This window comes from Temnothorax curvispinosus, unplaced genomic scaffold (genome assembly GCF_003070985.1).
Source record: "Temnothorax curvispinosus isolate PA1 unplaced genomic scaffold, ASM307098v1 QBEX01016545.1, whole genome shotgun sequence".
NCBI classification, from domain to species: domain Eukaryota; kingdom Metazoa; phylum Arthropoda; class Insecta; order Hymenoptera; family Formicidae; genus Temnothorax; species Temnothorax curvispinosus.
Window position 1 is genome coordinate 1 of NW_020226325.1, and position 65,575 is coordinate 65,575.

The 65,575-nt window shown below is 43.1% G+C and overlaps 4 protein-coding genes across 10 annotated transcripts in view; 1 reads left to right on the forward strand and 3 right to left on the reverse strand.

Moving 5' to 3' along the window:
* Positions 1–4,762: 4,762 nt before the first annotated feature.
* On the reverse strand, positions 4,763–26,405 carry LOC112466761 (protein draper-like). Of its 3 annotated transcripts, none has more exons than XM_025035030.1 (18): positions 26,219–26,405; positions 13,001–13,259; positions 12,774–12,900; positions 12,430–12,598; positions 11,729–11,975; positions 11,359–11,479; positions 11,130–11,267; positions 10,865–11,044; positions 10,452–10,779; positions 9,911–10,018; positions 9,570–9,734; positions 9,088–9,294; positions 8,172–8,327; positions 7,894–8,070; positions 7,675–7,785; positions 7,387–7,593; positions 7,103–7,279; positions 4,763–7,026 (listed from the first exon to the last, which is right to left on the reverse strand). In XM_025035030.1, exons 2-18 carry the CDS (start codon positions 13,096–13,098, stop codon positions 6,734–6,736), a joined length of 3,009 nt encoding a protein of 1,002 aa, XP_024890798.1. In that variant the 5' UTR covers positions 13,099–13,259; positions 26,219–26,405; the 3' UTR covers positions 4,763–6,733. The 3 variants fall into 3 exon arrangements, with proteins under 3 accessions (XP_024890798.1, XP_024890799.1, XP_024890801.1); XM_025035031.1 differs by lacking the exon at positions 26,219–26,405 and adding an exon at positions 25,923–26,163; XM_025035033.1 differs by lacking the exons at positions 9,088–9,294; positions 9,570–9,734; positions 9,911–10,018.
* Positions 26,406–28,824: 2,419 nt separating this feature from the next.
* On the reverse strand, positions 28,825–30,633 carry LOC112466781 (polycomb group RING finger protein 3). The gene is made up of 5 exons (XM_025035099.1): positions 30,423–30,633; positions 29,536–29,830; positions 29,303–29,448; positions 29,080–29,223; positions 28,825–29,006 (listed from the first exon to the last, which is right to left on the reverse strand). Exons 2-5 carry the CDS (start codon positions 29,810–29,812, stop codon positions 28,875–28,877), a joined length of 699 nt encoding a protein of 232 aa, XP_024890867.1. The 5' UTR covers positions 29,813–29,830; positions 30,423–30,633; the 3' UTR covers positions 28,825–28,874.
* A 327-nt stretch (positions 30,634–30,960) lies between these two features.
* LOC112466779 (inositol polyphosphate multikinase-like) lies at positions 30,961–36,484 on the forward strand. 5 transcript variants are annotated; one of them, XM_025035096.1, is made up of 6 exons: positions 30,961–31,317; positions 31,694–32,228; positions 32,576–32,771; positions 33,661–33,840; positions 34,146–34,406; positions 34,975–35,597. In XM_025035096.1, exons 3-6 carry the CDS (start codon positions 32,609–32,611, stop codon positions 35,595–35,597), a joined length of 1,227 nt encoding a protein of 408 aa, XP_024890864.1. In that variant the 5' UTR covers positions 30,961–31,317; positions 31,694–32,228; positions 32,576–32,608. The 5 variants fall into 5 exon arrangements, with proteins under 5 accessions (XP_024890864.1, XP_024890865.1, XP_024890862.1 ...); XM_025035097.1 differs by having other exon boundaries at positions 30,961–31,312; XM_025035094.1 differs by lacking the exon at positions 31,694–32,228.
* A 5,162-nt stretch (positions 36,485–41,646) lies between these two features.
* LOC112466782 (division abnormally delayed protein) overlaps positions 41,647–65,575 on the reverse strand; it is a 38,249-nt gene continuing 14,320 nt past the window's right edge. The window contains exons 5-8 of the mRNA XM_025035100.1: positions 56,162–56,442; positions 47,597–47,741; positions 44,704–44,896; positions 41,647–44,083 (exon numbers count right to left, since the gene is read on the reverse strand). Coding sequence (XP_024890868.1) covers positions 43,971–44,083; positions 44,704–44,896; positions 47,597–47,741; positions 56,162–56,442 — 732 coding nt within the window. The 3' untranslated portion in view covers positions 41,647–43,970. The remainder of the gene's footprint in view (positions 44,084–44,703; positions 44,897–47,596; positions 47,742–56,161; positions 56,443–65,575) is intronic.

Sequence of the window (65,575 nt, forward strand, 5' to 3'; positions counted from 1 at the left end):
ATAGGCATCTGTTAAGTTTTTATTATCGATACTTATTGTTAGTTGATAATAAATCTTATATCACGATTTAAATCGTTTTGGATTTAAATTCTCGTGATGGGTCAAGTTTATATAATAAAGCGCTGGCGCATGAAAGATTCATTGAATTAATAAATTCAGCCTTTTGATAAATTGTCCTCGTGAGAAGAAGCGTTTGCGTCTAATATGCCATGCAATGGAACATAGGGTACACGTATGTACATGAAATGCCATACAAAAAATGGTCATCGATATTCCCTCCACTTTGCCTCAATCCTGATTGGTTGAGTTAGCGATCCAGGGAATCGATCATGTATCTTTTTCCCTAGCGCGAAAACATGAAAAGTGAAAAGTTTCACACTATTGAACTTAATGGCGAAAATTTTCCCTTTTTACCTTTCCGCCTTAGGGATAAAGTTATTCTCAAAGAAACTCATACTGCTCGCAGTTTAGTATCTGTGGTGCTCACCGACTGCGTGTTCCCCAGTGTTTCCACATGTTCTCTCTTTCTTGATTTTTCATTTTATACGGATAAATTAAATCTACTTCGCATAAACAGTGAGTATAAAAATCTATTAGCTTTTCCGATTAATCTTTAATTTAGCTTTCGTCAAATTTCCGTTAATTTCCTTTATTCGCTGTATTCATATATGTTCGACTTAATCGCTATTATGCATATCGATATGTAAGATGGAAAATATATTATAAATAACATAAAAAATATACATTCTTGAAAATATTAATCACTTAGAAAACATAAGTGCAGCAAACGTGAGCAATTTTTGCAATTTTTATTGTTTACTAGCGGAGTGCAAAAACTTGAAACGTTTACATCTGGAAGACGTGGAATTTGTAACACCTGATAATGTTTCCATTATTCTCGAGCAATGTCCTAAATTGCAACTATGTGTCCTTTAATGTGAGGCATGCTCTCTCGAACAAGAATGAATGATAAAGGGTTATAAAATGCTTTTGCATATATAATGCTAGGCAACGAAAAAACGAAGCTACGAGTCTCGTCGCTCGTGCTCGGCAGAAAGACGGTCCGAAATGTGACAAACGATTAAACAAATCTCGATAAATACATTTATCTTATCATTGCTATGCGTCCTTTAATGTCAGGCATGCTCTCTCGAACAAGATTGAACGATAAAGGGTTATAAAATGTCTTTGCATAATGCTAGCCAACGAATAAAAGGGAAACTATACGAATGCCGTTAGTCGCGCTTGGCGGGAAGGTATAAGACGGTCCGAAAGTGACAAACAACATTAAACAAATCTCGAAAAATACATTCATCTTATCATTGTTATGTATCCTTTATGTTGTCTCGAACAACATTAAACGATAAAAAGTTTCAGAATATAGTTTTGCATAATGCTAGGTAACGAGTAGTGGCGAGTGCCGTCGCGTCGGCCGGCACTCGGGAATTTAAGATATAGAAGCTCCGAAATGTGACGAACAACACTGGACTAATGTCAAGAAATACGTTAATTTTATTATTATCTGTCCTTTAATGTGAGGTATGCTTTCTCGAACAAGATTAAATGATAAAAGATTTTAGAATTTTATTTTATAATGCTAGCCAACGAGAGAAAGGAGCTACGAATTCCGTTGCCCGATATATTAAACGAGTCTCATAAAATATACGTTGACACAACGCTATATTAGTTATTTGTGTAACAAGTGCTGTAAGATGGAAATTGGACGTGCGGAGTGGACGGACGAGCCGGAGGCGAGTGCGATCACCCGCACGTCCAACTTTCAACTTAACACACGTGTTACACACCCTATTTTATGTTGCAAGTGCGTGGAAAGTGGTCTATCACGCACGCGTCGCGTGCGTAATGGGCCACTTTCCATGCACGTGTGACATAAAATTGTTTATGCAACAAGTTTCCAGGCACTTGCAACATAAAATAAGGAGTGTAAGTCGTGTGTAAAGATGAAAATTCCCGGGTGCGGTAACCGGGAATTTTCATCTTACGACACTTGTTACACAAATAACTATTATGCAACACGTGCATGGAAAGTGTCCCATTGCGCACGCTACGCGTGCGTGATAGACCACTTTCCAGGCACTTGCAACATAAAATAGGGAGTGTAAGTCGTGTGTAAAGATGAAAATTCCCGGGTGCGGAGTTTACGCACGAGCCGAAGGCGAGTGCGGTAACCGCACCCGGGAATTTTCATCCTACGACACTTGTTACACAAATAACTATTATATCACACGTGCGTGAAAAGTGGCCAATGACGCGCGCGCAATAATGGGTCACTTTCCACGCACTTTGTAATATAAAATAGGGTGTGTAACACGTGCGGGATAAGAATTGGGCACTCGTGCGGGTGATCGCACTCGCCTTCGGCTCGTGCGTCCACTCCGCACTCGTGTCCAATTCTCAACTTCCCGCACTTGTTACACAAATAACTATTCACGAACTTGTTAAGCGTCGTCTACAATACACGGAGTAAACGTGGAGTAAGGAATAAGAATAGGGGTAAGAGTAAAGGAGTTAGCATTATAGCCTGCTTAAATAATTAGAGATTTTTTTAACAAAGTAATGTAAGTTATATCTGGCTGTTTCGCAAAAAACACATATTACGGGTCCTTTCAATTCGCTATGATGTCACGTTTTGCGTGAGAAATGAGTTGATTAGAAAGTTTATAATTGCCGCATACGCGTCAATTATATTATTTGTAATTTAATTGAATTATTTAAATAATATAATAATAATAAAAGAAATTTTATATTTTAATGTTAGTAGTTAAAATTAAACAATAAAAGAATTTGATCGTATTGTAGACATGCACAAAAGATCATAAAAATGGTTGAAAATGCACATTCTATTAAAATATTAGGCGAAAATGGCGATTCTCGGTGTCGAAAACTCCGTTTAAATCAGTAAAAGTATCAGCATAGCATGTTAGGCAAGGAAGTTGACGGAGGTATTCCGCTCAGTCACGCTGCTATTGGTCAGAGCGCGGGAGCCTCAGACCCCTCTAAGCATACCCGCCAGCGCTACGCTCTGATTGGCCGTGGGAGGGGCATCTGCGCACCGAGCCGTTCCAATGGCGACGGGTAATAAGTGGGGGTAGGCGTGTCGCTGTTCGAATACCTACTGCAACCTGCAACCTCCTTGCTCATCATGCTTCCCGCGTAACAGGAGCGATTTCTGAGGAATTACAGACGACTCCAAACTCGCTCTTCTCATAAACTAAAACTATTTTTCTCATATTTTTTTATGATCTTTCAAGCGTCTCAACAAATGCATAATATATTTCTCAGTAATACTTAATAATAATTTAATGTTAGTATTGCGTTATTTATTAAATTATTAATGTATTTAATAATTAGTAATAATTACATTTGCTTATCAAGAGATACGTTAGGATCTCATGCTAACAAGTGCATAGCGATATGTATGATAAGAATGCACGCCCACGCAAAATGTAGCAACATATATTTTGCAAGATTAGCAATATAACAAACTGTAATACTTATATGAACATGTTTTCTTCAAACAACGAAGTGTTCTTTAAATATTAGTATACAACCTGTTATATTAATTAACACAAATTAAATATTGCAAGTACTACAATATTTTTTATACGCAAGACAACTTTCGTCCAATTAATCAGTTTCGTTGGTATACGAACAATTTGCATTTTAATTTATTTGAAATATATATATACATATAATATCTTAGTGATTATCGGATTTATGTTAGTCAAAATACAAAGAAAATGTTAACATTACAATGTTAGTGCTAATAAATGGCACGCTTATCAAAAATTTAAAAATAAAAAGTTTTGAAACGTTACTGAATAAATGTAATTGGTGAGAAGAACGGAGTTTTCTAAATCAGAGTATGAAATTAAACAATTGTTAAAAAATGTGCCATAATGTTTACATTGATAAATGCTTTTTTAAGTCAAAGCATGCTTTTTCAAATAAAATTAGACGAAAAAAAATTTTAAAATGCTGTTGCATATAATACTAGCGAACGAGAAAGAGATTCGACGCCGAATGTCGTTAGACGCCGCTCGTAAAGGTAGAAGCTCCGAAATGCGATGAACGATGGATGAATATCGACAAATATATTTATTTTAACATTGTTGTGTGTCCTTTAATGTGAAGCATGCTCTTTCGGTTCAAATGAGACGATAAAGAGCTTTAGAATGCTTTTGCATAATGCCATGCTAGCCAACGAGAAAGAGGTAGCGTCGAATGCCGTTGCTCGGCGTTCGGTGAACCAGTCGAAGACTTCAGGATGAGACTGTCGTCGGCATCCTGATTCAGGATCTCTGACCTTGCGCTTTCCAGCTCCGCAGCGAGCGTCTTTTTACAGGTAACGACGGGCAGGTGACATTCTCGCCCCATTTCTAAAACTTTCGCGTCGACCTCTAATTAAAGCAGAATTGTCATTCTGAAATTTAGCTTAAAGAATCTATTCTAACGCTGCGTAATCTTGCGTCAACTGATGGTTGCTTTTGATAACGAATTGGACATCCGAACATAGAGAGTCGGAGTCGGATCGGCGCGGCGGGATAACGGCGACAAACGGGACAGAAATGTCGTGCAGCCTTTGTTTAGCGAGGTGAACTGAACAGCATCTATACGCGTATCAGGAACCGGACGAGGACGTCGCGACGTACTGGAGAATCAAATCGCACATCGTTCGCACAGATTGTTCTCCATTATCGTCGAACTGGACGTGCTGGTCTTCTGCTTCGTGCACAGTATGTATTTTTGTAACATCGATTTTTTATTTATTTATTCTTTCCTCTTACAATTTTACAGAGATTTATAAATTTCGCTTCTTCGGTACGCGTGATGCGCCGCGGGTACGACAGTAACAAAGATAAACTCATAATCTAAAGATTTGTTTTCAAATTTACAACCGCAGAGGAGAACGCGTGTCTTCGTGCGGTCGCGTTGCTGCAGTTTCTCGGCGGATGCTACTGGATCGTGCCGCCCATTTGGGAAATCATACGAGCACGGAGGCTGAGAGAGGACTAACAAAAATCATTACAAAAACAATGCGCCGCGATCCGTCGCAGAAATATATTTACAAGGCGTTAATATCGATGATGAAAACTGGCGATGATTGATTCCAAATGATAAGAAAGGTTCCTACGAAGTAATCTTAAGAATAGGTACGTGTGCTCCGTGTAATGCGAACTGTATAACCAGAATACGTGATTTTTGAATCCTTCACGCCATACGTCGATTCGTGAATTACATGACAGACCTTAGATGGTCGAGAATGTAAGGCAATATCGCACGCAACAAAAAAAGTACCGGACTTTACTTTCCTTAAATTATAACTTGATGGAGGAGCAGTAGAACAAGTGTTTTTACATTATACGATTGTCTACGTATGACCACAATAAAATGTCTCGTGAACCTTTATTAAAATATCTTTCTTAATCGTTGACATGTAAACAATGCACATCACGGTATTATCACACTGATCACTATCTTACTTTACAGACAAATTTGTTCTATTACTTGTATTTATCCTGCAAATGTTTTTATCTGCTTAGAATACACACGATCGTATTTCTCAATCTAAATATCAATTATACGTTACCGGTATAGACTAATATGCTTTTCATTTAGATTTATCAAAATAGATAGAATTATATCACAAGATGATTGCAAGATAAACGGAATGAACGACATACCCCATGACACCTTGCACACTATTTTTCCTTGAAAAAGGAAACGTAAAAAAATGGGCATTTAAAATTTACATGCACGTCTTCTGAATATATCTAACTGATAATCAATTATTGTGTTACAACTAAGTAGAGTATAAATGGTGAAAATTAAGCCTGCCTACTTTTCTCTTGCATACGTAAGAATACGCCACGTTCATAGTAATCGTCTAATTTTTACATAATATTTTAATGCAATATGTTACCTAATTTATTGCATTTATTGCATTCGTTCACTGTAAATAAGATCGCATCATTTATTTAATGTACTAAATTATAAATTGATCAACAATTAGTAGAATTCTTTTAAATGTCTTTATAACCACTGCAATATTGATATAACCGTTCGACGAATAAAAAAATGTAGATATATAAACGATCTTCCACAATATTAATCTTTGTGTATTGACAAACTCTATTCACATGATTTGATTTATCACATGTTTATCATTGCCAGCTTCTTAAACTACTTATGCCCGTTTTGGCAACATATGCACGTATATATCAAATAGATATTTAATAATTTAATTAAAATTATACTTAAAAAGAATATGTTTATATATACAGAAACGTTCATTTTCTCATTGCAATGATCCGTGGCGAATGAGAAAATGAGAGAGATCGATAATATCTCAAGTAAAATCTAAATATTAAAGAAGAGCATGCCAGAAAATATTTTTTGTTTTACATTTTTCTTGTCTCGCATACGAAATAATATTTTCGTAATACTGCCGTACTTTGCCAAATATAGACACGAGAAGTGCGCAAATAGATTTTATATATAAAATATACAACATAATTTTTATGAAATTAGAGTTTCATAATTATCCGTAATTATGTTGTGAAGACTTACTCAAGAAATTTGCTTAAATGGTAGAAGTAATACCACAGACTTGCTCCTTACAGAAAGCGGACAGTCTTCCGACCGAACGTAAATAAAGTTCATTCTACTTCAAATCTGGGCAGTTAGAAACGAGGAACGCTGTGTGGATTTTTTAGGTTTCACCTAATTCCGGATCCTTGTCTATCGCTTTGCTAGGTCCCGGACTGTCGCGTAATTTAGGCAGGAAGCCATTGGCTGTCCGACTCGATTGTGGCTTTATATTCCAACTGACCGGCCGCGGCTGATTCAACTCGTCATATTCCGACTCGTTGTTCTGCTTGATCTCATCGTAGACGTGCTCGACTTTCTTGCCGTCCATCTCGTCGATGCTGTGATACACGTTTAAGTTTGGATTTCCCATATCGGCGTCCCTGTTCTTCAGGTCGTATTCCAATCCGTACGCTCCTAAGTTGTAACATATAAATTGATGTAGTCGTCCTGCAAAATTTTCTTTATTGTGTCGTTAATAAACATGCCATACCTTTACAATCGTCTTCGTCATCGGTACAGCTATTTAGGCCAAATTTAGCTTTCTCGGTATTTATGTTCTTGTGGAAATTATTCCGGAACTGGAAGTTGTTCAGCAATGTAGTAGTGCCATCGTCGAACTTCGAGGAACCTTGATATGCATACACCGGATTGTCGAATTGATTTCGTTCTACGGCAAAAGTAATATTTTAGATTTCACTGCTCGAAGATCAAGCTCTTCGATGATTGTCTCCGATAAATAAACTTTCGATCAGGGATAGGAAATGCTTAATTTACCTGGCGGAGATACAGGCTCAGCCGTGTATTGCACTTGAGCTATCTCACTCTTGAGATCAGCCACTCTGCGCCGATGGTACATCCATGCAGCTAACAAAACACCTATTATAACAAAAGTCGCAAATACGACTCCGACAATGTGCCCATATCCTCCGTCGTCCTTCTCTTGGATATTGCGGGAGAACAGTTGTTCGTCGCAATTCTCACCTAAGAGTAATTTCTCAGTCACTTTAAGAAACTTCAATTCTTGCAGGATTACCTACTTCTTTAAGGGTGTACTTTACGTACCTGTATATCCATGCCTGCAAATACAACCCTCGGCTGGATGGCACGTGAAGAAGTCATTTTTACATTCGCAAGGCTCCATACAATGGTCACCGTAGTATCCCTCGGGACAAACTGCAATCGGCAAGCGTTGCATTTAAATATAATTTATCAATATATAGCATCGTTTGGTACATCATTCTTTACTGGTCGTAACAGTCTACGGCTTTTATTTAAACCTACTTTCGTTACAACTGGTCCCGGTCCATCCTGGCGAACATCGACAATGGCCATCGTTAGATCTGCATTTACCGCCGTTCTGACACTTGCAATGTTGTGTACAATTAACGCCGTACGTACCCTCCGCGCAGGGTGTTTGACAGTACTCGCCTTGCCAGCCAGGTCGACATTGGCATACACCTGATTAGGAAATACACCTCGGTAATACAAGAATTTCAAGTAGTCGTATTCAGAAGATTACTGTATATCTCCGTAAAATTTTTCGTCAGCTTTCAACTTGCCTGTTACGTGATGACATTCCCCGCCGTTCTTACAGTGACAGTGATTCGCGCAGTTTAGCCCGTAACGATTGGGCGGACACGGATGTTCGCAGGTGAGACCCAGGTATCCCGGACGGCAAACGTACTGGCCGGTAACGTGATTGCAAGTCAGATTTTCTAAGGAAAAAAACGAGAATACTGAAGAATTTTACCACAACGTACAATAACGTAGAGGAATTTCTATAGCAAAATTTTATCGCCTATTTTAATTTTTCAGTGTACGACACGTCCTTTGTAATTATTATCCTTTTCACAATGTTCGCATTAATTGAATATATGTAAGACAGATAAACTAATGATTAATAAAATCACTCAATGAAGCGCCCGACAATAAAAGCTTTTGGTAATACAGAGCGAAATGGAGTGTTAGCGTTTGTGCAAGCAAAGGTCAAACTATTTATTAATTTAGATGTCTGTTAGTTATACCGCAAATTACATAAAAGAAAACCCACATCCAAGCATGTGCTATCTATATCTGCGAATGTTACAATGTGTAAGCGGGAGAATTGATCTTACAATTTAATCCAATTTCTTCTCTTTTATTCCTTTCAGGTTGTAATATATCGAAGTGTATATATGTCGCGACGGATGGGCAAACTTACGTAAAAATATGTTCCCTGAGAGAGACTGACCGAGCATTCCGATTTATGCATCGGAACAATAGAAGATTATTGAGATATATGACAATTGTAAGAATAATATTAAAATCAGGATTAAGATATTAAACATAACACAATCTGCTACAAGATGTGATAATACATTTATCTTATGTTGCCTACGAAACACAATTAATCGGTTCAAAAAGCATGCGAATTAAATGTGTTACACTCAAACAATATGTCATGCATTTAAATCTTGGATATTGCATCTTCTTTACCGTTAACTTTCGCCGGGCACTTCTCTCTGCATCCCAGCCCGTACCATCCTTCCTTGCAGGGTTGCGAGCAATCAGGGCCCTCCCAACCCCTGGCGCAGACGCAACTTCCTGTCGTGGGATCACACGAACTATTGTTCATGCAATCGCAATGCGAGTGACAATCCTCGCCGTAAAGACCCTCCGGGCACTTTGTTTCGCATCGTATTCCTGTTTTGACGTTAAAGCAAACCCGTCTCGAGAAACGACTCTTTGTTAACTACCATTAAGAGCAGCTTTTTCTACACTATTACTTCTTTTTACTCTTTATATCTCTATTGTTAAACTCGTAATATGTATGACACAGCTACGTTTATGAATAATCTTCACAATCGTTTTTAACTATAATTTTTCTTTTCAAGAATGACGTAAGATGTTGATCTCGACGTGCAAAGTTTTTGATTGGTGACCGCGCGCGCGCGGACGTGGTAAAAAATTCAACAAACCTCGCCATTCTGGCTTGCAGTTGCAGTACCCGGTAGCGGAGTCACAGTCCACGGTATTCTCCTCGACACAGTCGCAACTCTGATTGCATCCGTTTCCAAAGAAGCCCTTTTTACAACGATCCTGACACAGTGTGCCGGTGAAACCAGCCGCACACGTGCACGTGCCTGCGTGTGTTTAGATAAAATAACGCGTGTTCTGGGTGCAAGTGCTAAGAGAGCGGTTAAAGATAGGAATTCGCGTATTTCTTTGTACATGTTCTTTTTTAATGATATCGATGTAAAATTTTACTGGTCCCATCGCGAAGACTCAAACCGGAAGAGTCACTACTCAAATACCTTACCATTTTGCGGGTTGCAGGCCGCATTGTTAAAGCAGCTGCATTTGCCTTCGCAATCCTTGCCGTAGGTCTTGTCGTCGCACGGACGGTCGCACAAAACACCGACCCATCCTGGTAAAATGTCAGAGATACGTATATTCTGTGTCGTACTTACCGATGTCGAATGTCTTCTCCATCGGAAATACATAGCAAGACTTTAATAAATAATTCTACTACGTAACTAGTAATCCCACTAACAAAGTAAAGTATGGTAAGTTCTACAGACAAGCAATGAAAATGAGTATGAAAAATATTAAATGAAGCTGTCTGATACCATGCAAAAACGTTATGCAGAATAATTTTGAAATAATACTGACAAGAGACAATATAATTAAGAACGATCAAACATTTAAACCTAAAAGTTTCATACTATTGCTAACATTGACTATTTCTTCTGTAATTTAATTCTTTTCCGTAACTATAAATGCATCTAAAATCCTCTAAATGAGTTTATAATTACAAGCCATCGAATATGATCATCCGAGTTGCGTAAAACCGCGCTTACCAGCCGTACAGTTGCAGCGTCCGTTCTCAGGCGAGCAGCTGGCTCCATTCTTACAGGCGCACTTCTGCGCGCAGTCCTCCCCAAACGTGTTCGCGGGGCACAACTCGCCGCAATCCTTTCCACGATATCCGGCCGCGCAAATGCAAGTGCCATCGATGGGCGAACATTGCGCGTTGTTTTTGCAGTTACAACGATGCTCACAACCCTTGCCGAACGTGTAGAAGGGACACGGCCTGGCGCAGGTTTCGCCGTCCCATCCCATTTTGCAGGAACATTGTCCGGTCCACGGATGACATAGCTCCGTATTGGTTTTCTCGCATTCGCAAACCTGCGAATTAAGTTTAATTTACAGTTAGTGAGAGACGACATCGTGTAAATTTTTAAGAGTGGCTTTCCAAGAAGTCACGACTCACCTTTGCACAATTGGAACCGTACAAGCCGTCCTCGCAGGCTCGTTGATTGCACGTTTTACCCTTCCAACCTGGACCGCATACACAGGTACCGTTACTAGGATCGCACGTAGCATCATTTTCACAGGTGCAATTGTTTGTACAATTCAGTCCAAACGTGCCCTCAGGACAGATCTTCAGACACTGTTAATGAAAAAATAAGATATAAATTATTTTGATTTAAAAAATGCATTAATATAATTAGTCAGAATAATCAGCGTTGACGTACTTTATCGCTATAGAAACCCGGTTTGCATTGACACTCGCCCGTAACGTGATTGCAGCCGGCTTCGTTATAACAGTCGCAGGTCCGACTACAGTTCTTCCCCCAAAAATCCTCCGGACACCGATTCGCACAAACTGAACCCTGTGACAAATATTACATTTGTAAATGTAGAATTGTAAACGTGTGCGTCGCGAGATACACTTCGTATTCGATTGCGCAAAATCTCGCCTACCGTCCAGCCGGATGTGCAGTAGCATTCGCCAGTCTGGGGGTTGCAGGATCCACCGTTCTGACAACGGCACTCCGACTTGCATTCGTCGCCGTGTTTTCCCCTCGGACACAAGTCGTCGCATCTGTGCAACACAACAGCAGTCATCATAATGATTGTCAACGATCGACACAAGTCTTATTAACTATATATATGATTATTATTTTTTGAGGACAAAATCCTTCTAGAGAAACCTTTTTGATAAATGTGAAGGTATGTATAGACAGATTTGTATAGAGTGTAGACAGATGTGGACAGATATTTTTGAGCGGTAATGTGAACAAGATTCCTCAATAAATATTTGCGGTGGTCTACAATAAAATTTGCAACTCACAGTGGTCCGGTGTAGCCGGGAGCGCAATGACATTCGCCGGAGATATGATGGCAGCTTCCACCGTTTCTGCAACGGCACTCTTCGACGCAATCTTGCCCGTAGCGGTTGGAAGAACACTTTTGATCGCAGTACACGCCGGTCCAGCCTCTGGTACACATGCACTTGCCGTCGAATGGATCGCACGTGGCACCGTTCTGGCACTTGCAATCTATCTCGCAATCTCTGCCCCATTTACCCAACGGGCACCCTGTTCATATGAGAGTTAAAAATAATCTCGTGTACATGCCGCTTAAATGAACTTTTTATCCTCGTCGGCGCAAGAAGTTACCGTGTATTTCTTTCATCAATTTTTAAAAATAATTCTTGGACGTAGTTATTCCAGGAAAACCCAACGTGACTTTTTAAACGCAATAAAAATGTATCTAGTTAAACGTGACTCGCGATTACGTATTCTTAATTCCTTGTTCTGAACGCAAAGTCTCATTATCGCTAAATTACATACAACGTCTTTAGTAATAGTTTCGTTATTTCATATGTTCGTTATCTTTGTACGTGTTATTCTGACACGTTGTTATTCATTTCGGGTTGTTGCGTCGCAAATGAAGCGTACGCGCAATAAAAGAGTACTCGAGTCAGCAGGTATTGCTGGAATGCGTGTCCCGCCGTTATCGTTAGTAGAAAAATGATCGCTCTGCACTCACTGAAGTCGCATAACGGGCCGCCGTATCCCGATTCGCATTTGCAGATGTCGGGCGCGATGCAAGTACCGTGGCGACAATCCTCGGAGCAGACTGGAATGCAACGGTCGCCGCTCGTGGTCTCCGTGTAGCCTTTGCAGCATTCTTCCACGGGCCTTTGTTTCGTCAATTCCTGCAAGAAAACGCGCAGTTACGAATCCGTAATTCGTGCCGTTCCACCGATAACCGTTTCTCCGCAGCTTTCTTTTCCGAGCTTGCTGTCGCTCTGCGATAGCGAACGGGAAACAAAAATCTAGATCAAACCTCTCCGTAAAATTAGAAAGTACTTTGTAGATTAGATAACGAACCTGTTCCTTATAGACTGTTCTGTAGACAACTTTGTATTTGGAACATCTCGGTGGGAAGCTCAAGCACCACGTGTTCTCCCGTATGGTGTACGGTTTCTGCTCGGACACTTTCACCGTTATCGTATATCTAAAATAACATATAACATACGTTATTTGATAAGCGAACAGGTGTTGCAAATTTGTGACAAATTATTAAAAATTCGATTCCCGAATTCCTGAATACTTACGTATCCTGCCGGGTGCATATGTTCGGTCCCTCAAGGGCTTCCCCCGTCGAGATTATCGCGACGACGGCCACGATCAGCCACCACACTGCAGACCCCATTCCGGCTGATCGATACAACTTTGGTGAACTTGGTGAGCGCTATCGCCGTCCCATCGCGTTAGCCTCGCGATTAATCTCTATAACGTTTCTGCACGGCACGCCGCGGATCGCAGCCGTTCTCTCAGCGCCCGAAAAGCAGGACGGTCCGTCCGTCTACAGATCTGAAAGTAAAATGTGTCGTGTTGACGCGTGCTAGCGTGTGTGTCGCAACGCGATTTACCTCGCGAATTACGTACGACTGCAAAGTGTTTGCACGAATATACGTATACACGCGATTACTCGCACTAGTAGTCGCTATGCGGAGTTTTGCAGTTAGAAACGCTGCGCATTTTACTGGACCTTACAACGCGACTTTTAATCGCTCCAGAGGAAACTTATATTGTATCGTGTACATTGTACATGCTCGACTTTACACTCTGCACCGTCCGTAATGAATCACAGCGAGCCACTTGCCGTACGGCGCGGTGTCAGCTTGCCGATCTTGATTCGATGCTAAATAAGCTCGCGCGTCGAGTCGAGTTTCCGTTGAACGCGTTATCGGGTTCTATGCTGTTGTTAATTTAATGCGTTGATCGCTATGTGATGGCGATCAGTGCTATCTAATTTTTCAAACGAAAGACAAACGCCATCCAATATACAATTTTAAATAATATTAGTAGTTAGATAATAATGTAAAGTGTGCTATTTATGATGTATAATTTAGCAAGAATTGCATAAAATTTAAAACATAAGCTTCTTCATGAATAATGTCAGCATGTGTGTATTTCTTTTAGATTTTTTTCACCGGTTAATTTTTAAGAACATTTATAACAAAGTTCAGGATTTTTTAATGTCACGGTAAAAGCTTTATCGCGTAATTATCTATGTGTATTTTAGACAAAAAAAACACTTAAAGCCAACGTATGTACTTGAGATACGATGATAAAAGAAGTTTATCTACTTGGTGCTGAGTTTTCGTTGTCCTGTTTAAGTAAATTTCTATTACATGCACGTTTTAATATATAGATTTATTACTGCAATTCTGCCACGGTGCAAGAAAACTATGTGATTATATTTTTTTATCTTTGGAGGTATCTTAACATTTTTAGTAGTCATTTTCGTTGTTAATTAATGTAGCATCAAGTCTGTAGCTTATTAAAGAACTCTTATTAAAAAATCTTAAACTGTATTATAATATAAATGTTCTCAAAAACTAACCGGTGAAAAAATCTAAAAAAAATACACATTATATTTAGACAGGAACGTTTATGTTTTAAATTTTATGCAATTGTTAACATTTCTGATTCTCCTTACAAAACTCCTTAAGCAACATTTTATCATCATAATAATGAAAATTGTACAAAAACATACAAAAGTTTGTCAAGCAGGCAACGTGGTAATAAAGACTCCATCATTCGAATAAGATGCCACAGCGTTAAATATCGATTTGCGCGTTCCACCAATCTGATATCGCGTGAAAAATGCCTGCCGCATAATCATCGCTCATGCCTCCCCGGTACGCAGCGCGATATCGCAACGGGGAAATTTTCTATCGAGAGCAGTGCAAATGGGATGTAATTTCGTCGAACGAGGACGCGTGTCGATATCGCCGCGGATTTCGCTCGGAATATCGACCATCAGCGGTTTTCGTCGATGAGCATTCGACGGTTCCACGAACCGCCCGCGCGCCGTTTCACCCGGCAAAATTTCAATCGCGTGCTTACGACCGGAAATTGTGCCTCGCGATCGAGTAAAGTACATGAATCAGACGCTGCGCACGTGTCGAACATACGGTTCGCCTCACGTTTTTGTCATGACGTGACTCGCGCGCGCGTATGATTCACATTGCGAATCGGACGGCTCGCTGAACGGCGACCGGAAGTGCCGTAACGTTAGACCGATTAGAGCGATGCTCCAAGAAGAATCTAATCGTTCGACCGCAAACCGCGCGTCCACGTGAAAATAACTCGCGTTATTAGCGCGCATAGTGTTTCGCCACCTCCTCCTCCCTTCTCTCATTTCCATTTCTTTTCGTTTCTATACTGTTAAATATTAAAGAATAAAATTTAAACCAATACCTTGAGTTAACCCTAGAATCCATGACTGGGGTCGATTTCGACCCCAGGCGAACTTTGAACTACGCTCCTGAGCTAGCGAGTGACATTATCGACTCAGGACCTGAACCATAATTCATTTCAACTTTCTAAAAGTAGGGTTATGTCGGGCGCAGCGTTAGTTGTTCGCTAGCAGTGAAGTAGCACAGTCGTAAAGCGGGCGTGGGGTCGATATCGACCCCAGTCGTGACTTGCCGTTTGAGTTTCGTCACGGTAAGCTAATTTTATTTTTTCGCTAGAATCAATATATATCATGTATTATTACGTAATCTGAGCATAAATAGTCATAAATATTATTTAAGACGAAATATCACACAATTTAGTCGGTAAAAATCCCGTTGCCTAAGAAGATTGACGTTTCGCAGAAAATGGCTGGGCGATATAATGTTTCATTTTTTTCATATTTTTTACTATTTTGTATCAAATAAAAATGAAATAATACTTAAAATACAATTTTTTATGGTTTTTTCATCGACTTTTTCCGTATTTCAACTTTGCGAATTTCTTCATCTTTATAGTCCCAAATAAATATACTTTTTGAACAGAACATAGCGATGACAATTTTTTTCTAATAGTCTAATGTGTCCTCTTTAAAACCCCGTTTGAAATTTTAAAATCGGTTGATTACAAAAAAAGATACAAATTTTTGTTTAAAAAAAGAGGTTTTTGCTGATTTTCTGCGTTTTTCAGTCTTTAAATGGATTTTTCACTAACTAAACTTGAGTAAAATTAAATTTACCGCATACCATTCTCTTCGTTATTAAAAAACGAAGAAATTCATGTAGGTTTAAAGGCCCTTTATTTCTGTAGGACCGGTTTTACGATCAAATAAAGCGTGGGGTCGATATTGCCCCCAGTCATGGATTAGAAGGTCAAAAAAATGTATCATGGATTCTAGGGTTAAATAACACTTTGTTACTTTTAACTACAATGTGTGTCTAAACTTATTATTTTATTTTGGTTTTTCTCCTATCATTAAATTGTATCTAATTATTTTATTTCTATCTTTTTAATGTGATTTCTAGTTTGTTTTTGACGTTCTGAAGAAGCCCAAGTATGGCTCGAAACGTAAACAACTTATTGTAACTTTCAAATTTTTAATAAATCATTCGTTTTAACCATTTATTTTTTAACACCTTTATTATTGCTCAAAAATTGATCATCTTTTACTTTTATATTAGCTATTGCTTTCATCGAGCGTAACATAATTCCTTTTAGTATTATTTTAACTTCATTGGTTTAGTTAAATTAATGACATGTTGTTTTTGTAAATAGCAAGGACGATCTATAAGAATGGTTAAAAATAATTCAAATTGAGATATAATTCAACACTATTACGAATTTAACACCAGTGTATATACGGAATAAAGCCATGCAGATTTTAATTCAGCGTATCATCACGTCTCGCGATAATTAACGTACGCTTTCAAATTTTCACTCTGATTATTATTCCGGGGTAATTATTCCGCCCGGATTATGCATTCGCGGTGACTTATTTCTGGAGCGCGTTACGCGCCCGGGAAGTCGATTTTTCTCAGAGACACGCTAAAAGACACGGTTCGCTCCTGCGAATCCCTCGCGAGTCGCGCCGTGATAATTATCGTCGAGCAAACGTGCGCGAGTAACTTTCGTGTCGCCGAGTTAGCAGTTACGGCATTCTCGTAAGCGAGACCGCGGCGACAGAGGTGAACGTAACGCGATTGTTCGGAGCCAGACGAGACGTACGCACACGCGGGAACGGAGGCGATCGTGTGCGTGCATTCACATACGCATGTATGTATGTGAATTCGCGAAACCCGTCTAATGGGGCGAGTCGCGTAACAGCGGACGACGGCTGTTAGACGCGAGCGATCGCACGAGTCTAAAATAACGGTGCACGATATGATGAAACGCGATTCTCGCGCCGATGCGTATACTTTTATTTATATTCTCCTTATTTATTTGTCTGTCCGGCCGAGTCTGGCGCCTTTTTCCCCGAGGAAAGAAACTCTTCACGAGCGACGGCTCGCACATGCTAATCTTCGTCGACGAGTTGCAAGAATTTCGTGTAATTCGCTTTCTTGCAAAATTCCTGGAGAATCCACAAAAAAATCGGGATATTATGGAATGAATAAAAATTACACGGTCTTACTAGTGATTTCGCAAAATCTTACATTCTGTCAGTGAAATTGTAAGTTAAAATTTTTATTAATTTATATTTATAAATTATATTTACATTAAGTATTTTTATTCATTTAACGATATCCCGGTTTTTTGTAGATTTCCTAGAAATTTTGCAAAAAATAAATAAATGAATTCCACGAAATCCCTGCGTGTATCCCTATATATATGAAAAGAAGAAACGTTTGCGGAGAGAACCCTCGCGAGATAAAAGAGACTTGTTTGTACCCTCGAACATTCCGCCGACCGGGGGCGTCGACGGGATTAAGTACGCTCGAGACCTCGTCCTGCCATTTTCGTGCGACCGAATTCTACCGTGTGCTCGTTCCGGCCGAAGGGGGAGCGACCCCTTTGGCTTCGCGCGACCCCGAAGGGGGGAATTAATCCGTTTACGTAGGAAAAGAGTTCACGGACTTTGTGGCGAGTGTGCGGGCGCGAGTCACAGGATGTGGGGCGAGTTCGCGATAAAAACGCCGCATCGAACTCTCTCCGTCCGCGGGATGTGCATCATCCTCCGAGCCGGGATCTCGGGATCGCGCGAACAAAGGATGCGGGACCAAACTATCGGCCTGAAAGGATGCGACGGCTATCGAGCGACCGACCATCGCGCGAGGAAAACAACGTGATTTTACGTAAAAAGATATGACCAGGAAGAGAACGCGCAATATAGAACGATTCTTGATATTTATTCGCAGAATTAATTCGCTCTCGCTAACAATTTCGGAGAAAGTGAAAATCACTTCTGCATCCAATTCTGCGAGAAGCGTTGAATTTCGAACGTGTCTCAGCGACCGCCCAACATTTTCCATCATCTCAGACTCGATTATCTAGATAACTTCCTGCTGAGTTGAGACCTGCCTCGACTAGCTTACGCTGTTAAATAACGAAATTTAAACTAATATATAACTTGAGTTAGATAACATTATGTCATTTTTAACTATCATGTAGTGTGTCGTAATTTATTATTTCAACTCCACTGGTTTAGTTAAATTAACATTGTTTTATTAAATTAACGACATATTGAGTAGGAGCAGTGGCGACTTATAAAAATAGTTAAAAATGATTAACTTGACACTACACGAATTTAACGGTGTACACCCGGCCGGAAGTGGACGGTTCGGCGTCGTTTGGCAATTTGAATGTCTCAGGTCGAATAATATTGACAATCGGCCGATGAACCGCGGAGGGATCAGTTTCTCCTTGTGTTATCTAATCGTGCATTCTAACGTTTGTACAACTGATAATACCGTCGTTATATCTTATTTGGCGCGATTGTATGATTGGTGCACGAAGGCTCGACGTATCAATGAGCACCGTTCGCACGGTGCAATTAACGCTGAACGCAGTCGCTTGGCAAGGATCTTTGTCATACGTATAAATACACATAGAAAAATATTCTACCGCCAAGAAAAGCAATTACTTATTTTATTTGTTTCAAGCAATAGTTTTCTTCAACAAAGAATATTTTCTCAATCATAGTTTTAAGTTTTAAGATATACTTGGCACAAGTCTTAGAAAATCTCATCATTTTATGCTCAAAAGAATTTATTCTTCTTTCAAGAATATTATATATTTAAGTATATGCTTCTCTTCCGTATACTGTATATAGTAAGTAAACCGAATTTTTGTATTAATTAAATATTCTTGTTTGAAGTACTTTAAAATATGTTTTGAGTAAATGTGATGCTTGTGATGACTTTATGGTAGATTTGCGGATATATATGAAATACTTAGAACAAGCAATATTTACTTGCAGGTAGTATGTACTTTTCTGTGTGTACAGCGAGATGTTTGAGGGAACAATCGCGGAATCGCGCGCGCTCGCGTCTCAAGCGTGGAGTTAATGAGGATGCGCGACGTCAAACGATAGAGACCGTGTCGCTGGCGCGCCCGATATGGCTGGCAGATTAGATAAATCCATCTACGCACACAGACTTGAATCGTCATTGCCGTTGCACCCACTCGTTGCACACGTTATCGCGCAAACAGAAATAATCTAGACAGATTTAAGGAGCGACGAATCGTCGCGGATCCGGACGCGTTTCGCTGAAATGAATCCAGGTGTCGAAGGGGGAGACGGGGGATCGAGTCACGTAAGATGGACACGCTTGTCGCGGGGCAGCCGCGGTTCACACTCGAGAAACAATTTGACTGCGGCGCGACTTTCTAACATTAGGATAATAACGCGAAAATACGCGAGAGTTACGTAACGTATATACTCGTCGCGTTGCGATCCTAACGTGGGAGAAACGTAAGCGGAAGAATCGCCGAACTGCGTGAGTTCTCCGTTTCCGGAGTTATTTGGGCACGCGCCAGAAGATGCTCACACAATTTCTCGCTAATTACATGTGCGCTAATAATTAACAAAAGTTTTATTTCCGAGAAACATAAAGCGCTTTGTTTGATAACATGATAATGTGATACATATGGTAACCGGAGATTTCTTCTTACGTTATGTTTAACAATCGTATATACGCGTGTATCGGCGTGTATATTCGTTTTATCAACGCAGTCATGTTACGCCTTATTAATCATGCGAGCGTGAAATAAAACTCGATACCGAGAGCATCCTACGGATATTGATAGCAAGGAATTTTTTATCGCGTCGAATTGCGACCGAAGCATCACAAATACAATTAAATGTATATGTTTAGTTTTAATTTTAATGTTGCAAACAAAAAAAAGAATATTCACCACATTTTTAATTGTTCACATTGTTCTCTGTCTCGTTTAATTGCTATGGATTTAAATTGAATAAAAGATAACCAAGTAAAAAATAATCCTCGTTAATTTTTCTATTAAACTAACGTTATCCGATATAAGCAAAGCTATATGAATAATCGGTCAAAACGAGCAACAATAGAATGTAAAAATTAAAAATACAGTTTATTCATAAAACATTAATTAATTAATTCCGAATGTTTCGACTGTACTAAGTCTTCAGCGGTAAAAATGTTTCTAACTTTTGAGAGAATCATCGTTTCTGAAAATGCCAACGTCGACGAGGAATAAACGCGCAAGTTTTTGCCATGTCCGAGTTGCGGTTTCGTATTCCGACGAAGGGGGGCTTCTCTCTGGCAGTGCGTTGCAACCCTTCGCGGTTGAATAAACCTCGTGACTCTTCCTTACGTAATAATAATGGAGTATTGCAACAGTGAAAGTCACGCACAAAACGTAACGCCGGTCAAACAGGTGCGGGTTGTATCTCGAAATACGAAGGAAAAGAGTCACATGCGTGACGTACACGCGTCCCTGTGCCGAGGCACATCAGCCCTTGGCGCGAGGAAGGATAAATTATCCAAAGACCTACTTTCCGAAAGACCTGGCTTCTACGTACAGAGCGCTGATAATGATAAAAGCAACGGGGAATGCACGGCTAACATGCGTGTCATGTTTGTGACAGACTAATCGGGAACGCAAATAGATGCACGAAATCGTATGTACATCGATGATTGATTATGGATGACCCGATTCATCGAGGCATCAGTCTTTTCGCGTCGCATAATTCGCGCCGGCTTAGAAACACGATCGTGAAATCGTGAAATCAACTATTCAAACTTCAAACCTAAATGCTTAAGCAGCAATTTCCAACGTTTATCTCGACTAGTTACCGTATCGGAGGTAAACGCATTATTTGCATGAAAGTTCGTCGCGGCTGGCTCGGATTGTTATTAGGGAAGAAGAGGCTCGTAATTCTGTTTACGCAATTATCGATTGGTTCAACCCTTTACACTTGTAGCGGCGAACCCCTCTCCGTCTAGAAGAGTCGAGCGATTCAATACACGGAGTTTACGTTTCGATTTAATTCAGTCGATGCTTGGAAAAACGTCATTCGAAGAAACAAAGTTACAACGTACCGTGACAAAGCGCGCATAAAACAGCGCCGAGTCTTACGTCAAGAAGAAGAATGAGTTCGAATTACGCTGACACACTGCTAAATTCGTGATGTCAAATTATCCTCTATTTGAGTCATTTCAAATTCTTGCATTGTTAAATATTAAAAAATAAAATTTAAATCAATACTTATAGTTAATTAACATTTTGTTATTTTTAACTGCCATCGAAATTTACTATTTCAACAGAAAGCAGTATTGTTTAAACTCCATTGCATTGACTTAGTTTAATACAATGTTAAATTCTGTTAAAGGCACTTATTTATATTCAATTGGAGTCATTTTTAAGCATTCCTACAGACCGCCACTGTTCCTATTGAATATGTGTTATAATTTAACTAAAACAATGGACTAAAACAATGAACTCAAACAATACTGTTTTGTGTTAAAATAGTAAATTTCGACACACTTGGTAGTTAAAAACAACAAGATGGTATTTAACTCCTGGTTCAAATTTCATTCTTTATTATTTAATAGTGCACAATGGATGGAAGTTCCTCGAATTACGCGCGGTGGTCCGAACTTTGGTAGAGAAACTCTAGACATTGAACGTGATCCTCAATTAGACAAATAGGTACTCAGCACCAAGCGTGCCGGCTGGACAAAGAGAGGGGGACACGTGAGCACAAGATGGTCTCGATCGAGGTCTCGATATACAAGACGGTCTGAGTGGATTACGCAGAATGCGTTCCGCGAAATCGAGACTTCGCGCGACGTCGCGCGTCGGTGATACACAGAACGGCAATTGGTGGTTTTACGTGAAAATGGCCTTGACGGGAGAGTCGACGCGCGGCTTGCCGTACCGCGTTGTCATTCCCGGAAAATCCAGTCACCGTGTGTGACACGCGTACGCGTAGGCACCTAATTACTCGCGTTGTCACATGCCGTGCCCGGTGCGTTTAAACCGTTTTCACATCACCGGAAGTCCCGTTCGCGCGGCGGAAATTCAGGCCGCGTGCGAGACGTCGCGTCGTCGATTGCGCGAATTCAGGTGACGTTCCCCGCCGCGTGAATTTCCCATCGGGGGCAAGGATCGCCATTATTATTCTAATTAAACGTCGAAGCGCGACGTTTCCGGGTTCCAGCGAGTCGATGAATCATCGGCGGTGAATCGCGATCGCGATCGCGAATCGAATTCTTATTGAGCGGCGCGAGGAAAAGCGATCTTTTTTTTTTCTTTCGTAGCGCAAAGCGACGCGCTGAGTATATCCTTTCCGATCTGACAATAAGCGGTATCGCGACCTCAAAAATAAACATTCGTATCGCGTTCGGCGTCATTCACGTTCGCCGTACTCGCTATAGGATCGGAGCGGATCGGAGGGACCCCGCCCCTCCTTCGATCCTCGCCTCACAGTCACTCGCCTGCATTCATCCGGCCGCGCGGTTTGTAACCGCACGGCATACATGCGGGTAGAATAAACTCCGTTCTCTGTCCGCGTACGCAGCCTCCATTCGTCCCCCTCGCGCTCTCACGGCCTTCGTCATTCTCTTTCCCTCTCGCCCTCCCCCTCCGTCCGTTCCCTCTTTCCCTCGACAATATGACGTAGCGTCACTTTGTGGCGACGGCGGCTCTTTCACGACTCCGTGTTCTCTTTCTCTCTGCGCGATTCACGCACTGTCGGCGGAGAAGGCCGAGATAGGCCAAGCTCGAGTAAATGGGACGCGCGACGCGCCGGTGGGACGCTTTGTCTCCGACTTCGTCATTATTGTCCCGTCGCGCTACCTTCGCGTACAATTATTATTCGCGCACGGGAACGCGTGGGAGATGCGCGATTTTAATTCACGAGGCAACAAAAGCTTGGTCGGAAGGCTATCGAGTAAATGAATCATCGTTTTGGATGCTGCAGCAGCGCGAGCGTTGTGGTCGCGGTCAGGATAAACATAGGGCGTTAGAGCGTATAGATAACGAAAAATAATATTCATGACTCACATACAGAGGCTGGCGCGCGTAACCGGAAGGAGATGATCAACGACCAATTCGCTGATGACGGCCTATCTTATCATCGCTCTTCAAACGCTCGAGCTTTTAAAAGAAGAAAATGTACAGAGAAGCTCTGTGTGTTACCGAAAACGTTAGCCAAATTAGAGATCTCTGTATAACGAGGAAGGAATGCGCGCTCGTCACATCCTGTGTTTTATCGCGGGAGCCTTCATTAGCTTAATTCGCGCTTGTTTTACGCGGAAATCGCGATTCTTTCTTGTTATACCGGAAAAAAAACAGAAACACCTGCGGCGCACATCGCTATTGTTGTTGTGACGGTTAGTCTTATCGAGGTGACAGAATATCGCTCGCGATAACGTCGCGTCGGCGATAACATGTTATTCGATATCCTATTGAATCTTTCTTGTATTAAATTCGCGAATCGGCGCAACGGGGGGCGAAACCGACGCGGCCGGGGGTTTCTCTCGCTTCGGAGGAAGGATTTCAGCGTCTACAAACCGCGAAGATAAAAATAGAAGTGATTACTGGCGCGGGACCAAAAATAGCTCTCGCGACGACTCGAGAGGCTCGTCTCGCGCCAAACAATCTGTCGCAACGCGTTGACAACACGGCGTTGTCCGTGCGGCGCGGAAGGCCGGCAAGGTCTGCGGAGTCTACACTCCAATACGCTCAGGTAAGAGCCGAGCGTAAGTATTTGTACGGACGGCCGAGGTAACGGACCTTCGAGAAGGAGCGAGAGAAAAACCGGTTGGAGCCGGAGCGCTCGACCGAATTTTTATACGCCGTCGACGGAGGAGAGCTCGGCGTAAAAGCGAGCCTCTCCGCGTCGCGCGGGATATATAATCGCGGTTTGGCGTGCATACCGCGCGGGGCCCCGGCCCCAAGGACTCCGCTCCGCGGCACTCCGCGGCAGGCACGATCGCGAACCGCGGCGTGCAATGCAAAGCCGCTCCATTCATAAGCGTCCCTTGACGAATAGGAACCTCGTATACTCGTGGCGTCGAACGATCGGACGATCCGTGACGTAGAGAAAGCCTCGGCATTCCAGAAGCACCGTAGGAACGGTCCAACAATAATAATCGACGTGACGGAACGTGACTGCCCCGAGGAGTTTTGGGAAATGGAGATAACCCATCTCATTGTTAAATTTGTGCAGGGTCAAATTATACTCAGTTTGAGTCATTTTTAACCATTCCTACAGATCGCCACTACTAAAAAAAATATATGTCGTTAGTTTAACTAAACCAATGGAGTTGAAGTAATAAGTAGCAAAATGTTATCTAACTCAAAGTATTGGTTTAAATTTCATCCTTTAACCCTATTCACTCCAACCATGCCCTTTCGTGTTTCCCCACGAGTTTCTAACAGTCGTTTTTTTTTTTGTGAAAAAAAAAAATATCGTGGGATAATCTCCCCACGCCGGAAAAATGATTTTTTAAATAAAACGAGTCGTAATGTGTGTTTGTCAACATATAAATGTTGTAAAAAAATATTTAAATAAATGATTTCCAAATGTTATTTACATTGATTTTTAGTCGTAGGTACAAATATAGTGCATGGTTGGAGGATTAAAGGAGCGGAAAAAACGTTGGAGTGAATAGGGTTAATATTTAACAGTGTTGTGGAAAAAGCTATTGCAGTTGCAAAGAAAGCACGCGAAACTGTAACAATTACTGTAACATTTATTATAGTTTCGTGTACTTTTTTCGCAAATACAGTAGCTTTTTCCGTAACACGGTTAAATGTTAAAGGATAACATTTAAACCAATACCTTGAGCTAAAATATTTCGGTATTTTTAACTACCATGTGGGTGTCGAAATTTATTATTTAGTATTTTTCCGTAAGGGAAGCGTGGTCGAGACGCGTCTCTCCTCGGATTCTGGATCGCCTCCGCGGGCGCACTTGTTTGTGCCGATCGTCGTCGGTGAAAGCCACGATTTTAGCGAGTCAAAGGCTGCAACGTAATCGCGCTGTCCAGGCTGTTTATTTACGACAACGTGGTTGAATTTAAGCTGACATTCTCTCTCCGGCGCGCCAATTTCGCGTACGCGACTCTCGTTACACTTTCCGCGTCACGTTCTAACGCGGTCGAGCGGGCAAAAACTGGGCCGCGCCAGCTGGATGAAGCTCTATTACACGGTCCGGCGAACGATATCGCGGAACTCAAACTCCGGTACCCCGTCTCGCTTCCTCGTCATCATCCCGCGCATCTCGCGCGGACAACAATCGAATCCGAAAAGACGAGGAAAGGAGAGACCGAAGAGAGGTTCGCAGCGCGGTATCGTCACGCTCATCACGTCTCTTATCTATGCGCTTCAGCGTCGGTGAACGTCGGTTGGCGAGCTCGATCGTGTTCGGACGTGTTTCGTCCGGTAGAAAAATTTTTTGAAAGTATTGCGACTGTTACCGTCCGCATCGTCTAACCATCAGTACCTTGTATCCGGCGCCTTTCGAGGCCTAAAACCTTTGCAATTTACGCCGCTTGCGGCTTACACGACGAGTGGATCGCCCTGGCCTTTATTCAGAGCAGTTCGCTTGACGGCCAAATTATAAGAAGATCTACGCGCCTCGGTCTATCGGCGACCCACGATCGCCGATAGTCCGAGCTATACGTCTTGCGCAACGCGCCTATGTTTTTGCTTCATTTCCAAGGCGTAGCGTTCCCCCGTCCCGCGAGATACGCCTTCCGATGTTCCGAGAGATCCGTAGGGTAAATAAGATAAATGATATCTAACTTGATCGACGGCATCGACGCCTGGCCGTCGTCGCGTCGGCGCGCGATCGCTACGTGGATCTCCCCGTGGTGCTCCAGCGAGTTCTGGAGCCTGGAGCCAATCACTTCTGCTCAATCACGGCACCGTGCGTATATGCGTGCGGCAGAGACGTAGATCAATCCGCGTGACAACGCGACGGTACGCACGCCGTCCTGTTTGTTCCGCCTCCGCCGCCGTCGACCAGAAATTGCGCGCACAGAGAATTCGCGTGCCGGTCGTATCCGGAGCACGCGAGAAAACGTCGAGATTCTACTCACTTTTTCATTCTCCGCGACGCCGACGCGAGCTGCGTGCGGGGCCCCAGCGAGGCGCAGGAGGAACGCAGTGGAAGAAGGGCCTTCACGCGCAAAAACGGAGCGTGTACGTGAGGAGGACGCGTGCCCGACACTACGTCTACGGTGCCCCTCGTTCAACTGAAGCGGATCGGATCCCCGCACACGGCACAAGGCATCGCCGGTCGCCGTCGCCAGTCACCAGCCGTTAGCGCGCCCCACTCGGTCACCCCGCTCTTTTCCGTAAAACGAAATCTACGACTACGTGCCGGGCGAACGAGAGGACGCTTGCGTCCGTCCGTTCCTCGAAAAGCAGCGCGAATCCCGCAAACGCGTCCGATAAAAGTGTTAAAAATAGTTTCAACCCGAGAACGGGCGCCTAGTCTTTTTTTGCATAAACGGTCACCTGGGTCTACTTTTACACTCCGATTAAAAGTCATTGTTATTAATTGCATATTGCGTATTTTAAATTGTTCTATAATTTATCCGTATTTGAGGATAGTGTGTGTATATAGCTCAGTCAATAGAGCCCGAAAAAACCGCTGAAATGGAATTAATTCCGGGAAGCGATTTTTTTTCTTTGACTGTTTTGGAGGGTCATTAGTCTAAAACTGGATTTTCGGGATTTTAACCCTGAAGCGTTAGCCGCCATTTTGATTAGAAGGGTAATTTTGTAAATATCTCGCTTATTTTCAACTTTAGAGTTAAAGTGGTAATAACCAAACTTGTAGAAAATTTAATACTCTACAATTGGGGTCCTTATCATTTTTTACCTAGGATCAATATTTTGGGTCTTATTAGACTCGAAAGTGGGGGGTAAAATTTTATTATTTTTTAATTTTTTGAATAAACGCGCCATAAACTCTACCCCCGTGATGATGTGGAAAAGATGTTTTTCATTATACCAAGTAAATTCAAAAAATAAAAAAAAATAATAAAATTTCACCCCCCCCCCCACTTTTGAGTCTAAGACCCAAAATATCGATCCTAGGTGAAAAATGATAAGGACCAAAATTGTAGAGTATTAAATTTTCTACAAGTTTGGTTATTACCACTTTCATTTTAAAGTTGAAAATAAGCGAGATATTTACAAAATCACCCTTCTAATCAAAATGGCGGCTAACGCTCCAGGGTTAGAATCCCGAAAATCCGGTTTTAGACTACCCATGACCCTCCAAAACAGTAAAAAAAAAAAAAAAAATTTGCTTCCCGGAATTAATTCAATTTAAATGTCTCTATAATATTGACTGGGCTAATATTGATTTACTAGACATTTTCTGAAAAAAGTCAGGAGAAACGAAAAAAATATTGAAAAAACAAAAGAAGCATATTAAAATTACTGCGACGCGAGCCTCTTATTTTTTCGACACTGGAATGTTTAAGTAGCCCCAAGCGGCCGTTCTCAGGTCAAAGGCCGTGAGCAGCGGGCGCCGAATCGACGACGTACGAAAACGTTACTGTACAAAACATATTTATTCAATAATTTATGAAGATGCGCATACACAAGTACAAGCTCTAGCGTTCTTGCGGCATCGCTACCTCGCGCGGAGTCGCGTTCGATTTTTCTAACGTTTATATACAATCACACCCTTCGCCCTTCGCGTCGAGCGACCGTCGGATGAAACGGGATCGTTCACTACAAAAGCGACGCGCGCCACGCATTTCGCTCGACACGCCGCTCGCTCGGTGGGCGAATCCCCTGAAAATATTTCGCCACAGAATAATATATACTTTCTCTTTCTTTCTCTCGCTCTCTTTCCTAACCGCGAGCTGATGTCGAGGGAAACTTGAGACGCGATTAGAATATGTACGGCGCATAAACATACAAAGTTAAAAGGGCCTGATCATTCTCAGACCCAGATTTCTTTCTTCATCTATCTAATACAAAGCTTGCGTATCCCTACGATGCAATGTCGTTCGCGTTCTGTCAAAAATATTCTATGTACAAAGGTGGGGGGAGGGGGCGGGGGGGTATGCGCTTATAAAAAGTATGCACGATCTCACAAAATGAGGATCCGAGGTTTCTGTCTCGCGTAGCGCAAAAGTAGCGTTGGCAAGTTCTCACTCGGTTCGTCGAGATTCTGCACATTTAGAAGGAAAGATGGTCCGCCGGAACTTAACGCGCAGGCACAGAATCCGTACGATGCGGTAATAATGGAATATCTACGAGGAAAGACGATCCGTATTACACGCCGCGAATTAGAAATACAGATTGCCGCTTCCTTTGAGAACGTCTCACGACGCCTCCCTGTATAAATCGTATTCAAATATCATCGGCGCGCTACATGCAGTATGCGCTACTGAAAAAATCCTGATTTGTAAATTGATCTTTAGCTATAAAGACAATATCTTATAATTCAATTATGATACATGACAAGAATGATCCTTAAATTCAACAGGAGTCCCGTTATTCCTAATACGCAATAGCAATAATGGGATACCGCTGTTATCGAATAACACATCTCGACATATCACCCTGTTTCGCATAATTAATATCATTTTCTAAAACTCCACACAAATACTTTGCGGATAAACGTAGAATTAAGTACTACAACAGTTAAGATAAAAATGTAACTAGAAAAATGTGCGAATAGAGGAACAGATCCTTCGTGATTTTTGTACATCTCGATTGTGGGAGGGGTTAGTTTTGCATATCTATGTGCGATCTATATTGTAACCTCAAGGGTGGGTCCCGGAACCTCCATCTCGTCACGTAAACGAACTTCAACGTGTGATCTTTACCTAATAATTCGTTATTGCACAAAATATCGATCTGCGGAGAAATAAAGGCGAATTAATAAATGACAACATTGATGTTATTTCGTATTGTCGCCAGCTATACTTACATCTCTATATTTTTCCATGCCGTTCAAAGCCTTCTTGGCGATAAACTTTTTCATATGCGTTATCGTAGCCTGAGCCGAGCATCTGATAAACCTTCTCTTTAGAGTCTTTAAACTCGAGTTTGTACACTCCAGACATACGTTAACCTGCCAATTTGACGCGTTAGTTTTAATCCTGATTAAATATTCCAATCTCGTAAACTTGTGTTCTTGACGCTGGATTTACCTGTTCGTCAGTACGATGATAATCCGATTCCGCGTGTGCATCCGCGTTTGCCTTTTCTTCCTCGATTTCGCCAGCGTTGGGTAAAATATCTTTGGGACAAGACAAACCTCTGGCTCGGTAAAAGTCTCTCTCCCTCTTGATCTCGTCTGAAATAAATAACATTTCCGTCAATAGCCGAAAAGAGAAATTGCTTTTGGAGAAAGGGAGATCGAAAACCGAAACAAAGTTCTTACTCTCTTGAAGATCGGGAACCAATTTGTAGACTATATCCTGCATAGTTCTGTCGAAGCTGATGTACTGAAGCGGATGCGACTGGTGTATGACAATTTGGCATGTCGGACAGGTGTGCTTCTCCTCCAGATGCTTCACCAGACAGCTCTTGCAGAAGGTATGCAAGCATTCGGTAACCGTAGTGGCGTCAATCAAGTATCCCCGACATATCTTGCACGTTATGTGACTGTTCAGATTTTTCAACTTTATCCTTCTCTCCATGGCATCGATAATCACCATTTAACAGAGAGATGTTATCTGTAACAATGGACTAATGATTAATTAGGCACGAATACTGACAGAGGGTTACTGGAAAAAGAAGGTTGGAGTCAGGAAAGGTAACCGCTCAAGGAGGCAACAGGTTTGAGGAAATATAAACTATTCTGTAATTCTTAAATGGTAAAAAAGCTGCGCCACGACGATATAACGATAACGACACTGTCGTCAAGAGTTACAGAGAGAGCGATGGGCGCGTGGGATGTATTTTACATCCCACAACAGCTTGATAAAAATGAATGTTCTGGACTCATTTCAATACAGAAACGATTATTATAGAAAAACCATTAAAATTAAAGTTTCCACCTGTTAATATACTTCAAGATATATGTCCAATGATGAATAATATTAAACAGTAAACAAAAAATATTAATTGGTTTGATATTTATGGCGCAAATAATGTGGGGTGTAATTTATGCTCCGCGCGCCCACTGAAAGGGAGTTAAGTTAACGGAATCAGGGCCCAAATCGGGTTCAACTCGTCTCGTTGCGAACGCACGAAGGACACGATTACAACGGTGCGCCGAGCGACCACAAGGGCACAAGAGCGGAAAGTGGGTTATCGGATTCTAACCTCAATCGCGAGCGTGTCGCACGGCGGTGCTTCGCCAGCCTCTACTCGTCGCGGACTTCTGCGGGGTAGATCCGCGAAGCATTCGGCAGCATTCTCGCACCTCGCGCTCCACGGCGAGCGACTCGCAAAACCAAGGGTTTTTTTTTTAACAAAAAATCTGCTTTGGAAAAACAACTCAGTGGCCAAACATTACTCATACGACAACAAAACGGGGACCGAAGGCGGACTGATCGCGGCGCCGCCGCCCGATCGCGTGCGACTCGCAGCAGACTTCAGACCGCTCCTCCGCGAGCTCCGACTCCTGGCCCTCGTTGCGGGCGGGCCTTTAAACCTTGTGTGTCTAGAAATTGCTCAATTGTCGAATTGTTTAAATGTGTGATTGGTTAATTTTTCTCCATCTGAGATCTCGGCGATCTCGGAGCAATTTCCCGCATCAACGTGGACACAAGGGCTTTAAAGTGAGAGTGCGCGACAGGTGGCGCCACGGGCGCGACGGAGCGCCTTGACAGCGGCGAGCGGCGAGGAACGGAGGGTCGAGGAGGGACACGCACAAAGCACAACCTGCACAACGGAACGGTTTCGTGAGCAGAGCAGGCGGAGCGGACGCGCGAAAAGCGAAGAACGCGACGTTGTGCAGTAATCGTCGAGAAGCCGCGGTCGTTCATTATCCGGCGAGAACTGCGGGATACTCGCCCGGCGAGGGAACACACGTGCGACTCTCGCGCGTCTTCGTGTCGTCTAGGTTATATTCAGCGCGCACACGGAGATCGGGGTAACAACCGACCGGAGTCAGGAGTTGATCTTTCGTTGCCTCGACGCGGAAGCGTGCCCGCGAGCGGCGCGAAGGATTAGAGCGACCGAGGAGGAACGGCGAGGAAGACGAGAAAAAAGTGAGGTTAGGCGGTTTTTTTCTTTCGTACTCGGCGGAGGCCCGCGCGATCCGTTTAGGCTGCATTCGGGGAGCGCGCTATTAACGCTATTGCATCAGTCCTATCTTTATCGCTCATTAGGTGTAAAACGAGGAAACGAAATAAGCCAAATAGCGCGCTCCTCGAACGCAGCCTGAACTTGGAAGGTTCTCGCGAGCCTCCGGCGCTGATGCGACTTGTGTCCATTTCTATCAATGTAGATTAACTTTAATCTCGGTTTAACTTACTTTCTATCTTTTTCCAACTCTGAACTAGAAAAAGATGAAAGGTAAATGAACCAAGATTCAAATTAACCTGCGTTGATAGAAATGGACATCAATCGTTCGCGCGTTTGATCCGTAGATCTACCTGTCGAATCGCATCGCGAGAAGAAAAGAAGACGTCGAGAGGGAAAGCGAGCTTCAACGCGCCGAGGGGCGCGGAAGAAGTCCGATCGACGTCGATCGTCGATCGCGAGAAGGCGGGACGTATTTACGGAGCACTCTGTGTAGCGCGGCGAAGGACAAAGCAGGAATTTTTTCGCGGCAGAAATAGCGAAATCGCGAGGTCGATCGCTGCCCGTCGCATTTGCCTTCGAGAAGCTCGAGGAAAGACCCGCCGTCGCTTTTTAAAAGAAAGAAAAGAAATCGTTGCCTTATCATTTTGCGTCGTCACGATAATAACGGACGGCGCGTACGTTTGTCGGCGGGAAGAATAAACTAAAGAGGATTAGATAAAGAGATAAGAGAAGATGGAGATTAAGCGAAAGAGAGGAGCAGACTCGACCGCGTATCGCGGCGCGAGGATTTTCGCGCGAATGTATTCGTGGAAATAAAAATCTAATAATTACAATTTGTTTTAATCCCGGTGCGCGAATACTGGCGAGGAAAGGGAAAAGGTAGACGTGTTCGAGGACGAACTTTTTTGTCCCCCTTCTCGTCAGAACAGCCTTCAGATTGTAACGGCGAAACAATAGGCCTGTTATTCGTCGGCCAAACTCCTGCGTTGCCTTCTTGTTATTTTTCTTACCATCAACGTTTCGTTTCAAGCGCAAAAAGTTTTTTAACGTAGCGCGGTTACACGAAGAACAGGTCTTGCATAGGGTATCGCGGGTAACGAAACGCGCGATAACGTAGGATTATTTTTCGCGTGCTTATACCGCTTATTGGGAGATGGAAACTTGGCGCGATAGACTGGCCTGCGAGCGAGGATCTATCGATGATCGCGCGACTGTTTAATTTACAGAGATAATCACCGTCGCGCAACCGCCGTTTAATTATGACGACCGTAGACCCGGATGACGATGTCGAGAAGCTGCCGCATATACAGTGGGACAGTGCGGCGGTTCCCGGGCCATCCGGCTGCATGTTCCCCGGCGAGATGACACCGTTGGAATGCCAAATAGCCGGTCATCCCTTCAGTGGCGAGAAACAAACTATTGGTAAGCGGTAATTTGATTTAATTAATATTTGAAATTGGATGAATGACATTATTTACAAATTTATGCGTAAAACAGCAAATACATTTTGCAAAGTGCATAAATATAATTAAAATGTATAAGAAAAAGATGATAAGTTTGCTAGAATTCGGTTTTAACATTTTTTTTTTTATTAAGCGGTATCCATAATTAATGTAGAGAATCTAAGCCGATTTTTAGTACTTTTTGAATTTTTTAAAAAAACCTAAATTTGAGAAAGTTATAGCTTGCTAAAGTTTCTTTGATGACGGCAACTTCAAAGGGTATGACGTCATTTCTTATATAAGAAATGACATCACAGCGCATTGTCGTGTACTATATTTTCTTCAATTTTGAAGATATTGCAAAAATTCAAAAAGTTTACAAAGAAAGTATGCCATGATCTATCAGACCGCTTAATAAAAAAAATTTATGTTAAAACCGAATTGCCGAAATATTTTTGGAATTTGAAATATTAAACGTACTTTTATCTTTAATGTATATTTATATTTATTAGCAAAAATTCGAAAATTTTGAGATATTTTTGAAATTGGCTTGATTTATTTGCATCTAGCTTGATATTAAATTAACATTTTTTATTCTACTCCAATTTCTTTTCTGCACATGTATCTATACATGCTTAAAATACATCTTAATAGTCAAGGTCAATCTACCTTCTACATATTATTTTCAATGTGCTGATCTGAAGCCAAAACGAAGCGGTGCTTTTCCTGCTTAATGCAGAATGTTTGATTTCTAAAATAAAAACATACAAAGCTATTAATATTTTATAACGATAGAATACAATTATGATTGCGTACATAAACATGTGTGTTTATTGAACAACTTCATAAAGGATTGTTCGTGATTGCAGGTATGCTGGTATGCACACGGACTGGCCGTATACTGAAACCGGCGACTAAAGTGATCCTTGGCGAGAGAGAAATTGCATTCTACGAAAACTTGAAGAATTCTCATGATCCCGTCGCAACGGAGCTAAAAAAATTCGTTCCGCGTTATTACGGCACCACGGAACTGCGTGTCTTTAATAACCGTAAGGATTTTCTTGACACAGCCCGCAAATGTGATACGATGACCTTGTGAATAAACTGTGAAATAGAACCTAACTCTTTCAAAACTTCCGTATATCACGTGTGCGCGTATATATAATATATGTGTATATATATATGTATAGATGATATATATGTATGTAACTTATATATATACTTACATATTATCTGTAATTGTAATATAAGAATTAATTAATCGAGCGTGAGATGTGAATATAATATTTGGATGATTAAGTATATTCTCTATCTAGATATCTTTTCTTTACTAAACCGTTTTGTCCGATAACAGGTACGAAATTCCTCATGCTTAGGAATATTACAAAGGGTATGGCCGAGCCATGTGTGATAGATATCAAGATTGGTTCTCGCACGTGGGACCCTTTAGCCACGCCAGAGAAGAGGAGAACGGAAGAACTCAAGTATGCCGAATCGAAGCGTACTTATGGTTTTTGTATAACAGGTTATCAAGTATATTCTGTCTTAACCGGACAATTAAGGAAATATGACAGAGATTATGGCAAGCAACTCGGTGTCGCGGGCGTCGTGGAAGGTATCTGCTTTAGAGTTTTAGAAGACATACGAAATTGATAAGAAAAGAAAAAAAAACGAATAACTGTTCAATGCAATTGAATCCAAGTATTAAAAGTCTATTTCAGGACGTAGGGGTGGTGAATATTCTTAAATAACCGGGATAGCCTGCTTTCGATTAAGGTTAAAGTTAAGTCTTTTAACTCATTGATCACAAATCGAGATTATTATACCTTCCAATTTTGATACTAATGAATGAGGGACAAAGTTTTAATTCTAAAACATTGATAAAAGCTATTCCGTTATGTCAGAAAAAGTATATCTTCTTAGGAATAAAAAAGTATAATTAGTATCGCAATCCATTTTATTTCTTTTTAAAATATTATTTATGTAATTCAGAGTAAATCATATTATCACCAAACGATAATTTTACATCGGCATTCTAGAATCTTAACAATAAACATTAGCTCGGGTACATGACCAAAAAGAAAAGAGAATCTTTAATATGTGTTTTAATCTAATCTAGTGATAAGACTGTTGAACTTTCCATTTTTCGAAATCGTGTTAATATTCTTCTTGTCTTCACGCAGCGCTGGATGACTTCTTGAACTTGATACCTGGAAAACCAGTCTGTCGGCAATTGGTCTCCGAAATCTTGACGTATCTGTACAAGATCGAGCGGCTCTTCAACATGCAGCGGAAATATCGTTTCTACTCCAGCTCACTTCTGGTCGCCTACGACGCCCAACACTTACGGCAGCATTGTCCATTGAAAGATGATAGTTCTGTCCCCCATTCAGTGCCGAAAGTCAAAGAAATGATATGTGGATCAGTCCCCTGTAAAGTACCTAACCAGTATTCATCTGGAACGAACGATTTAATGTTCAAATCAAGGATGAAGAGAAGTATGAGCGAGCCTGTGTCAATGCCGTGCGAGCAGATACCTAATGAGAGCAAATCTTGCAACTTGAATGCCAATGTGGACCGGTTATGTCGATCCAGCCCGAGCCATTTTTCATTTTCGTGCACGAACGATGTTACGAAGGATGATGATGTTCCAGTGGACAAGTGCAAGTGGGTCAGAGTGAGGATGATTGACTTCACGCACGTCTTTCCGGGAGAGAATAACGAGTTGGATCGAAATTACCGGGATGGCATCCAGATGCTAATCCGCCTCTTAAGTCTGATCAAGAAGAGCGATTGCATGCATTAAAGTTGTTTCTCCTAATCAAAGAACGTATTACTTGTGACGATGTTCCCGGAAGTGAACGGAGAAGATTATAGAAGATAAGATTCAGACAAGGATATATTGATATGGCGAAGTGTCTGTCATCCATGTTATCGGATCTAGATATCGGGATGACATATCGAGAGGACACGATAAATCGGTAGCGACAAAATCTTTGACAACAATCGTCAAACTAAGAGAGGACATTGTTCATTTGAGAGCTATTGCGGCAGCTCATTGGAGAAAAGAAAATACTAAAATTTAAAGAAATCTGAGAGCATTTCGAATATAAAGGCCGGAAAACTGCAATTTGATGAAACTTGAAGCAACGTATTTCTCTCGAAGGTCTGATTTCAATAGTAATTACTCAACAAAGAGTGAAGTACCGTGAACCAAGACTCTTCCGCGAGACTTAAAATTAAGATACAATGAGAGAAGCAGCCCGACATGGGCACACAATCAATTCTGAAACGGATTCCAAAAGGATGTCTTCTCTAGGATAAAATAATTAAGACTTTTATACTTTGCCAAAAAAAAAATTGTAATGCGATGTATAGAGGAATGATATATTTCTAGGAATTTCGACCCTTCGCGTTTGCCGTGTGAAGGTTTCACAAATTTACAGTCGGGTACAAACAGGAAAAGAAGACAGAGAACATTTTATTCTAAATGTCCAACAACCATACGACAATAAGTCGCACTTTGTAAACATACACACACCGTTCTGCAATGGCGAAAAGTTCTTTAATGGTATCATTATTAATTCTGCCATTACATATATTTATGTTACACGCATTACCTGATAAAAAAAAAAGTGCAGATTATTGTAATTGTATAACAGCAGCAATAAAACATTACGATGTAAAGTGGGACGCGAGCATTTATTGAACATTCTATTGATATTCATTTATTGGTATCGGTAATGAAGCAGAATCCGTGACAAAACTCTTAGATATTAAAAAATAACTTTAACAGATTAATATAATTCTTCGTTACTTAACAAATGGCAAATCTGTATAATTGGGATTAAACGATTGGTTTCCAAGGATCTCTAATTATACTTTCATGATTTAATCATAAATACAAAATGAATACTCACCGTCTCTCTTAATGGCTGTGAAATGACGATTATCTTATCCAACGATAGTAATTTTATCGTTTTTTATTTTTTTTACAGCTACTTTTTTCCACTTGTCGTCAGCGCAATAACAGGTAGACTCGTTGTCGTATAATATTTTATTCGCCATTCATTCGTAAACAGTTTTTACAGATCGTCAACGATCGGCGGGCGCGCCGTTGCGACGTAATCAACCGCGATAATAATTAATAATAATAATTTGCTTAATCTCTCGTATAACACTTATATAGTAATACGCGCGCGCGCGTGCCATTGTCGCACGCTGACGCGCGCGCGCGCGCGTGTGTGTGTGTAGGTGTATGTATTTTAGAATGCGCACACGAATGCACGCGCACGCACATACACGTATATACATCATATATAGAATTGTTCATCTCGATCGCATTTATTTCTCCTCCGCTACAGCATCCCTTTTACTTACGCTCGCCTCGCTAACGCTTTCTCGTTCAATTTCGATAAGTGCTTTAATCGAGAGCTGATCGGAACTTATTTGGGATACACTTCGCTCATCTATAACGAGGTCGGGACTGGCTTCTTTGGAATCAAATTATTTAGTTTGAATTCCATCTTCTTGATTTTTCCCGATAAATCATATTTTAAATGACAAAGAGGCAATTAGAAATACTGAATTTATCGCGTAGAATTTAAAATCCAGATCGATAAAGTTGCATTAGATTGATGGAATCGGTGTTGAAAAGTCAGTTAATTGCAATCACGACAGGATGCATAATTAGCATTGTCAAGCCGGTTTATAGCCGAGGCGGCGACCGACCGTAATCAATTAAACAAATTACAAATGTTCGATCGCGCTCTGGCAACGCGAATTAGTCGTCGAGCATCGCAATTTTCAGCTCTCCTCATCGCTTCTCGCCGTCGCGGAGACCCCCGTTGATTAGTTCGCGCTTATAATTAAACGAGACCGCGAACAATAACGAGACAATAATATAAGTAGCCCTATATCACATAGTAAACGCAGGCGCAACAATAAATATTGCAATAAAAACGCATTAAATAGCTAAACGTGAAAGTAATTCCGTAGGAGACCACGGGTTTCTGTTAGTGTGTACGATAAAATACGCATCATGCTAGGCTACTGAATCGTTATACGGTATAGTCGAAACGTCTCTCATTCTCTCTCTCTCTTCCATGCGCGCATTCTCCCTTTCGCTTTTCTATTTACGTAGTTACGTATAATTACAAAGCGATTCGATCGAGCGACGGCGGAATCGTTCGCGTTTCCGCCCATCGCTACGTTTTCCGCGTGAAATTCGGGATAAAATGAAGAGAACCGCGGTAAGAAGACAGATCGCTTCGCTACGAGGCAAATGGCAATAACAAACGAGGAATGCGATACGCGTTCGACGCTAAAAATTTCCCACCCTCCTTCGTCGATCACACCCCCCCCCCCCCCCGAGCGTTCGCATCCTCGCCCGCGCGCGACGTGCTTCCCTTATTACAATAATTAGTCTCGCTGTAACATTACGACTAACGGGTTAATTCGCCCATGATTACTTCAGTTGCTTTTATTAGCTGCTACTTTCATTTAGGTCGATATATTTAACGTATATAACTATATAAATACAGCAGGCATTCGTTATATATTTACAAATCGATCAACGCACCCCTTTTCCCATTGCTTTACTCTTTCTTTCTCTTTCTCTCTCATTCTCCCTCGTATTTTCTTAGCACACATCCACTTATTTTTTCCCTCCTCCTTTCTCTCTATTTCTCCCCTGCGACAATTTCGTGAATTTCCGCGGCGAAGGAGCGGGCCATCCGTTATTGGATTATTAAATTAAAGTCGTTCCCCACAACGATATTGCCACGCGTCTTCAGTCTTATAAATTCAAATTATCTGCGCTAATGACTCGAACAATTTTTCTAAGCGTCAGCGATGTGTTAATTAAAATTTATCGTCCATATAATCATCGACAATCGCGTGTGATTGTTATCGTTATGAAATAATCAGCAATAATGCTAACGATCATATAAAAATAATTGATTTAGAAGATACGCCATTTAGGGTCTGAGATCTTGGTAATCTAATAATAATTCTGTGTGTATTTAGTACACATATTTCCAACTTAATGAACTGAGCGCCGATTATGGCGTTTCTTCTAAATTGATTGTACACTCTACCGGCAGGAATGCCTGGACATAATACATATACAAATACATGTACATATATGTCATATACATATCAAAAGGTCCAGGCATTCCTGCCGGTCAGTGCACATCGTGACGTCTTGTTTCTCTTGAAAATAATCGAGTGTTAATCACCGCGACAAATCACGCGAAACCGATATCAGGAAAGATCGAAGACACTCGGCATTGACGACGACGACGACGACGACGACGACGGACAAGGACGTGGTGGAGTTCGCGCGCACGATACTCGAACGCGCCGCCTAAATTCACCCGACAAAGACCGCTACGAAATTGAAGAATTACGACGGTAAGCTCGAACAATTGCGCGGCTGGCCCACGCTGAATTAGGCTCCTCGGCCTCGTCCGCGCCCGGCCCCGGCCCCGGCCCGAGGATCTCGATCTTATTAGCGCGCTGAAAGGAAGGACCTTGGCGGACAATGGCGCGTCCGATTGCCAGAGTGAATCGGACCTGTCGCGCGGACCGTTGTCCGTCCGATTCAATGGATCCTAAGTGACCCAATTGGACGTTGGATTTTTAAAGCGGATTCGCATTTTCGATAATCAGCGTTCGACGACGACCGGCCGCTCGTATCTTCCCTCGGATGAACCGATATCCCTTTCGAATTACGCTGCGCAGTTTCCTTATTTTTCGTGTTCGGAGAGAACAATATCTGATCGAGTTCACCGGAAGGATAATACAGATGCCAAGATCCACGCGAAACCTTCGACGTAACGCTTCGCGGAGTCCCGAGAAAATCGAGGGATTAAAATTTCGCGCGATGGATTAATAAACTTGCGAAATGAGACCGAAATAGAAAAAGCGCTATCTCGAAGCTTTCGCCGTCCTAAAATTACTTAAGCGCATTTTATTCTTAATTTCAAATACCCCCGCTCCCGCTCCTTCGCCCGCAGCTTCGCCCGCAGCTTCGCGCTCGGCGTGTTATCCTAACAGCGTGAAGTAAATGTTTACAAAACTGCTAGATATCTTCGGTGAGCTCGCGTTAATAAAACGTTAGAGGCGAGTATACGGCGGATTAAAATTACAAAAAGGAGAAGAAGGCCATGCTTTATCTCTCGTCTTTTTCATCACACACACATACACACACATGCGCATCGCGTGCTAGAAATATACGTGTAGCGAGAAAGTGCTCGGTTTCGCACCCTTATTCGGGGGGTGGCCGTCCCGGCTGCTTTTCCTCTCGTTTCCGAGGAACGACGACGCGACGCTACGGCCAGGGATATTCAGAAAGGCACTCGGCACCCCTCCACAAAGATCCGGAAATCAAAATGTACAAAACGAATACGGCGTCGCCGGAGCGTCGCGAGTCGTGCGGCCACCATTCGGAAAAAAACGATGGCTCCGTCCCTCACGTTGTGCTGCTAATTAATTGTTTGCTCTCTTACAGTAACGCGAGGTCGATCGGGATGGCAGGGAGACGCGAGATAAATACGACACCGTGATACTTATCACTCGGAAAAATTGTGAGGGATTAATTTTCAAGTATATCGTTAAGAATCTCTTCTCGAGCCCCATGGCTCACATATACGACGCTCTCCACGTGAAATTATCGCCGAATTAGTCCAGTGAAAAATGTGTAAAAAAAAAATGTAAAAATCCATGACAAAAAGGTGGAAACGGCGGCACGGCGAGATGTGGCTCTCAAATTAAAAATTCCAAGTACGTGTAAAGATAAATTCAGCGTCTCTATTGTGATTGTGCGATGCGCGATGATTGAAAGTCGCAATAACCGGCTCTCGTTTAATTCGTGCGTTAAAATTATTCGTCAACCGGGAGGGGAGGGTAAATCGATTTGGCACGTTGCTTACTTTTACAATTAGCCAATGCATTGACGAGATTGCGAAAATACGCATGACGCATTTCAACGACGAAAAAAAAAATCGTCACCGCGCGTTTAAGTATTGATCGAGCTCTATTATATCGGCTTTGAATATTAATAGACGCCTTTTTTTTAGGACACTTCGTATGTAGGACGATATAAATGCACTATGCCGCAACCTTTCGATAAATTTAATATTGCTCGCCACTGTTACGACACGTAACAATAAACAAGTCATAATCGATATCTCTAGAAGATTATCGCTATGTCTGTAACATCTACAAAAATCTCTACCTGATTAAGTTTTCATTACGAGCTCGAAAGGTCGGTTGACGTAAAAAAAAATTTAATTTTCTCGAACTCGCAAGATTAACAATAAGATTGAAAAAACAGTGTTATATAATTATACAGTGTTATATAAAAAAAACACGCATATTATTCTAGACGTCGGGTGATCAACGATCGACGATTTCAAGATCGCGGGTGCAAAAATGGCATATGCTTACGTATTTTAGAATTCACGGCGATTGCGATCTACTCGAGGACGCTTCAACGAATTTCCGCGATTTCTCTCTCTCTCTCTCTCTCTTTCTCTTCGATTCGCCAAAATTTGACTGTTGCGTTAAGAAGGCCCCTTTTTCTAGGAAGGTAAACGTGAAAGATTAATCACAGAAGTGTACGCACACACGCAGAGAGAAAACGCGTCCCATGCTGGTACTCGAGGATCTCGTTCGCACCGGGTAGCAACAGCGTCGTCCCAAGTAAATCAGCTCTCGATCATATACGTATACGTTTTAGTTAACTTTCATGATGTATACATATAGGTACGTACATATACATATATATGTCATATATAAATATATATCTATATAATATATATATATATATATTATATTATATTATATAATGTATATATCTCATATAGGTATATACATATACATGATTATACATATATGTAATTTTATACATATGGCATGCGCGTATAATCGACGACGGGTAATTATGGCCTCCCTTCGTCGTTTCCAATAATAATCTGCAATATATCGACGTCTGCCGTAGACGAGGCGCGGCGAAAGACACTTTTTCCTACTTTACACACAAAAAAAGATTAAAAAAAAAACTCCGACACGCGAGAAATACGAGGCACACTAACGTGGGCTGTTGTTTGGCCGGCGCGCGCTGTTCGCGGCCGATTGGCTCGAGAGCTAACGATATTCGTACGACTTCTGCGAGTCGTAGGAAGTGAAGGTAAAATACTTTCGTTTTTCCATATACCTACTCTCATCTGGCATTCGGCACCGGCAACGTGACCGCGCGAGATCGAGTCCGGTTCACAATTCAAAATGTAATTCTGCTAAAACGCAAGTTTCTAAAAAAAAAAAAATAAATAAAAAATAAAAGTAAAAAAGATTTTATCTTACAAATAGTCCAATAACGGTGAAGACGGATACAAAAATAAACATTTAGAAACCGACGAGTTGAGAATTTCGAACGTATTGCGGATGCCTCTGCGGCGATTTCGAACGAATCGCGTAGTTCTCCCTACACGCGTTCTATCCCAGTAATTAACGAAAGAAATTTAATGTATAAAGAATGTAAAGTACGCGATATCCTTCGGAGCATTCCGCATTAAATTATAATTGATCATTCTGCATTCGGCGGATCGAGCCACGTTTGAGGCTTGGATGCCGCCCTATATAGATGAGAGAATGCGGGGTTTGTCACCGGAGTTTCTCTCTCCGAAGGTTGTCTCTTTCTCTCTATGCAATTACTGCAATTTCTTTCTAGGCGCTTCCCCAGCGAATCGCTCGCCTTATCGCAAAACTAACAACACGTACACCCGATATAACAAAGAGGAGTTGACGCTCCTCGAAGCCATTTCTCAGAGCCGCGCGACACACTTTTCCCCTCTCGCGAAAGATAAACGGAGTCGGACAGCGCGGACTCGTCGACCTTCGGATCGGAAGTTTTGTCCTCCCTGGAGCCGGCGATCGATGGCTGCCGCGACCATCCTGCATTCTTATGTAATACTGGCACTCGAGCGCGAGTACGCTCCGTTTGACAGAAACTTTTCTCTCTTTAGGCCCATACATTTCCACGGCTCGTCTCTAGCTCTCGCGAGAAAGCACGCGTAAAATCAGTCGAGTGAGATAACGGGTGTACTTGGCAATTTCTAAACGGGATATGTCTCTACGATACCCTTTTGGCTAACGATTTATTTATATCGCGGTTTCAATAAATTTCCTCTCGCGGCTTCGTGTTTGAGCAACGTTAATCCCGATTCCTCTCTCACTTGGTTTGCGAAAAATAAAATCGCCAATTTTGAACATTTACTACGAAAACAAAGTCACATGCAGAATACTGACCCGCGTCTCTCTTCGGCTAGATCTAACTCGCAGTGATAAAGTACTCTCCTCAATTCTCTAGGGTCAGAAGGCATGTCGCTTGTCCCTTCAAGCAAAAAGCATAAATGCTACGCATCTTGCAAAATTACAAACTTAGAAAAAAGTCTCTTTTCTGAATATAAACCTTGGAAAGAGACTGCATTTGTTTTTCAAAACGTTAATTTCGAGTTCTACCGAGGCGAACATTACGCGCTCCAGTTCCTCGGTATCGATATCTACACGAAAAAGAAAACTAGCGTTCCTGTCGCTGTAAAAAAAAAAACTGCACCTGGAAAAAACATCGCGAGATTTATCATCGCGTTTTACAAGCGCGACGTCTCAGACTCGGTTCGCCCATCGCTTCTTTCCGTTTTGCCGTTCTTTTCTCTCTCTCTCTCTCTCTTTCCCTTTCTCCCCATCATATACTTTTACAAACCGTTCCTCTTTTTCCCTCTCATACACACACATGCATATACGCACACAGACACACACGCATACACATTCCATGCGCATCGATATATCACTGAGAACCGCGGCGTCCTTCCAGCGGGATCGCGGCAGGAACAGTTCGCTTCGCTGCCCAACACGCCACCGATAAATTATCAACGGCATCGCTCGTACGCGATTCCGGCGGGCGGAAGCTACCCGTGAACCCCTCCTTACGAGGCTGCTCATCGGCATTCACGCACGCCGGAAGAATCCCGCGCGAAAAGCGGATAGGTCCGACCTGCTAACAATCCTCCGATCGCGACAGAGAAACTAGTTTAACTCTCCTTATCTACGTTCGCCTACGTCCGGGCCGTTAAATATCGCGATCGAAATCGTACTCTCGTTGCGGCAATTCGACCGATTAAGCGATAAGCGATGCGCAGACGATAGCGAGGGCCACGGATGATAGCAAGATCGTGGACGATCCCGATCCGTCGTGGGGCGGACCGTTCGGATGAGCCTTCATCGACGAGTCTGAAATGAAGAATCGCACACATTCATTTTTGGCAAATCAAATCTCCTCTCGTCGTTTCAACGAAATGAATATTCCTGTCTTTGTTAAATATTTAGAGAAAAAAGGTCTCATCACCCTTATTTTAGAATCGTATACCTTTCCATTCCTCGTATCGGCTAATTTACATCTTCTGGACTTCTCATTATTAATCCGAATCCCTTCTATTATTTGAATCCCATTTGTTGAAATGTATTCTCAAATAATATTCACGTGCACGCAAAATGTATTTGATAACGAAGTCACGCCAGAATATCAGGATATTTCGCGCGTTATTTTACAGTTGCAGCTGCCTTTTGCGTTCGACACATAATTAAATTGTACCAATTCCCGTAACGCTTTTTCATCGAAATAAAAAAAGAATTTTTTCTCTCTCTCTCCTTTGTCGTGATATATCGGATAATGCGCCATTCGATACACGCGCTGTAGAACCCTGCCGAGAACCGAAGTCCTATCGCTAATAACGACACTCGATACGCGCCATACACAGGATTCATCTGACAATAGAGTTTCCAACCGGGAATGCACCCGGGTCTGGCATTATCGAGATGCAAATCAATGCGGACGTGCGGGGATACAGTACCTGTACCTGTCGTGATGGGACCGTTTCCGGAGCCGGACGCCTCGTCGTCGTCGTCGCCGTCCTCGTCGTCGTCGATCTCGCCGTTACCGTGCGGCCTAAAGCCCGGGCTGTCCCCGCTTCCGGAACCGTCCAGGGCCTCGTCGGCCAGGAAGGCGTCGGGCCCGAAGTCGGACGCCAATTGGGACTGCACCACCTGCCGCAGAATATCGACCACGTGTTATTCGGAAGTGAGTCATTTAAATCAAATAAGATTAATAAAATTGCCAATAAGATCCAAGCGCGGTAATTAGGGCGCAATGTATTTTATTATCAATAGACAAATTAAAGGAAATAGTGCTACATTAGCGTTTATATCGCAATTACTGGCCCTAATTACTGGCTCTTATTGCGAATTTGAATAATCTTTGATTTATTCGAGAGAGCCTCCATACATTTTTATTATATTGTGTTTAAATACTTTAGATTATTTCTGAGGGCGGGTTCGCATCCTATCGCTATAATTACTTCCCGCTGTCTATAAATAGTATCATATTGTTAGAAACAAGACGCTTCTCTGACGAGATTAATTGTTATCAATCGTCGCGCGGTGAAATACCGCTCGTTATACAAGAGCAAGGTGGCTGCAAATTACAACTTGACTACGAGCGTAATTGAAATCGCCGAGTAAGTGTTGGATAACGCATAATTTTCCGAAATTAATGGCCATTACGCAGCCTCGTCGGAAAAGTCGCGGGCGCGCTCTCTCGCTCGGCAACCGGCCGCGTGATCGCGAGAAGATGATAGGGATTAGCTTTGTCATTGGTAACTCATTAAAGCCGTCCCATTTACCCAAAGATCTCAATTAACCCACTTGACCCAACACAGATATAAGCAGCGTACAATTAATCGCCAACACTCGGGTCTAGTTACATCATATACGCGCGAATACAACGGAGACGTGGATTTATATTCTGCTAAAATCGACCGCCGACAAGCAGCCTCTAATCTCGCGCTCCCCCTGAACACCTCGTAATCATTACTTATTAATGCTCGCACCTGCCAATAATACCCTGAGTCCTACTATTCACCGGTTTTGCGACTTGCAGCCACGCGTATGTATCACGCCGCCCGATCGCGCGATTGTGTTATATATATACGGTGTGTATTTGAATGGACCGGTCTCGCAATTCGGGGAATTTCGAGTGAATTTCTCGTCGAGCGAAGATCTCGTTTCGCGTTTACGGAATTACAAAGTAACGAAGTTACTCGGACGAGTCCGTTCATCGGCGAGCTCATCGGTTGCTCGGACGGCAGGCGGCCAGATCGATCACGGACACCGTGTATACACGCTTATATGCGTGTCTCACGACACTCTAATCAGAAGTAAGCGGCCCGATTCCTCGGCACGCGAATTAACATGCGTGTGGGCACTATGCGTGTGCCCTACACGCGGCGGTTGCCAACTTTAATGACGCCGCAGATACCGTGGAAGAATACGAAGCGGCTGAAAGACGAAGGCGACACCCGATAATCGAACTTATTTAGAAATTGAGAAGCTTATTTGCTTAGAAATCTGTCCCCAATCTCGGTGTTTATTGCACTCCTGAACTTTCTGTAATTTTACAGTTTATGTACTTATATATAGTTTACTAATTTTATATATCTTATAGTTGCAAGTTTAATCAGTTAGAAATGTGACAGTTGCCACTCTTATGTCCATTTCTATTGGGTCATCCCATAAATAAATGCGATATAAAAGAGAGCTTGATTTATTCTTCAGCTCAAAACTGAACATTTATCGCTAGAAAATTTAAAATTAAGATGGAAAGAAGTTGTAAATAATATATTTTGGATTAAAATTAAAATGTCAAATTTTTTGTTTTATTGCAAAAATATCTCTAAAAATCCGGATGATCCAATGCAGATTAACTTTTAATTCTTAGAATTAGAAAAAGATAAAAAGTAAGTTAAATCGAGATTAAAGTTAATATGTTATACTTATGGGATGACTCAATGCAGATTAACTTTTAATTCTTAGAATTAGAAAAAGATAAAAACAAAGTTAAATCGAGATTAAAGTTAATATGATGATAGAAATGAATGTTATAAGTATATATAAGCGTAATAAAATTTTCTAAAATTAATCTTTATAAATCTCTTGTAATATAATTATCCTTTATATAATATAGTTATTTCGGAAGTGCTACTCCCTCGGCATGTGTTTGTACTCTACTCGAACGGGTTTAAGCGCACCCACGTGCGCTTTCAGGTGAAATCCATCCACGCAGCGCGACACGTGCCTCGACACACCGTCTGCGATCCCAGTCGCTCTATGAATAATTCTAGATTAGACGAGAATTTATGATTCGTCTGGTCCGTACGTCTGGTAGTCACGGGTCACCGGGCTTTCCGCACCAATGAGCTATCGCGATAACAGTTACGAATTGCGACAAATCTCGCGCTGCGCGATGAGATCTACATCCAACGCGAAAGCGAGAGAACAGGAATTTTTAATGAACCCACAGCATCTCGCTTTTTTAATTAAACTCTAAAATAGCAACAAAATAATCTTGTATAATTTTATAATTATTATAACTTTACTTACATGTATGTAAAAGTAGACATACATGTACACACACACATATCAAATTATATATATAATTTATTATTAATTACATATCTATTGCATTTGAATCAGCACACGCGAAAGGAATTTTTCATTTTACCACAAAATAATACGTGACTTTTGCTAAATTTCAATCGTCGCAAATTCCTCTCCGACGAGAGTCAGCCGCCTGTTGTTCGTCGCACGGCGTTTGAATCGGCGAACGAATGAAAATTGCGGCACGATTTAATCCGAGGGAGAGGAATCCACTTAAGACCTCAGTGACGAATTACGACTTCATGTATTCACCTGATTAATGTGCCTCAATTGATCAATGAGCGCGCTGGTGTTCGTATTGCTGGTGTAGGTGGTCGGCGTCGACGACATCGTTATCGTGAATTCAGGATTGTATCGTTGAGCGCTCAAACTGGAATCCACCACGGTTTTCGTGTATCTGAAATAAGAGAAAAAAAACGGTTGTAACAAAATCGAATTAATTTCGTGAAATTACATCAAATTACATCATATACAGGTATAAATAGATAACTCTGTAAACAAGAGATAAATGTGAAAACCATGCAATAAGACATTGAAATAATCTCTATCGTATTATAACAGAAATATAAATGTAAAATTCGCAACCGAATATAGAATTAATATATAGAAAAAAAAATATCAAAGATGTTTGCGAAATTATGTGATAATGGTATTGTCAGACTGTCGCATTTAGACTTGACTGTGAAAACGCGAACACGCATCGTGGCGTTTAAAATACAATGATCGGAGAGTTATGAATAGAATCCACCGAGTGAGCATTTCTTCCGTGAGCCTGGTTGCGTAAATCACGAGCGTTACTTCGATAGCGCGCGCGCGGCTTCTATCTTTCCGTATAAAGATAAGCTCTCTGCCAATGCACTGCACTCCAATGTGCCCAGCCAAATGAAACCTGTAAGGCAGGTGGATGTAGGTTGCTGCATATATTCATTAGAATCTTAATGAGGCGCGATATCAGTCATACTTCGAACAACTAAATTATGCAGTCGTTCCGAAGTTTTCGATTCCGCTCGACTCTTGCCTTTCTCAGATACGCGGGGATTTCCGAAACCAGTGGTCCAACACACCCGTCAAATATAAAATTAGAAATCGATTCCTCGCACGGCGTAATTTCTGCGCGCTTCGATCTCAACGTTCGCTTTTGTTTGATATTTCGCAGAAATGCGCGACGCGAACGAAGCGATCTCGGCGCGCGCGCGCGCGTCCACCGCGCATTCATCCCGCGGGCGCGCGCGGTTATCTTCCGCGCTTCTATCTTCTGCGGGGTGCTGACCGACAAAAGAGACAAATCGCTTCGCGCCGCTTCGCGGAATACGCCTTCCGCTTTTCGATCGCCACGCGATTAAGCGCCTGCGATTCAATGAACCGGGAACAAATATATCCCGCGAATGTAGTCGATCCCCAGAAGTCGATATTTCGCTTTACAAAGAGCAGCCGTTTTACTTGTATTACATCGTTCTCTCCTTTTTCTTCATAATACTTTTTATTTCAGCAGATGCTATATATAGTCGCGCGTAAAATGTGAGATACAAGCTAACATATTTATAAATATCGGTGATATCGGGTGAAAGTATAAAATAAACGAAATTAATTCGCCGCAATTTATTAATCCACGAAATCATCGTAGTTATTAAAAATGATAGTAACTAACGCATTTGTGTACTCCTGCAATCTTTCACCACTCCTTATCAATATGTTTTACATTAGCATAGGCTTCTATAAATTTTTAATTTCTCTCCCTGTACCGAAAGATCTCAATTTCGTCTGATCTACTACTTCTTTCCGCTATTATTCCCGCTATTCGCATGAAAAATATTACATCGCCAAACAGGCGTACCGAGGTATCCAGCGTAGCTAGATGGCTCGATAGCGAATTGAAATATCGCCGAAGTCGTGGGGCCGACTCTTCTTCTCGGTGCTCCTGAATGCCGGCCATTCACGGAACGACCTCCTTCGAGAGAGATCGTCCTTCACCCTTCCCTCCATCCCCCATTCGCCCCGCGCACATGTCGCGCTTCGCAGTTTTCTCGCGCCACCCCAGCATCTTCCAGCGATTTTCCCCGCGAACTTTCCGCCGCTCCTTTTCCGCTAAATCGCACCCTGCGGCATCTATCTCGAGTTATATCTTCTTTTAAAGCACTATGTAACGTGCGTAAAGTCTCCTTTACGGACTCCCTTGTCAGCTCGCGAATTTCGACGTGCAAAACTTGAGGATTATAATTTTATGGTTCTCTTAAACTTATTAGGATACACTTGTTGGAAGAGAAAAAAAGAGGGAGAAAGACTAAGAGATTAGATAAAGCGCTTCCTTTCGCGCCACACCTGTCGCTCCTTTCTCCTTTCTCTGCTTGAGTACCTCTTCATCCCTAACACGAGTACAATCCGCACGATCTCGACAGCGGAAAAGACGAAGACCCGGTGAAACGAGCAGACAAAAACTGGTTTCTCGGCGATCGAATGCGAAAACTGTCCGCATGAAAGTGATGCATTTCTACCTCGCTGCGTATTATCAGAGCGTATATAAAGTTTTGATAATGGCATTGCGCGATTGAAAAGATGAAAGAGAAATAAGTAACTCCACCCTTATCGGAAGTATATTATTTCGGCTCGAGTTCGTTTCCTCGAAAACGATCTCGTTCCGCCGCGCGCCGGTGACTCGACAGCGATCGACGCTTTTGTAATTAAAGCTCGAGTTAAATTTCCGTTAAAGTAAAGTTCGCTCGGGACTGCATAAAGGACGGAGGTAAATTCGCGAAAGGTTTGACTTTCAGTAGCCGTAACGTGAAAAGCGCTTTTTCGACCTCGCCCGACTCTCTCTCTCTCTCTCTCTCTCTCGTCTCGCGGAGGTATGCCCGTTGCAAATTGGTCAAAGAAATCCGTGAATGGCAGGAGGGGACGCGACGTGGAGACCGGGGGGACAAGAGCCTTTATATCGCGTATAGGTGAAGCATATATACGCGCCGGCATCGATCTCTCGAGCGCTTAGGAGATGGAACGTGCTTTGGGGCAAATTAATATTTCAATGCCGGGAAAGAGCGCCGTGAGACGCCGCCATTATTCCGCGGATTCCAAAAGAAAGGAGGTGCTCGTATCATTCTGCGCGAAATAGGGCATCGGTTTGATTTCCGACCTAAATACGAAAGTCGTATCCCCTGAGCCGTCCTTTGTCATTTCGCGATCGTAACTTAACACGATATCTTAAATTTAAATAATACAAAGCTTTCCTTTGTGCTATTCGTACATTAGAATACAATAAATGCAAGCGAATTAAACGCGGTTCTTATTAGAAAAGTCTTACAGTATAAAATATAAAACTAATAATATATGTGTTTTCTAATGGAAATTAAATCCAGAGATTTCCAATCTATTAATGTCTCATAAAATAGTGACAAATGACAAAATTAATTAAGACATATAATTGATGCACTTAATATTTTATGTATCTCGGAAAGAAATGTTCATCAAATTTTCTCCGAAAGGACGTAGGATCGATTTAGGAGCTATATAGATAACATTGAAATTTGTAATAACGACTGTCCCCGTTGGATTGTGTTTGCGTCGATGAATCCGGCAACGCGATCGAAATAGCCATTTTAGAGAAGGCGTTCAATCAAGATAAAATCGCCGTATCGAGCTATCGAGGAGCAGCTTCATTTTAGAATCGCTTTAATCAAACTCATTTCGCGGCAAGGAGAAGCGCTTTTATAATTGAACGGATGAACGACAAGAAGTTCGCTCGATTATCGCGGCGGTTCGTTGGTCACATTGAAGCGCTAAACGCAACTAAATTAATCGCGGCTAGTCTCCTTAATGGCCGGATACAGCGCGTTCTCACGATTGTTAGAAGATACCGATCGTCCGTCATGGAAAAGAAAACGACAATTCGGCAGGAACAAAAACCGGACGTCGCGGCTGAGAGAACAATGATAATTATTTAAGAGCTTAACAAACGCTTCTCGTTAATGAAAAAAAAAATTGATTACAAGTTTGTAATTTTATACCGTCGATTTCGCATTTCATCAAATTTTCGTCAGTTCGTCGAATTTGCATCGCAATTAATACCGCCAAAATTAAAATTGGAAGCAATAATTCAATTCAGTCCAATTGACTTAATTTTAGGCTTTTATTTAAATCAATTAGAAGTTTTAATTTTTTTATTTTCTATTGATCGTCCTACAAATCGACGAAGGCCGAAAAGGCAGTGGTTTATCTTTAAAGTCTGATCTTCGGCTCACCTCTTAAAAGGGGGCATTTTTACTAATGCCTCCGCGACAAATGGGCCGAGCCAGACCTCTCTATGAATGACTCGCTATTCACGTCGCTAGAACATTGATATTCCAGCAGATGCTATCTCTCGAAATGTCTCGATATATATATGCACCATCATCTAGTCGCGAATGCATTATTTATAACACATATCGTCCGCGCAATTCGTTCCCATTCGAACGACGTATCGGATAAGCGTATGCTAATATATCGTCCGCACTGTTCGACGTCAACCGAGCGTGTCGATGAAGCTGCAGCTAAATTAGAAGAATGATCGTACCGCGATACGCGCGATTCGCTGATGACGCATTGCGCGCGCGCGTGCATTCTTTATAATGTCTCAGCCTTATCTACCGCACTTATCTTTGATTTATGCACATTTGTGTTTCTTTTAGATTTATGTTATGGAAATGAATAATTTTCCGATATTCAACATAAACAACTGTAATATTCTACGATTCGCGACACGAACGAGAAATCAAGCAGACAGAAAGTTTGTTTTTGGGGAGAAAGAGGCGGAAAATTAATATAGAGCTTTTGCGTAATTTTATCTGGCGGTAATTGCAACTCAACTAATGAACCGCCAACTCTTCAAGCATTCTGCAAAACGAGATAAAAGTTTAAACGTCGCTTTCGGGGTTTCCGCACGCGCACGCTCGGTCCACGATTTAATTACAGAGTTCCACCGTGAAGTATGTTTCACCTGATTCTTTTTCTCGGTAAACGTTACTCTCCGGCCCTTTGTACCGTAATTCGCATAACGCACGCTCCAATTATTCCCGAGGCACTCCGCTTGTTTGTCAGCGATCTCGTCTCGCGGCAGGACGACGAGAGATCGATGAATACGTGCGCGTGAGCGCTCGGCGCATCGTCATCTCGTTACACGCGTTTACGCGAAGGTGTCGGGATTCGCGACGTGTCGACGCACGTATACTCGCGTCGTCGTCGATGATCCAGTCATCGTCGGGGAACTCGCTTTTCGAAGCGGGTACGTGTCGCCGCTGGCCAGCCCTTGGCGCGCGGCGCGGCGCGACGCGGAGCGAAGCGGCTCGCCAGCCGTATCGGACACGGACGATATACGGTTTCAGCACGCGATTCAGATATCAGGTTCCGCGGTTCATCACGACGATCGAACCGCGGAGTGCGTGCGTCGCCGGACGGGATTAATTGGGATTACTCCTGCGTTTAGAGCGAGCGCGCGACGCGCTCGGCCGCGAGTATTAACAAACGACGCGTTGAATTATCGATGACTGTGCCATTCAGCCATTCGCGGAACGTTATTTCGTGAGTAAATGGGAAAACTGGTCTCTCGGTACCGCGCTACATCCGTGTTTTCGACAAACAACTTTAGCGAGCTTTTACAACGTGCACATCTTCGTTCCTTTAACCCTTAAAGGCTACTAGGTCCATATATGGACCTAGAGGCTATTTCAACACTCATTCATGTTGCTAAAAATTATTTTCAAAAATTGATGTTTTTGGACAATCATTAATATTAATTATTGGCAATTTTTCTAATTCTACTATATTCCTCAGTCGTCTCTCCTATCTCTATTTCATACATAACTTATTTAAATTTGCTTGATTAGACCCAGAGTCATACGCCATCAAAGTTACGAGATCTAATATATGGACAATGCAGTCTCAAGTGGTTGAGACTTGTAGCGTAGCCTTTAACGGTTAAATACAGTCTTGCGAATCGATTTGAAAGGGAATTCTTCAAATCGTTGTCTAACTTCCGTGACTAACGTTTTCGCGCGAGAGATCTGAGGATCGATCTCGCGAAATGGGAAGAGATACGTTCGCGCGATCGGCTCGAGGCGAGAGAAGCGGCGAGAAATAGCAGCGCGGATGATCTTGCGACATCGTGACCTCGTGGCTAAGATGTTTGGCTGCCGTCGGTCCGGCCGACCCGCGGCATCGCGCGCGGGCGCGCACACACACGTAGGTGCATTACGTAGGCGCGCAATATTATCCGCGTTATCCGCGTGTACGGGCGCATGTACGTGTGTGTCGGCACCCACACGCGCGCCGTCAGGTACCGGGCGACGCTGCGGCGCCCGTTTGCTCTCGTTGCCAGACTCTTTGGCGGCTTGGCGTCCCACAGGCTACGCGCTGCCATCTCTCCCCTCCCCCCTCGCCACCTCATCCCGCCGTCTCGCCCTCGAAACACGTCATCTTCCTCTTCCTTCCTTGGTCTTCGATCTTTCTCTCGCCGTTCCACGGTTCTTCTTCTCCCCTCCCCCGGGCCCCCTTTTCGTGCCGTTTCCAACTACGTCGTCTTCGCCGATGTCCGAGAGTGGCATTGAGGAAGTGTTACATCTTTCTTTTTTCAGCTCCCCTGCCCCTCTTTCTCTCCGCGCTCCGAAATCTTCTAGCCGAGAAGGCTGCTGTTGTCGATGCTACTGTATCATGTAGAGATCGTCGTCGCTTGATAAAAAAATTACTCCGGGTCGTGTACCTATGGTTGTATAGAGATATCTGATAGAGCAGCGTTCATTTTTTAAGGATGTCATCATATTCATACGATCTTAATTCTGTCAGCAGGATGCCGGGATTTGAGGCGAACGTAAGAGCGAGACCGGGGAAAGGGTTCGATCGTTTAATTAATTTAATTTACCCGTGCAATATCCGAAATTAATTAAATTACGCTACCGCGTAACATAAATTATTTTCGGAAAACGAGTCGCCGTTAAACACTGCGTGAGAGACGCCCGCTTTTCAATCAACCCTCCTCCCCAGCCCACCCTCTCTTCCGTAGAATCGAATTACCGGAGAGTTGGCGAGCGCGCTCAATCGAGGGTGCCGAGCGGTTTCACTTCCCGCTCCGGATCGAATCGTGCGGAATCCTCGACGGCTTCCTCGACGGATCGAATCTCATTTAGATTTCCACAGTGAGATACTATACTCGTATGCCCGCCCGGGAGAGGCACGCGGGAGAGACAGAGAGGACGGGGGAGAGAGAGAAAAAGAGAGAGAGAGAGAGAGAAAGCTCTCTTCCGGTGGAAGCCGTGGCACGCGAACGGGCGTGTGTGTTTATTTATATGCACGTGCGCGCATCCGCGCATACGAGCGGTGACCGCGCGGGAACTCGCGTCGGCTCGGGTAAACCTGGATTTCGAGAGATTTAACGGCCGCGTCTGCCGGGAATACGTTATCGGCGCGGCGGTCCCGACTTACTCTCTCGCGCGATGAAGCTGCAGCCGGAAAATCGCATCCCGCATGTGGAATTCCGCCGCGCGCGCGCGTGACGTTTGCACGGAACCCGCCCGCGTGGAATACAAAGAGCGCGAGATACGCGCGAGGAGAACAATTGAAGAGCCAGGTAGAGGGAAGAGATCGCGCAACGTTTTGCTGAAAACTTCATTCCCGGAGGATGTTACATATGTCTCCCGCGAGACCCGCAAATTCGAGGCGTCGGAATTAACGAATCGCGCTTCAGATATCCTCTTATCGCGATATGCGGAATCTCATTTAGGCGTTCAGCTCGACGTTCGATTATCCTCCGTGCGATCGGTTATATATATATTATCGCTAAGGCAAGTCCGAAATTCGCTTTCTCTCTCCCTCTCTCTCTTTCTCTCTTTCTACTCTCATTTCACGGTCGAGTAGGAGGCATCTCGAGTGACTGCGGACAATGATGTTGATAAAGACGAAGGCGCTCGTCTTCTCGAGTCGCCGATATCAGCCGACTCCGCTCCGTTTCGTCGCCGATGATTAATTAAGCGGCAGGAGCGCGTTTTCGATTAGACGATCGAGCGGCGCGTTATCGGTCGCGAGACGGTCTAATTTGGCACGTGAACGATCGGGGTGTCGCGTGTGGAGAGATCCGCGACGGGGAAAGGAGAGCCGGACAGGCCGCGCCGGTGTGAGAGCATCTTAAGGCGGAGGCCACCCGGCCTCGTTGATTAATAAGGGTGCGAGCGAGCTACCTTCGCGTTCCATTCTCCCGCGCTCTTCATCGCGCCCGCTCTTTCGCACCGCGATCGTTCCCACGAAGGCGCATTCCGCGGCGGCTCGGATTTTGAGCGACGGCAGTTTCGATTAGCGAATCGCGTGCGTTTGTTAACCCCTCGCGCGCCCATTTATTTCTCCCCGGCGTTTATTCGGCCGGGAGAAGGTGCGGCCGAATGAACGTTGTACCATTTTTCTTTTGTTGCGGCAACGGCCCCGTCCCGATACGATAACGCGTTTAGAATGAACTTGTATTTGCCCGAGTATTATGTACCCACGTGACGTCAGAGAAATGGATTGTTGCCGATGATTTAACGTCCGCCCTTCTTCTTTATATCGAGAGAGGAAACATCGATATCCCTGATTTGCGGAGAAATTAATAAAAATTGACTGAGGTGATATTTTTTGCGATAATTCTTTATAATAATTTAAAAAAAAAAGATGCTTATGTTATATGTTAGCATCAAAGTTATATCGATTGAGGACCAAAACCAATGGTCGAGAAACGTCGTGACGATTATTATTTATTAATAAAGATAACCAATTAGTCGAATAAAAAATCCTTATCATAAAAAAAATTGTCGGGACCAGGGTACTCACTCTCCGACGCGTTCGCCGTTCCAGCAATGATGGTCGGGGTTGTCCTCGCAGATCGAGATTGCCAGCGTGCCGTAGAAGATGCGGGACCTGAGGACGCTCGCCAGAAAGTTAACCAGCTGCTTGTGCAACTGGTTCAGCAGGTCGTCTTGCGCGTGTGGCGACGACGCAGCTGCGTGCACCTCGCCGGTGGACGACGTGGACGATTTCGCAGCTGCATCCGAGGACACTAGGCTCTTCTCGTCGAACGGCAGCAGCTCCGAACGACCGCACACCTTTCTCACCTGGGAAAAAAAGGCCAAAGGTATCGATCCGTTCATTACACATGCACGAGATGAAAATTCTACGAAACTATCTATGTATAGACCGAACGTCGCGGCAACTCCTCTGAATTATAAACGACAGGAAGAACGGGAATTTTCAATTATCGCAAATACGATTTGGTCGATTTGCACGAGAATGAATGTAACGTTAATGACGAGCGTCTTTTCAAGAAGCTCAACCGAGGGAGAAATCGGACTCGAAACGGATCGAAGAAGTCGCGGATGACTGATGAGAGACGAGGTCACGCGCTAACGTGCTCCGGGACACCCCGTATATCGATGCACCTGGCTGCGAGTGTGCGGTAAACGCGACGCACGCATAAAGATCGGCTCGGTGAGAGCTTTTGCCGGCGGCGCGGCCGTTGGAAAGTGTCGCCTGGCGAAACGACTTGTTCCCGTTCCGAACGACGTCAATTTCTCGACGATTTAATAGGCGACGCGCCCTGACAGTTTTTACACTCGGCCGCGTCACGCCACGTTTCGGCGCGTTCACGCGTTAATCAAGGCGTACACTGCACGTACACACACACACACACGTATTTCGTCGCCAAAGAGCATTCCCCGTCCCAAAAGCGCCTGGCTCTTTCTTGGCCAACATTTTTCCGAAGCGCATTGAAACACGTGAGACATTATGACAGCTGATGATGATATTTTTACAGCGTACTCGGGATTTCGCAAGACTTCCCGGAAAATAGCATAACGCCGCGTCTTTTTATAGCGTAATGTCTGTCTGAGATATCCAGGGCCCGAAACGTGGCTTGCCAAACGCGCAACTTTTCTCGTCTTCTTTTGCACGCCAGCCACGTGTACGTGTATACGTGGCGCGCGCGCGCGCGAATACCCGAGGTAATCTAAGGTGCATTCACAACGATCACGTACAGGAACTCGCGATATTTCAGCCGGCTTAAGTTGTAAATTGCTATTTATGGATCACGTAGAGGTCTGCAAACGCAATCACGCAACGGCGAAATTATCAAATCGTCCTCCTCGGCGCGAACGGGGAATAATTTTAACGTGATTTCGCCGAGAAGAATTTGTAATGGGTCGAGCCATATCGTGTATCTGAAAGCTTTAAAAGCTTAAAGCGTTTCAGCATGTCAACGTGTAGCTTCGATCGCAAGGATAAAAGCGTTTTCACTCGAAGCGAAAGTTTTCCGCCGCTGCATCAAAAAGGAAAAAAAAATATATATATATATATATCATCGCTCAAATCGAAAACAGTTCCGCCTTTGTTACAAATGTCCGTTCGTCGAAAACGATTTTGTGTAAAACGACTTTGTAAAAACACGTCTCTGCGCTCCGCATTTTCCGCTGCTTTTTATCTCTCGTCGATTTTAAATTGAAATAAGATCTCTTATTTTTCGGAATTTTATGTCATGTGATGAAACTCGTCAGTATTTTATAGGCAATATATGAAAATGTCTACTTTGACAGGAGAGTCGACTCGCGATGAGAAATATCTTAACGATTTACAATTTTAATTATCTTCATAAATGTCTTTTTATACGGGACATCAAATGGTTTTCGAGAATCTTTTAAATTCCTCTCTGACGTAAAATATCTTTTATCACCTCCTAGTTATATCATCATCAATTTCGTTAAGCATATAATTCCGTTTCAATTTTATCGCCTTCGATTATCCATCATTATCAATCTCGTCAATCGACATAATAAACACGTAATTTCTTTTTAATAGATGCAAGCCTTTCCGAGATCTTCCGTTATCGTCAATCTCATCAATCAGCATTCAACCACCCGTTCGTCTTAATTATCATGTTGAAATGCTTTCAGTTCTCGCGGAAATCGCAATGTGACGCTTCAAGTACGAACTTCGCCAAGTACTCCACGTGAGAGAGATTTCGCATTCTCATCATGGCGATAGTTATGTGATCCTGGAGGATCACCTATGTGATTTTCTCTGGGTTAGATCGCGCGATAGGCAGTGAACCCGTCTTATCTTCACTGGGAGGCGAAAGCGGAGAAGTCAAACGCGCGTTTATCATATTATCAACCGCGCGCCGCGCGCGTTTATACAATAGTCATTAAGATTATCGTTGACATCTCTCCCGCGACGGTTCCCGCGCCGCCTTTCTGTCCTAATTACTTTTTAACGCGGCCCATAAAAGGAGTCGGGCCCCGGCACAGCGCGGCGGTACGGTGGTTGCTCTTCGGGCTCTTCGAGGCGGCATAATCGTAAAACCGGCCGGCCGAGCGTAATTAAGACGGCACGCGTGGGCGTTCAAACGTCGCTCGCTCTCTCGTCTCTCGTCTTCTCAATCTCTCATTTTTTCTTCCTCTCCCTCTCTGTCTTTCCCTGTCTTCCTGTCTCTTTCCGAGAGAGCGACTCCTCCGTTCTTCCTTCCCTCGATCCTGTCTTCGTTCTCTACTCGAGCGAAGTGGATGAAACACGAGGCGAGTTTGGAGCGCTGCGCATCTGAGGAGAATCCAATTCAAGTATAATAGCGTCCCATTGCGATTTTGCAAATTATGCTGCATAGGAGAATTAGAAATTGTCGAGAGTATAACGACATACTGACAGTACGAACTAGAAATTGTCGAGAGTAATGATATATTGACAGTGCGAATTGCGTTATGTCGATCGATATCGTAAAGCTAAAGTGGGGTTTTATAAGAAATAATGATTTCCCGACAATTTCTTATTAATTCTACAAAAAGAAAAGATATCTGGCAATTCTAAAGCGCAGTTATGCAGATAAGACTGGCATTTAAAGCGTATCAGCATTCTAACTGATTTAAATCGTTTAACTTGATGGTTTAATGACTCCTCTTTCATTGCTTCTCGTCACAGGAAGGAACAGATAAGGATGTTACATTTTTCTTGGTAAAGTAGTTAAATGAACTACTATAGCCTTACATTAACTAACATAAAGAAATGCAAATATTACACTGTTAAATATTAAAGAACGAATTTAAGCCAATTTGTTATTTTAACATAAAACAGTATTTTAGCTCCGTTGGTTTAGTTAAGTTAACATTTACTTAAATTAACAGCCTATTGAGTAGGAACAATGACGACCTATAAGAATGGTTAAAAATGACTCAAATTGAATATAATTTGACACTATGAATTTAATAGCGTAACAAGACTGAATAAATAGCAAACAAACTGAATAAAATAATATCACTTTATATAATTTTGTTATAAAAAAAATATGTATACGCGTTAAAAAATAACGCAATGATTTTACGAAAGCATTACTCAACTTTTCGTATAGGAATCTCTAAAAATCTCTAACTCCAAAAGAACCCCGCTATAAACGCCCATGATGTAATCTCCGCCGGCGTAATTCCATTGCCCGAGATATGACGTAATCACGAGAAACAAGGATTATATTTGTCTAAAAGGGGCAGATACAAATGGTCCCATAGGCGCGCGTTGCAAAAAAAAAAGAAACAAGAGGAAAAGAATGAAAGAGAGCCGAATTGTAACCGGATAAAAACGAGATGACACTATCAGCGCGAATAAATCTCCGCCGCGAAACGGGCGCGGAGTCTTATCGAGAGAAATTTCGCGCGCGCGTCCCCCGACCGGGGGGCGTGTACACGCGAGCTTTGCGTCCCCCGACCGAGTCGGCTCTACCCTTGACCCGTTCTACGGCAAGTGACGACAATGAGTTCCGCTTCTCACTCGTGGGACAAACGAGGCGGATTAGAAGATTAGGATGTTATCGCTTAACGCGCCCGCGCCCGGCCGCACTCTCGCCTCTCGCTCGGCTGCTCGCACGCACCGAATAATATCGCGGCGATCTCAGAAAGAGCCGCGTGAGGAACGATCGTTAATCCCTACTTAAGCTTCCTCTGAACGCCGGAAATTCGAAATTTAGATTTCTAAATCTACCACTCTGAAAAGATAGCGCGATATCAGTGCTATATTCCTGTGTCACGAAAATCCTGTGTTATGTGAGAAAAAAGGGGTTATTACTATCTCTTGTGGTGATCGAATACGTTTGAAAGATTGAGGAAGAGAACATGGAAGCGAGCTCATATTATTATAATATGTATAATAATATATTACTACCTACTTAAGCTAATTATTTTATTAATATAATATATTACTATTTTTATCTATATTGATATAATAGACAATTATATTATAATATTAATATATAGGTAAAAATAGTAAGGATCCGACAGAACATCTCACGTGTTGCGCTGTGCCGTTTCCTGGTAACTTAAAATTAACACGTAAAATTGTGAATTTTAATTTATAATCACGATAAGATACAGAAGAGAGTGTCTCGGTCGAAAGGAAATATCTCCTAACAAAGATACGGTCGGGGGGGGGGGGGGGCCATCGATCTTTTGCCGCGTATTCAGCAACGAGGGTGGTAATTGCGGTATCGATACCGTCGATATTCATGTCAGTGATAAACTGTATCGATAACGGGGCCACCGAGGGGCGAGCGGACGAGGAGAACGGACGTTCAAACACGCCCGTGAAATCGAGCACGATGAAACGGAGATCTCGTTCATATTCGGATAAGGGGCCCAGGCCTCCTTTCGTAAAGATAGCAACCGGGTAATTGACATACAGTGTGTGTGCGATTCAAATGGAATGCAAGAACTATTCAGCTGAGAAACAGATTGGTACGCTCGAAAGCGAAGCGTTTTAGTCGTATAGTTCGCGTTAACAAAGCGAACGTGTATCGCTTGTCGACGGGTTGACTGCTATTATGCAATTGGATAATTTATTCTCGACGCCATTCTTATGTCAGCATATTATTTTAACATGCTACTTAATTACATTTAAAATTCACACAATATTATTTTAAAGATTACCATAGATTCAGTCCGGATCGTGAATGGCATTTTTCTCTAATTAATTATATATCCATAACGATCCTGTTTCACTTCTTATTAATTACATTTTATTTTCATAAAAACTTATAATAAAATTTTATTTCTTCTTCCAGAAAGTCAAATCGAGGTAACTCGCATACGGCAGTCAACGTGTTAATGTCAAAATTATTGAATATTATTATAGTCAAGTTCGAAAAGAGCTCGAGTTGTAAAAAGTATGAGATCCGCTTTAATCCACTCGTATATATTTAATCATTATTTCATATAATTAATTGTACGACACAAGAATCTCGTTGTCCTCATTCGGTGCCGTCCCAAGATGAACGAATATTTATTTAGCATCGTGAAAAGATTATTTCGCGAATATAATTTTCTATTTCCTTCGAGAAAGCCCAAGCTGGTCGCGAATCTGTCGCTCGCATCGGGCTCGAGGGTTCCTCGACGTCGCGCTTAACCCGTAGGTCGAAATTGAGATTTCCGAGATCGACGACAGCGCGCGACGACAGGCGACGTGGATGATAATAATACTCGTCGGTTAGAGGAGAGAACGCGGGGATCGCGTTCAATCGCTGATGAATAATAACGCATCCTGCTCCACCTACTATGGGAGACAATACCGATTCCAAGGATCCTCGACCCGGCTGCCCCGCGCGCGCACCGCGCGCTGTACGTCGTCCCGGCGCGGCGCGGCGCGACGGTACGACGGTACGACGGGGACCGTGTGCGAAGAATATAAAGTGCTATACCTATTTCGTTCTCCGGAACGCGACGGCGACGTCCATCGGGTGACGCATCAGACGTATCCTATGGGAATGCGCTCGATGTCGCGGCGTGATACACATCCACGGATGATGCACGAGTCGTATCTTTACGTCGCGGAAGTTATCATCAAGAGTTATGTGCGATTTCCTTATTTGTTTCCTCGCCGTTACGCTGTCGTAATAAACAATGGATAGATGAAGGAAGGAAATACAAACGTGACGAAAGATCGAGATAATTTTATTCTGCGACGTAACTCGTTGACTTCGCTTCTCCGCGCCGGTCGATATAATTATCCGACGACGTCGAAAGAGTTCCTCGGCTGCGGACACGCGACAGATTCCACGAGCAGTTGGACGGGTCATCGTCGACGACTACGACGACTACGATCGGGTGATCGTTCGGCGACTCAAAGTTCAACCAATTTAGCCGCGGCCGGTGACGTCAGAAATAAACGCGCGTTCACCGTTCGGTTCGGCCGTTCGTGCTCGGTTTCGCGATTGAAGAAAGAGAAGAGTCCGTAACCGGCGTCGTCTGCGGCGCAGATCGCAGATAACGGCGGGTTATTCGGCCTCGCGGAGTTAGGGCACGCGGGGGTGGGTAGCCGAGCGAGGGAATCGAGTGGTAACCGAGAGCTTCGATGGGAATTCGCGCTCAACGATTTTCAGGGATAGGAAGCGATTAGCTCCGAATAAAGCCTATCATCAGAGCTGAATATACATATAGTTACATATAAATATATCAGAATTTAATGTATAGTTATATATTGCTGAGTTTTTTCCAGTCATTTATTTTTTTGCAACTGACAAGAGCCGAGTTTCGCAACGAGACGTTGCATTTAAATATGCAACACCTTGCGACGCACTTATCCGTGTCTGACGATAAGATAATAACAAGGCGAAAGAGACCATAAGCGCGGTAATAACTTGACTAATTGTATTCGCAGGACTAATTATGCGACCGTAATTTAGATGGGGACGTTTCTAGGCGCGACCGAGCGAGCGAGCCGTCCTCCGACTCGCGCGAGGCGGAGATCTCTTCCTCGAATAAACCGCACGGGCGAGCTCGAGCCGAGCGGAGCGGAGCGGAACCGCGCGCCCGGTCCCGCAAAATGACTACGATCGATAGTATTCGATCCTCGGGCACTCGGTCGGTCGCGGCCCAACTCAAAGCGGCCCGCAAACGGCGAGGGATGCGTGGAATGCAATGGGCGCGCCGTGAGGTGGTGAGCGCCCCTGCACGCGTCCCCTCGCCACCTCCTCGTCCTCATCTCTTCCGTTTCCTTCCAGCGAATTTCGTCTCGCCGCCGTCTCTTCCCTCTTTCCCTCTCTCTCCTTCTTTCTGTCCTTCTCTTTTCCCTTCTGAAATCTCGGCTTTTAAGCGCCTACTCTTCGCCACTCTTCGTTAAAGATTTCAATAAATCGCACTATATTAATTTTTCCGCACATCTCTCCCCATAATTCCAACTTTCGATTTCGTAACGAAACAAATGTAACATTTTTCAATAATTTCAAGGTAAGGGGAAGGGATACTTGTCTCTGCACAGGATTTCGCGAAAACAGGTCGGCCTGAATGGGACGTCGTTCGTCGCGACGAATAAGTACGCGCGTATATACGTACAAATTACGCGCGGCGCATAATAAGCTACGAGGCGGCGTAACGCGGCGGGAATAAGCGGACGGTAAGGAAAAAGAAGCAGCAGAAGAAGAAGTAGTAGTTCTTCAAGCCTGGAACGTTGGTCCGCGGAAAAATTGTCGTCGATGCGTTGGCGCTCGCTCTCGCCTGCTCGGCCGACGCGGCGCGGCGCGGTCACATGGCAACAGCGAGATCTCTCGCTCTGCATTCCTCTCGCCCTCTCGCGATCGGTGGTCTTCCTCCTTCGACTATTCCATATTCCGTCTCGCTCCCTCCCGATTCATCCGAGCCGACGAGATTCAACGCGCCGCGCCGGTGAGGAAGAGAGAAACGGCGGATCGAAAGAGGAAGGGGCGAACGCAACGAGCGAGCGAAGAAACGCACGGAAGGGACTCGCTCGGAAGAGGAGAGAAAGAGAAAAAGAGACGGAGAAAAGGAAAGGAGGAGATTAAGAGGCAGAGAGAAGGAGAGAGACGGAAGATGTGCACAAGGTTCCTTCAGGTACGATGGGTTCGCTCGAATTCCCTTTTAGGAAGACTGCTCCTACTCCTCTCATTCCGATGATCTTTCAGAGATGTATTCTCGTTACCGCGCAGTTATTCAGTTTGATGGCTTAACCTTTGATAGCTTTATCTCTTATTGCTAATAAGTTCAGGAAGACTTTTATCGATGGGATCTTTTATTGGTGGGATTCCCTAAGACCTTATTTTCTTCCTTGCAATTTTATTATTCTCTCGCAAACCTTCGCTGGAGGTGCGTAAGAAGTGAATTCATATATAGGATTCTCGTAAATATAACCTTGTCGTATAAGAATTGTTTCCTTGTGTTTCATAGTCGTTGAATTGTTTTGCAACGCAAGATTACCGTGCTTTATGAGGAAATTCCCTCGTGCAATATGGAAAATACAACAATGACGCATCTAACAATACGACGAGCCGTTGCGTTATTAAATTTTTTATATTTTCCAAACTGCGTTCAGCGGAAACGTATCTTTCTCTCGCCCGCATCTGGCGAGGCTCTCCTCGTTCAACTGTCAAAGAGGGTACACGCGTCATAAGCGAATCAATAGCCGTCAGGGATGGAAAAATGAAGTGTTTCATACAAATCGCTGCGATTTCCGAGACCCAATGACTACGTAATCACTTCAAGGAAACGGTGGTCGAAAGCGATACCATCTAATACCGCCCGCGGAAATAAAATCGTGACATCAGCCGATCGATTTCTCAGAATGTATTCCGATCACAATGGTACCTTAACTATAAATCTTATGAAACGATTCATATTCATGCGCGCGGACCTGCCAGATCGCTATCGGGGATTTTCTTCATATCGATGGCCGCTCGTGGAAAATCGATTACGTGCTATGCGTTGTCTCGAGATTTTAACCGAGATCTAAAGATAGACTTGTTGTATCGTGCAACATCCGAACGTTCGCGGAAACGAAATAGATATTTCCTGACGATGTCGAAACGACAACGAAACGTTCCAAGTTTTCGAAGCACCCGTGAGTTCCTCGTAAATCTTTTCGCGCGATGCGAAAGATAGTTATGTTATTATTATTTCGCTCCAAGGAAACTCTCGAGTATCCCTGCAGATCGAACTGGAGAGATTCGGGAGAACTCACGCGATCGAAGACCTCGTCGACGAAACTCGACCAGTTCTCGCTAGATCTCTCAAAGCGAGACGGCTCTTCTGCGGAGCTCTAGTTTCGCCAAACTCGACGGAGACGAGCATCGAGCGAGGTACCGAGGAGACGAGCGGGGGAACCGAGGGGATCAAGGAGAGGAAGTCACGCGTTCGTCGTGCGTATTCGCGGCCGGTTGTAGCACGCAATTATCCGAAGTAGGCACCGAAAATACCAATGGAGGAATGGGTCATT

What these genes read in the sequence shown, in the direction of transcription:
- LOC112466761 (XM_025035030.1), bottom strand. Translation starts at nt 13,098, where the DNA reads ATGGGGTCTGCAGTGTGGTGGCTGATCGTGGCCGTCGTCGCGATAATC. An exon ending in ACGCTGCAACTGTACGGCTG is followed by an intron (nt 10,019 to 10,451) that starts GTAAGCGCGGTT and finishes ACATTTTACCAG; the next exon opens with GATGGGTCGGTGTTTTGTGC. An exon ending in GTGCCCGGCGAAAGTTAACG is followed by an intron (nt 8,328 to 9,087) that starts GTAAAGAAGATG and finishes TTTTTTCCTTAG; the next exon opens with AAAATCTGACTTGCAATCAC.
- LOC112466781 (XM_025035099.1), bottom strand. Translation starts at nt 29,812, where the DNA reads ATGGTGATTATCGATGCCATGGAGAGAAGGATAAAGTTGAAAAATCTG. An exon ending in ATCATCGTACTGACGAACAG is followed by an intron (nt 29,224 to 29,302) that starts GTAAATCCAGCG and finishes TCAAATTGGCAG; the next exon opens with GTTAACGTATGTCTGGAGTG. An exon ending in GCATGGAAAAATATAGAGAT is followed by an intron (nt 29,007 to 29,079) that starts GTAAGTATAGCT and finishes ATTTCTCCGCAG; the next exon opens with ATCGATATTTTGTGCAATAA.
- LOC112466779 (XM_025035096.1), top strand. Translation starts at nt 32,609, where the DNA reads ATGACGACCGTAGACCCGGATGACGATGTCGAGAAGCTGCCGCATATA. An exon ending in TGGCGAGAAACAAACTATTG is followed by an intron (nt 32,772 to 33,660) that starts GTAAGCGGTAAT and finishes TCGTGATTGCAG; the next exon opens with GTATGCTGGTATGCACACGG. An exon ending in TGTCGCGGGCGTCGTGGAAG is followed by an intron (nt 34,407 to 34,974) that starts GTATCTGCTTTA and finishes GTCTTCACGCAG; the next exon opens with CGCTGGATGACTTCTTGAAC.